General features: G+C 34.3%; 2 protein-coding genes across 3 annotated transcripts; one reads left to right on the top strand and one right to left on the bottom strand.

Annotated features, from left to right (window-relative positions):
* The first annotated feature begins 26,486 nt into the window (after nucleotides 1-26,486).
* On the top strand, nucleotides 26,487-30,118 carry LOC129889418 (BURP domain-containing protein 17-like). The gene is made up of 3 exons (XM_055964707.1): nucleotides 26,487-26,592; nucleotides 26,697-26,808; nucleotides 28,630-30,118. The coding sequence occupies exons 1-3, from the start codon at nucleotides 26,551-26,553 to the stop codon at nucleotides 29,853-29,855; spliced, it is 1,380 nt and encodes a 459-aa protein (XP_055820682.1). The 5' UTR covers nucleotides 26,487-26,550; the 3' UTR covers nucleotides 29,856-30,118.
* Nucleotides 30,108-64,314, bottom strand: LOC129889417 (helicase and polymerase-containing protein TEBICHI). 2 transcript variants are annotated; one of them, XM_055964705.1, is made up of 27 exons: nucleotides 64,152-64,314; nucleotides 63,282-63,706; nucleotides 62,973-63,159; nucleotides 62,016-62,888; nucleotides 57,736-57,800; nucleotides 56,268-56,373; nucleotides 55,936-56,136; nucleotides 55,552-55,752; nucleotides 52,773-52,934; nucleotides 52,434-52,673; nucleotides 52,038-52,250; nucleotides 51,388-51,738; nucleotides 51,073-51,225; nucleotides 49,488-49,703; nucleotides 42,211-42,429; nucleotides 42,018-42,135; nucleotides 40,325-41,460; nucleotides 39,808-40,005; nucleotides 38,560-38,819; nucleotides 37,288-37,477; nucleotides 37,081-37,191; nucleotides 36,640-36,992; nucleotides 34,676-34,784; nucleotides 34,428-34,565; nucleotides 32,301-32,397; nucleotides 31,978-32,052; nucleotides 30,108-31,789 (listed from the first exon to the last, which is right to left on the bottom strand). In XM_055964705.1, exons 1-26 carry the CDS (start codon nucleotides 64,185-64,187, stop codon nucleotides 31,982-31,984), a joined length of 6,429 nt encoding a protein of 2,142 aa, XP_055820680.1. In that variant the 5' UTR covers nucleotides 64,188-64,314; the 3' UTR covers nucleotides 30,108-31,789; nucleotides 31,978-31,981. The 2 variants fall into 2 exon arrangements, with proteins under 2 accessions (XP_055820680.1, XP_055820681.1); XM_055964706.1 differs by lacking the exons at nucleotides 30,108-31,789; nucleotides 31,978-32,052; nucleotides 32,301-32,397; nucleotides 34,428-34,565 and having other exon boundaries at nucleotides 34,701-34,784; nucleotides 36,620-36,992.
* Nucleotides 64,315-72,089: the final 7,775 nt, after the last annotated feature.

Genomic DNA, 72,089 nt, shown 5'->3' with positions numbered 1-72,089 from the left:
AAATGAATCTTTGAAGTGTTGGAAAAATCATGACCATGATGAATCATTTTCTGTATCAACAACACCATACGCCAATGGCAATATTTAACCTAAAAAATTATTATCAGCCATAAAATAGTTATTAGACTACATCAAATTCACAACAAATATTTCAAATGAGATGATAGATTGCTATTCAATACACAATAGTAACAAAAAGTAATACCTTCCCCATCAAGTGTGTTAGATGATACAAATGTCCCTTTATAAGGTCCATCAAGATGAGCACCATCAACAACAACTACGGGTTTACAAAACTGAAAATCCCTCATCAATGACCTTAACGCTATGAATAAATACATGAACTAATCAGTTGGTGACTTGTGCATAGTTATGTACGAATTTGGATATACGATTTTTAGCATATATATGTATACATGCATCTGTCTATATCCATCAGCAGGTTTTCTCCTTAACATCTCCAAAGCATGTTTTTTTGCACGCCATGTTTGTTGATAGGTAATATTAACCCCATAGGCTGCTTTAATATCCTCTCTTATATCATTAGGAGTGTGAATTCTCTTATGATTAACCAATTTAGATGAAGTGAATGCACTAACAAAATTCTTTGTAGCATGAACTTTGTTGAAAATCTTTTCTCTTAAGGGTCATGAATGTTCACTATTGAAATATCTCACTTTAAATATATCAGAGTTTTTTCTACACAATGCTTTCATTCTCTAATAACAGTCGTCTGAATAGCATAATAACACATAACTGCACATTTTTAGGAAAAAATATTAACATGTATCAGATACACAGAGATTCATATGTAACATGACCAAATAAAAGTACATATATGATAGCAAAATATTTTTCAGTTGTACCTGATACATAATAATTAGTATGTATCAGGATTATAAAACAAAAAATAAATTTCCAAAATCAACAGTAAATTAGGGAACCTTATTGAACTTTATTAGATACATAATATTATAATGTATCATGAATAAAAAACTTAAAAAAAACTAAATGAACCTAATACAATCTGAAATGTACATAGTGTTACTTAACCATTGAAATTCAGTGTTTAGTAATATATCAAGGATCAGATTTCCACTTACTTTCTATAAAACAAATTTATAACTATATGTATCAGATAGTTATTAAACAATTATACTCAATGTATCAAACTCAATATATATATCTCTACACACTACGTATCTGTATATGTTAGAACTCATTAACATTTCAGAACTCATTTAATACCATACATATAGCAAAATAATTTCAAATGCCCATATTTTTTACTGTCAGATCTTTGGCCTTTCATATTGAATCCTTTATCAATTTTGTATTTGGCCATTATAGCAACTAATGTTGCTTTGTCCTTATACAATTGTTTCTCCTTCACTTCCACACCAATTGTATCAGTTATGTAGTTCGTCACATCCAATTCCGATATATAACAGGTTGCAGCATTATCAAATTCTTCTAAACCAAGAAATTGTGAATCATTCGTGTTTGCTTCAACATAAACAATTGCACCAGATGTAGCGTCGAATGCTTGTAGCTCACATCTCTTTCTATCTGATGTTGTTATGCACATGGGATACATTACGAATTCAGGCTCGTTATTCTTCAACTCTATGTAAAGATTAACACTCATATCATTAAGAATAATTATTGGCGACGAGTTACATTGAATGATGTATCGAATTTCAATATTTTTCACTATTTATCTATGCTCAATTCAGCAGCAATTGCTGATTTTAGATTCACGAAAGATATATTGTCGCCCACTACTATTCCATCACTTTTGTATCATTCATAACTCACCTCGGATTGCCGAACTCCAGAATGTCTCAGTAAAATTGAGATATTCATCTCGAATAGCTTGATAAATTTCGAATTTTGGATTGGAGTTTGTTAGGATCGAATGCTCTGCTTGTTTAGATTTTAAAATTTTTCAAATTTCTTAAAATTGTTTTGGTTTGTTTGGGTTAATTCCCTTCTTTAACTAAGTAATTGAATGAAAGAAGGAAACTTAACTTGATTTATGTTACCTTTTCATAAAAAACTCAACAACATTAATTATTATGTATCAAATCGCGATATATCAGACGCAGTACTTATGTATCAGAAAACTGCCAAAAACAGAGAATTCAGGTAATTTTAAAAAATATCGGAATAAATTGTAATTGAACTTTTTCACTATGAGATTTAAGTAAAATTACTTTATTTCATTCTTATTTTGGGCTGATGCAAGGCCAAAGTGTTTATGCATTGTTGATCCGAAGTTGTTGGCAGAAGTTTTTCTTTGGCGAACTTATAGAAATTTCACTAGTTTAGAAGTTAATTACTTAGATATATGATAGTTTGCAATGTTATAAATCTTACCAAATTTTAGTGCATCCAGATACATGTATCTCGGGATACATGAAATTAAAATTATGTGTAATTTGTTTTAGATACATTGTAACCAAGTGAATTCGCATATATTTGGGATATATAAACAAATCTCTCTTGTGTATATGGTATTCCAGATACATGCAAATCGCATCAGATACATTTATCTAGTGTGATTCTCATGTATCTAGATAGATAGATAAATATTTCTCGCCTCCCTCCTGTTCTCACTCGCCTCTCTCCCTATTTCAATGTATCTGGTAGGAAAAAAATTGTATCTGGAATAAATTATTTATTAGTGATATAAAATATAATTATTTCAAACTATAGGGAGAATTATAGTAAATATAGTAGGAATGTTTGTGTAATTCGGTAGTTTCTCCTTTTTCTTTTAGACATAACAGACTTCGAACATATCAAAATTTGTTCATTATCTTCACATCTTCTTCTTCATTGAGTGAATGACCACCCTTCTTCTGGCGAGAAATGATGGAATCCATGAAAGATGAAAGATGGTTTATCCTCAATAGTTTAGGGGATGATACTTAAGCCGGTTCGGACTTGCCTACTTTGTATGACATGTTAGAATCGTTTGAAAGAATATATAAGAATATACAATGTTACCTTAAAGACTACAGGGGGAGTGCATTACCGGAGCGTATATATCCGAACCCCTTTGAAATGTGATATGATAATTTTAAAATATTGCACTAGAACCAAGTCTAATGATTGAAAGGAAAATATATTTAATGGATTGGTTTTGTAAATAATTAAAAATCACAGTGAAAATGAACCAAGCTTATTATTAAGTTATGAAAAAAATATAAAATATATATATATATATATAAAATAAAAAAAAATTAAAACATGTCTCATTATACAAATTTTATTTATTTACATGAATTAGAAAAATATAAACATATTATTTAGTACAGACAAATAAAAAGAAAATTATTTAAATATTATCAGGCTTATCAATATTCATATTTTGTTCTGAAAAATTGAAGAAATCAGCTACTGCATAGGCTTAATATTGTCTTCAGAGATAAAGTTTGTCTCTGGATTATTTTCTGCTCTCTTCAAATATGTCTGATATAGCTGAACCAGACGTTTTGATGTCCGGCGGGTCCGTGATCAGTTCTCATACCTCCACATCTATGACATATACTTTCTGAATTTTCCTTTGATATAACTTTTTGCTTTTCACTCCTTTTTTATATTACTGATCATTTCTCGGTGCTAGACGAACATCATGATTATATTTTTTTCTTCGACCACGATCAAGATTGAGGCCATGACCTCTTTCTCGTTGGTTATAGTTTGTCTGATTCACTTCAGGGAGTGGCAAAGAACCAACGGACTGACTATCATAATTTTTTCATTAACAGTTCATTATGTCGTTCAGCAATAAAAAGGTGAGAGAGTAATTCAGAATATTTTTAAAAAAAAATTTTGCGATATTTCTGCTGCACGAGCATATTCGTGGGTGGAAATATGGAATATGTCGCTAAAAGTATATTATCAGCGACTACCTTTATTCCCGGTCCCTAATTCTCAATTTTATTTTATTGAATGATGAAGGGACTAAATCACGTCCCTAAAATTGTCAATTTCTGGTCGTTAATACACTGAATTAAGTGGATTCTACATACAACTAAGCTTTCCTCTAAATTTTGATCCTCATCTTTTTTGACAATTTATTCTAGTGTTTTATTGAAATTACTTCTTGATTTCTTCGTTGAAAGTGGCGATTTATATTGTCAATTCTTCTTCACAAATTTTCAAAGGTTTGCGATTTTTCAATTTTGGTGTTTTTTTGGGTAATTTTTATATCTCTATTTTTTTCACGGCGATGTCGTATCTCTGAGATTATTTTGGAAAGAAGATATCATGTATTCGCTTCAGCTTCATTATAGTTCGAGGCGATTTCAAGAGGATTGACTTGAAATTCGTAAGTTTGCTTTCCCTAATTCAATTTTCTTTATCTACTTCAGGCTTGCTTGTTTGTATTTAATTTAATTAAGACTTTCTTAAGCTATGAAGTGCTCCATTCATTTGGTTACGCTCCTTTTATTCCACACACTACTTTAAGCTTGATTTAACATTCTGAAATTTCTATTTTAAGCTTATTGGGTTTTGATGTTAATGCTTGTGAGTTTCACATCATATCATCTAAGATTGGTGTGATTGAGTTTTGTTGACTGTTATTTTTTTTATTTTTTTTTACTGTTGCACTAGTTTTGAAGCTTTTAAAGGAGCAATTGAAGAAATCTGATTGTCAAAGTAGTGATAGCTTCATCAAAGCTATTTGTTGCAATAAGAAGGTCAGTGGTGTGTATGTTCATGGACATGAGGTAATCAACCTTAACTTTTTTATTCCTTGGTTGTTTGAAACTTATTAAAGGTTGAGGTGCTCAATTTTAAATTTTTTTCAATTGTAGATTTGAAGAACATTTGGGGTAGTATTATAAATATAATTATGCTAAATTAGTGTCTTGGAGACTGAAAGTTAAATTAAAACCTTGTTGTTCAGTAGAAGATAGACACCATTTAGAGTATATAGCGTCACAGGACAATTCAGGATATAAGTTAGTAGTGCAGACACCTCTACAATAACTTCTCCTTGGTAATCATGATGTAGACTTAGTATTAACATTTATTTAATGCATATGATGACTATCGTGCTGCAAATTTGGACTGGGCTAATTGTGTCCATCATGCTTGTAGTGAATTTTGTGCGCTCAAATCTAGCCTTAATGCTTTTATGCTAATTATTGTACTTTTGAGTTGTCTTCGACTATTGAGCGTGAATTCTCTATAATTGTTTTTACATATTAGAGCTGGACAACTTCGTAGTGATTGTTGTTACAAACGGGAATTACTAAAAGGTTATATTAAGATAGGGGCATGAACAAGTGAGTTTTATTGATAATTCATGTTTACCGTGTAGAGTTGTCTTTTCCTTCACCTTAGTTATAGTGTCTTTTGTTCCTGTCCTAGCTATAGTTGTATATATCGTGTACAACACATTTTCTATTTAGTAGTTAATGCAAGAATATAACATAAAAGGCACCGATTCACTGATTTATATAGATGTGAGAATAATTATTTTGGAGGGAAAAAGAATTAGGCTGGAGAGTTTGAGTCAGAAACTGCATCTACAAGCCCATTTGAAACAACTTGGCCCAGATTGAATTATTTAGTGTGCTGAAGGGAATATGTAGTTACTTGGGTTTGATATACTTGAGTCGATGGTCTTTCAGAAACAGCTTATCTACCTCCACGAGGTAGTGGTAAGGTCTGCATATACTCTAACCTCCCCAAACTCCACTTTATGGGATTTCTCTAGGTATGTTGTTATTGTTAAGAGAATATGTAGCAGTTTTGAACTAATCTCCTTCACTTTGTGACATAACCTTGAAAAAATATAGTTTCGTATTTCTTATTGACATGTCAAATTTAGGACTTATAATAAGGTTTGTGTCCGACTTAAAGTATCGATATTAAAACTGAGTGCATGATAGAATACTTTATTTAAATCAAAGCTCCATGTTCATGAAAAGATATAGAGCATTTAAGTATCTTATTGAAATATTTTAACATTTCCGCGATCTAAAGTGTGAATAGACAGTCTCTTGCTCAAGATTGATGAAATGATCAAGAAGTAAAAAAAATTGCTGTTATGAGTCACATACCTTTCTTATGGGCAACACAAGTTCCTTCAATTACCACTATGTAGCAACATGGCACATAGTAAATAAATAATAATAAGGGGAACATTGACTTGTGAGAACCATAATTTGTATGTAATATATGTCAAGATCATTTCATTTCTTGACAGCTTTCAAGCTACGTGGGTATTTGGGCCAACTGTTTTCATTTAGCTAATGAATTATGTTGGTTAGTATGGCTTGTAAAGAGCAATGTTTAGATTTAAAAGCTAGAGCAGTGTTTAGATTTAAAAGCTAAGTTTTAGAAAGTACCGGTTCTCCAATTTGTTGTATACTGCTTCTATTTTAACCCTTGCTTCCTTCTATGATTTTTGTTTTTTATCATCTTTTTTGGTTGCTTCTATAGTGCTAGAAATTTTGTAAGAAAATTGTGTGAAAATTATGAAATGGTTGTAGGGACCAAAAGTTGTTTAATAGTAGGTCTATTGGTGCCACTATAGGCATTCATCATTGAAGTTTGGTTTGTACATATTAGCAGGGCCATTAATATGACGCCTATTTATAATTATTTTGACACTAAATTATCAGGTCCTTTTGATTCCAAGTGATAGAATGACATCAAAATAAATTTATAGTGTTCCCTTTGATACATAAATCCTTATTAGGATACTTGGTTATAAATTCTAGTGCTTATGTATTAATGGCGATCAAGAACAATATCTTGAATGACTTTGAAGCGTTTGAGCTAATTTAGTTGTTTAGTGCACTTGTGCGGTATGAATATATATTATCCACGTAGATGGCAGATATACTAGGAACCAAAAATCTAGAATGTAATATCTTATTAAATATATTGTGTATGATTTAGTTGTGTGCATTATGTTTTTCTATAAGCAAATTTATTTTGTACGTTGATAAAAAGTCGAGATGCAAGTTTGAAGACTTTGAACAAGTTTTGACAGATTGGTCATCCTTTTGCTAGGATAGCTTTTTTTATGACAACCTTTTGGTAGGATAGTTTGATAAAACATTTTATTATATACTTAGAGATGTTAGTTCTTTAGGCTAATGAGTTGTGTAAACAATATTGTGATTATATTTTTGTAAACAATATTACCTGTGGGATGCTAATCTTTTGTTTTAATTAATACGATTGATAATTTTGTTTATAGGCAATTTGATTATCTATATTTGAAATTTTATAATATTATAGAAAATCGTTCAAGAAAGGAAGCATGTATTGTTTAGATGCCACTTTTCTGGCAATTGTAAACCACCTTTAGGGACCAATGGTGTTTCAGTACTTAAAAACCTTTTAATTACCAGATTTTTGATCCTAAAAGGTATTACTGACCAGTTAACCTTGTCTTCAAATATGTGTTCAAGGATCAGAAATATGGTCCCTAAAGAGTATTAGGGACCAGAATGTTACTGGTTGTTATGTCGAAAATAGACGGTTTAAAATTGATTTAAACTTTTTTAGGAAAAAATCAACGTTAAAAAAGAGTCGCCACTTAATTTTTTAAAGAAATTAAAAAACTTAATTTAAAATACTTTAACAGATTTAAGTCTTAAAAATTTAGAGAAAAAGAATTTTCACTTTAAGAAGGTATTAGCACTCAAAGTAGTCACTTTGAGTGCTAATAAAAGGAGAGTAAAAGTTTATCAAAATGACTAAGTAAAGGTAGAAATCATTTAAATAGTAAATTAACATGAAATAATAATATAAGTAAATAAATTATTACAATATAAATAAATAAAATATGAAAATCTGGCTCAACATTTAGTTTTTGTACGTCTGGACTAAGTTGTTTGGCCACTTGCGTTTTGGACTTGTGGCCCATTTCGTTTCTGTATACACCTGTTATATATATATATTGTATATCAGTGTATATAATACTATTTTTTCACCTGTATTTTGTATATATTACTGTATACTAATGTATACCATTGCTATTTTTAGCTCTCAAGACCTGTGATTCAGCTATGGGGACCTGCTCGTCGACTTTTGTTTGCCATGTCTCTTTTGGGCAACGTGACGGGCTGACTTTAAGGGACCAAATATTTGAGCCTTCATGGCCCCACTCAAAATGCAAAGGAAGGATGTAGTAGAGTTCAAAAATGGACTCGATCCAAACCAGTTCACGCATAGAAAGAAGAAACAAAAAATAAAAATTAATACTAGTCCACATTCTTCAACTAACAAAATAAAGTTAAATTAAGCAATGAAACCAAACCCAAAACCCTTTACAGATATGTAACAAGTAAAGAAAGATAGTTTGAAAAATAGGTCACGTATATGATGAAACAAGACAGTGATTATTCTTACCAATAAAATATTGAATAGAGATCTAAGAAGAAGACAAAACATTACAGGAACAATTTTAAAGGGATAAAATTACTCACTGTTTTATAAGCATGATAACTATAACATATGGTATATAAATCTCAATTCCACAAGGAGTAAAAAAGTCACCGAAACTTAAATTCTTGGTCTAAAAATAGTATTGATGAATAAAACTTGTCAAAGCCAAGCAGAAACAAACCTAAATTCACATAGTTAAAATCTAAATTTTGAATAAACTGAGAATATTTAAAGATGCTTACAACAACATTCAAAACCCATCTTAAGACATTTCATAAGAAATGAACATGTTATTTACAACACTACCATCTCTAAATGCATCAACATAGTAGAGGAAATTATTAGTAAAAAGAAAATTATTAGACCAAAAGTAGGTAAAGAATTAATCTTAAGAGCTAAAAGAAATGCATTTATGCTTCAAAGTGAATTTTAGACCAAAAAAAAATTGAATTTTAGACAAAAACTTGATTACACTTGCTAACATTCAGGTCATACTTAAATCATATTATGACTTGTCACAACCTAATGAATAACAAACGAAATCCCATGAATAACTATTCAAATAGGATCAAGCTAAACATGTATTATTCAAAAAAAATAAAAGAAACACAAGAAATAAAAGACGAGCGTGTTACCTTCTTTGGGGCAGCAAATTTAGGACAAGACGAGCTAGCAGCGACGAAGCTTCCACCACCAAAAGCTCAGCTCTGAAAGCGGAGAGTCGATGCCGAGTTCGAAAGAGAGTTAAGCTTTTGGTTCCCGATAATTTTTGAGGGATTTGGAATGCTTTTTTTTATTTTTTATGATAAGAAATATCCACTTTTCTTCCACAAATGTCAAAATTTTCAAGAAATTGGAACGATTCGAAGTGAGGTGGACAGCTAGGATCCAATTTACATGGGGACCTCTCCGCGAATTACGGACGAAATTCAGGAGCCGTTGCCGGAGATTGTTGGAGAAGAAGAAGCATATATTGTACGACATACGCTGGGTTCTTTCGTTTGTTGGAGTAGGCGGGTGTGTGTGCACGCTTTAGAATTGGGTAGTGTCAGTGCTGTTGTGATGTAAAATTGTATGTATTTTAGTGAATTGATTATTGTTGGGTAGTGAAAAATTTGGAAGATAGGGCTTAGTGTGTCGGTTTGGATGTATATGGAATGGAAATATTACAAGGATATAGTGGTTTATGTTGCTGTTGAACGGTCGTAAATGTTAGTGGAAATATTATATTGTATGGTGTAAGGGAATAAGGTGGCCACGTGGTAAAGGGATTGGGGTAAGTTAGTATAGTGTTGTAGAAATTTGTATAGGTGGGGAAGACAGGTTGAAAATGATTATAAAAATGGTTAAAAGGATTCAAAATGTAGTTAGATGTCTAATTGAAAAGATGGTCAAATGATTTTAATTATAATCAATTGAATCACGAATTTAGTTAAAAGAAATTTAATTAGTAAAGATTTGGCTAAAAATTTAAATAAGATGAATTAATATTAATTAATTAACGAGTTTCTTAATTTTAACAAAGTAAAATAATTAAGTTAATTAAAAATTAATTAATTTGAAAAACCCAAGCTACTAATTTAAGAAATAATTAATAAAAAGTAAAATATTTATGTGATCATTTTCGAATGTTCATAAAAGGTAATTATTATATAAGAAATTATATGAAAATGTATATATCGTTCAAAAATTATGAAAATGCTAAAAATTACTTAGAAGTAACTTTAAAATATTTTTAGATTTTTCCAAGATAATTATTTAAAATTGTTTAAAATTGAATAAGCTTGATTATTAATTTACATTGTGGAGGATCAAAATTGGATGTTAACACCGTTCGCAAAAAAAATTAAGAACCAATATCTAAATCTCGTCCTTATTGTTCGTTAGCGACTGAGACAATAGGGACGGGGTACTTCCCGTCGCTATTGATTTTTAGCGGCTAGAATGAGCCTTTTAGGGACCATATTTCTCGTCCCTAATAGCCCATTTTCTTGTAGTGTTAAATAAATAAAATTCTTATCATTTTGTTACTTTTTTAAAAATAGTTCAAAGTAACGGAGGCTCGTACTGATAACGTGTTATAAAATAAACTACTTAGCAAATTAATAAGAAAGAAATATAATAAGAGAAAGAGAAAAAATTGAGAGAATTAAGTATCTGTGTGTTTAATTGCATAACATCAATGACTATTTATAGCCACTATAAAGAAAAAAATATAAAAAATTAAGGCGGAACTCATCGGTGGCCCCCTAAAGTTGGCACCAACTTTTACTTAGACACCTTAACTAAGCTTTGTTCATTTTAGACACATCAAGTAAGGTTCTGATGTATCATTTTAACACTTTTTTTATAATCACCCAAATATTTAATTGGTCATTTTGACACATCATCGACAAGTGTATTACACACACTTTAAATATTTGGGTGATTGTAAAAAAGGTGTTAAAATGACTCATCAAAACTTTACTTGAGATATCTAAAATGAACAAACCTTAGTTAAGATTTCTAAGTGAAAATTGGTGTAAACTTTAGAAGGGACACCGATGAATTCCGCCAAAAATTAAGGGACAAAATTGAGGAACAAAGTTGAATGAAAAGAAAAAGTTACACTTGTATAATAATAATAAAGTTAAAGGTATCACGAGAAATGCATGGAAAGGGTTGTTTTGTTGTCATTTGTTGTGTGCTTTTTCTATTGGCCATTTGATTATTGATGCGATAATAAACGTACTACAGGAAAGACAAAATACATAAAAAAAAAAAAAAACACTCACTTTTGAAAGAGACATTCAAACTTTGAAAAAGGTCCTAATACATCTATTTCTTAAATAATTTTAAAAAATATCTCCTTTTTCAATTAATCTTACTTATAAAAAAGGAAGTGCATACACGAATCAATTGTTATCTGCCACGTGTTAATTCTTTTTAATTTTAAATTTTTAATTTCATATATTCTATTTCTTATTTTATTTTTTTAACAAAATATTCTCTTTTTTTCTTCTTTAGTGGTTCATATATATTGGATTGTTGAGCCCCAATTTTTTTGCTCCTCTTCATCAACCCCGGCGATCCTCTAGCAAAGCCACCAGTATTGTAACACAATCTCAACATTTGTTATCGCCAATCAAAATTAAAATTAAAAAATAAAATAAAAAATCAAATTAATGGCTAAGCAAAATTGTAAGAACAAATTTTTCTCTATTTTCTCCGATGATTCATCTTCTTTTTATGTACTTTTCCTTTAATTTTTGCTCAAAATCAAGATGTGTTGTAAGTGCAAAGACTAAAACTCTAACTCAAATGGATATTTTTTTACTTGATCTGAACATGATCCGGCCGATTCTCTCTCCGCCATCACCGCTGCCGTCAATCTCTCCGACGGTCCTTTTCGATTCTAACTCAATATTTTTCTTTTACAAATTCTACCTTAGATTATTTTTTTTAATAAAATGACGGTATTAAAATTATATTTTATGTTTTTGTAATGACCCTCAAGGTTATTTTTTAAATTTTTTGTAAAATGATCATTTTACCCCTCCCTTTAGATGCTCCGAGTCGTTTCTAATTGTTACCTGGTGTTGATTTTCAGAAAATCCTATGAAAAGTTAAGTCTTTGAAAATTTTGAGTTTTCATAAGTTTTAAATATTAAAAAGTGGTATTTGGGCTCAATCAGAGCTACAGGTTTCGAAACGAAATTTCGTCGATTCCAGCAGCTCCGAAATGTCAAAATTGGCTTAGGAGACTTTACAGAATCAATTTTTGAGTTGTAACGAAGTTTTGAGGCCTTGAGTTGAGAAATTGAGGAATTTTAAGCCAAAAGTTGACTTTTGGAGTTTCGATGCTCGGAATGAAATTCCGATGACTCCGTTAGATTTGGGGAGATGGTTTTTGATCTAGAAGAAGTGTTGGTTGAATTTTTAGAGGTTCCGAGTCCGTTTTAGTACTTTAAAGGCCTAAGTTGGTCTAGTTGTGACTTTTCGAGTTTTGGATCAATGAGATCTCGAATTCAAATTCTGATGGTTCCATCAGCTCCGAAATGACCAAATTAGGCTAGTTTGTGGCCATTTGACGCTTTTGACTTTTAAAGTTAGCTTATGGTTGACTTTGGTCAATATTCTTGGAAAACGCACTCGAATGAAAATTCTGACAGCGCGGTTAGTTCCGGAATGTTGATTTTGGCCTAGAACGATCCTTCGTTCTCTTTTCGAGGCTTCCGAACTAATATCGAAGCCCGTTGTGGAATGTGGCTTAAAATAGCTCTCGGACGTGGGATCCACTTTTTATTAAAATGATCTCGTATGGAAATTCTGAATGTTCCATTGAGTATGGAACGTCAAATTTAGTGGGGTAGCATATTTGGTTTATTTTTCTCGAATTCCGAACGAATTCCGAGCACCCCATCGGAGATTTTGGATTTTTCAAAATCTGATTTGGCAGCAGCTGGTGCAGTCTCTTTTTTGGTATATTTTCTCCAACTTTAAAACCCCATAACTTGAGCATTATGGGTCCAAATTGGGTGATTCAAAAGGCAAACTTGTGAGATTTTTCGTGGAGAACGCATTGGAGAGTTTGAAAACTAATTTGGAGTATTCGATTTAGGTAAAAATCATGATTTTATTTGCAGCAATGTCCATTTTCGAATTGAGTTTTTGAAGAACTTTGAGAAATTATTTCTTGACCTATATAAATTCAATTTTGGTAATTCAAGGGTCTAAATTCAAGAAAATTTTGTAAGGAATCTCGTGGTGATCTCAAAAACATGAGGGGAAGCTTCGTTTGAGGTAAAAATGTGTTTTTAGTTACTTATTTAGTTATTTTCGGAATAAAATTTTATTAAATTTTGGAAGAGTGTATATTGGTCAATATAACTCCGTTTTAAATGATTCTTGAGGCTAGATTGTGGGAGTTTTCGCAAGGATCGTCATAGTATAATTTATTTGGGTTGAAAGAGTTTCGTTTTTTTTTTAGAATTTGCTGATTTTGATGCTGCCATTTTTGGTCATTTAGTCAAAATTTATGAGTTTTGATTGCATGCTCGTCCCGCGTAGTTTTCCACCCCGAATTATGTTATAAATCTGATTTGTGAGCTTGGGGTGATTGGAACTTGTTTTGGTGGGTCAAATCCAGAATTTCATATGCGGGTTCCACAATTCCCATTTTAGACCCCAAAATTGGTCCGTCTTCAAAAATTATGAAATTAGTGTCTAAACGATCGTATCGACGTCGTGGTTCTGTTTTTGATAGTGTGACAGCATTCTGAGGTATTTCAAAAGAGAAAAGCTCCGACACAGTGATTTGAAGCTCGTGTGTTTAGCGTACAAGTAGGCTACCATTTTACCTTTCTTTAGATAGAGTTGGAATGTGTGAAAGCATGTTGAAATAGTTGGAATTTGGGTTGGGTAATTTGATTGTATATTTTAGGTGTTAGAAATCATGATTTAGGCTTGTTATCGGATTTTTCGGATATTTAAAAGCATATGTATCTTGTCGTTATTTATTAGTATTATAAGGAGAGTTGAATGAGCATGTTGTTGATACTGTGGAGTATGTTGGCCTTAGTATAGGATATAAACTTGCTTTAGATGCCCCCGACGTCGCTCCGGTGGACTTAAATCCCTATAGAATGGTGTATCAGGCTAGTGCCTAGTAATTTGGCCTTAGTTAGGCGTTACCCTTGCTCTTAAAAATATCCTCATACTTAAATCAGTATAATCGTGAATTTCGTGATGCGTTGGGAACACTAAATTTCGTGATCGTTGACTTTGACTCCGATTCCAGTTTTGACGGCATATCGATTAACTCATTTGAGAAAAGAATTTTGATACTGTTGTATTCTAGTTGGGAAGTAGAATATTTGGCATCATGTGATAAATTATCTGTGAGCATTCGGGTACCAAGTCCCAGCCTCCGTTTTGAATTATCGGGGAGCATCCAGGTACTCAGCCCCGGCCTCTACCGGCTTACTAGTATGACGAGCATTCGGGTGCCTAGTCTCGACCTCGATTATACCGATGTATTACGGCGAGCATTCAGGTACCCAATCCCGACCTCGACCGCACTTATGTATTATGGCAAGCATCCGGGTACCTAGTCCCGGCCTTGGCCACTTTGAACATTTAGGTGAGTATCTGGGTCCTAGTCCCGGCCTCGATCCCTAAGTCACCACTAGATCGATTGACTCTTGGAGGTCCTGGGTTTGAAAATGATATAGTACTTCGGCTCCTAACATCATAGATTCTTGGTTCCTAGCCTTGGTAGTTGTAGCTATTCTGTGTACTCGACGGGCTTATGGAGGTTCGTCCGGGTTTTTATTTAACTTGCGCACGAGTGTTCCAGCTGGGCATATGGGGGCCCAGTTGGGTATAGTTAACTTTAGTTCTCATAGGTAGTACTCTTTCCTCCTTTTGATGCTTATGTTGACTCCTATTTAGGCTATTCCTCTTTTTTCATATTGTTTTTACTTTTTCTACTCAGTCGACCTATGATGCCTACTAGGTACCTGTTGTCTTGGTACTCATACTACACTCTGTATCTATTTTCGTAATGCAGGACCGAGCACCAACTACCGCCGTGGATAGATCGAGCCAGTTGTAGTCAGCTTCAGAGATTAGGGTGAGCACTTGGCGTTTTTGGATCAATCTTGTCTCCTTCAGTATGGATGATCCGTCTTTTGCCTTTTGAGACTAGTCAGTTGTTATATATATTTTCGGTCCACTTTCGAGACTTGTACTTCTCTTTTATTTTGTAGCAGCTCTATACTTGTGACTTCCAAATTTTGGGAGGGATCTTTAGTTGTTTATATCATATTTTGGTTTACTTTCGCTTATTCTTTCTGTTTATCTTTATTATTCGTCACTCTTGTTTAGTTTCTGCCCTCAAACCCATTACTTGAAGTTCTGAATTGACGGATTGACTTACCTACTGGTGGGTTATAGTAGGTGACATCATGACCTAAGAAATTAGATCGTGACAGTTTTTTAAGATGAAGTGTGTATATTCAAACAATCAAGTATTATTTACAACTATAACCAAATAAAAATTCAATTTTAAAAATTTCAAATAAAGTGAAAAAATATTTATAATATTATGTAGTAGCTTGTATATGAGATCTAATCTATGATATTATGTGACTATCTAATTTGAGATATTACTATTCTAGAGGAGATTTAATTGTATATTTTAGATAAATTAATCAAGTTAAGTGATTTTGCTACTTTTAGAAATTAGGGGGTATACATAATATTTAGAAAAAGTACATTCAAATTTTAGATATTCTTTGCAAAAATATTGTCAAACACAACTTCAATTCTAGCTTTAAAAATTCAAAATAAAATGAAAAATATTTAATTTTCATGGTCAAAATGTCCATTATATTTTCATCCTATACTTTATTTTTGCGTTTTTTATAGATCCTATTTTAAAAAGTCAAAAGTTTATCAAAAATAATATCTACTTTAAAAAAATAAAATTAAAATCTATATATACCTTCTTTTTTTTTTATTTCTCAAAAAAAACTTTACTGATAATATTATTATGGTATCAGGAATGGTAACAACTTACCAGCAAGACTGACCAAGATGGGCCTGTTGATATGGACATTCTTATCTATTTCACCAACCATTACAGCTTCACCTAACTTTGATTTCTAAAAATATTATGCCGTACTAGATATTATTAGGCAGCTAAAAAAGTAAAAAGTAAAATCTAGTTAATTTAAAAGATGGGAGTAGCTTCTTTAATGGATAAGATCAGAAAAGTAAAATCGAGATGATTTAAGTTATGCAGAAGAGGTGTAAAAGGTTGGATGTAGGGGGTATGTGGAGGGGTAGTGTCAGGTAAAAAAGTATTGAAAAAAAGATGATTAGACAAAACGTGACGCTGTTTCATATTATCGAGGATATGTTATCTTGCTTTGTGAAAGTTTAGCGATTGTGGTAGGATTAGTCGTGCCCATGTACTTCTTGCCATATGCTATTTATTGTATTTCGATTATCACATTATTTTGTTGTTGTTATTGTTTATCTTTTGTAGATTTTACACTGCTTTCCTTTTAATCGCTATGTTTTCTCCATTATTTTCTTCTTCTTTTACTTGAGTTTGATATACTTGAGTCGAATGTCTTGCGAAAAAAAAATTATTTACCTCCACGAGCTAGTGATAAGGTCTGCGTACCCCTCCGCCTCTCCCTCCAGAGTCCACTTTATAGAATTTTACTGGATATATAATTATTGTATAATAATAATAATAATAATAATAATAATAAAAAAAAAAAACTATCTAATTACACAAACATTCAGCTGCCTCCACCAGTGTTGTAACACCATCTAAATATTTGTTATCGCCAATCAAAATTAAAATTGAAAAAACAAATATCAATTAATGGCTAAGCAAAATTGTAAGAGCAAAATTTCCTCTATTTTCTCCGATGATTCATCTTCTTTTTATGTACTTTGCCTTTAATTTTTGCTCAAAATCAAGATGTGTTGTAAGTGCAAAGACTAAAACTCTCTCTCTAACTCAAATGGATATTTTTTTACTTGATCTGAACATGTTCCCGCCGATTCTCTCTCCGCCATCGCCGCTGCCGTCAATCTCTCCGACAACCCTTTTCGATTCTTTCTCCATCTTTTCTATTTTTTGAATCAAAAATATTTTTTTAAAAAGAAAAAAATATAAGAACCAGCTGATTTTTTGGAAAAAAAAAAGAACAGAAAGAAAGCATTTATTTGATCAATTCAAAGAGAAGATCCTACGAAAAGGAAAATAATGAAAAGAATAAAAAATGAAAAACGAAAAGAGAAAGAGAACGAAAAAAACTTGAAGCCATTGTCATTGTCCTTCAATGGTGAAGCTAAGGAAGGAGAAGAAGAAAAAAGAGAGAAAGAAAGAGAAAAAGATTTAAATAGTAAAATAAAAAAAGTTATAAATTTATTTAACAAAAAATATTATAAAAAATAAATATTAATCTTATTTTTTTGGTTTTCACGCTTTTCAGAAAAGTGAAATATATTCTCTGTGTCAAATACTAAAAAGAGATTCAATAATTTAACTTTAAATTAATTTAGGATTGTGTTATAACCTTTTCAAAATTTGAATGTCTTTTTCAAAAATGAATCATATTTTATGGAGGTTTCTATGTATTTTCTCTATCTTTTACTTGTACAGAACAAGAAAATTCACTATTCAAGACACAATAACCACTTTATGTCCATAACTACTTTTTTCCTACTCTGTCCTGCCCTAACCCGCTCTATTTAAATCTTCCTCTTTTCCTCCTATTAAGGATGTGCCCTTGCTTACCCCTTTTTACCATTATTAGGGTTGATCATATAACTGGGTTAGAGGTGCACTGTTGGCAACGGCACTTTTGAGTGCCCCTAATTTTAAGGGGGCCGTAGATCGAGTTCTGAGCTAAGATTATCAGCCCTCCTTTAAGAAGAATTGTGATATGCCCTCCCCCACCCCCCACCCCCACCCCTCCTTATAAAGCGAAAGAGTTGTCTGATGATCCTTGCAGCACGTTCGATCGTTAACTCCTCGGGCCATTCCGCCCCGCTCTAATTGGCATTTCTAAATTCATATAATATCTATTCTAATTCTCAACCATCAATAACTTGAATATTTATATTGCTGTGTATATTTTTTTTAGTTTTTCATGATCTGAATTTTGATATTTATTTTGAGATTCGTTGAATTCACATCGAATAATCTTATTTTATGATTTAAGCATGACTTTATTTTTAAAATTTAAACTCGAAATATATGATTAAAAGTGGAGAGATATTCTACAGTAGAATATATGACATTGCTTGATGATCTTGGAGGGCTGCCTGTGCAACACATTTTTCGAGAAGCAAACACTGGCAATATATTTTGACTAAATATGATTATGCTAATAAATGATATTTATTTACTATGAGAGCGTTTAAATTGATTTTTTTAAAATAACTTATAAATTAAAATTTATAAGTTATAAAATAAAAATTTTAAAATTAAAAACACATACACGCTCTATGAGCCCGTTTGGATGGGCTTAAAAAAATAATTTTTATGTATGAAATGTTTTTAGAAATTTGAAGTGCTGAAAGTTATTTTTATAAATAAGCAGTTGAGTGTTTGGATAAAAGTGCTTAAATGAGGAAAATGGTGTGAATTTTAGGATTAAAAAAATAAAAAGGGTAATTTGGGAATTTATTTAAAATATAAGGGATATAAACGTAATTTCTATGGTCAAAGAAAATGACTTTAAGCACTTTTAAAAAAAAAGTTAAAAATTCTAACTTTTCATTTTTGACTGACTTTAAAAATTTTATGACTTAAAATTAACATTAAGCAAATACGTTCAAAAGTTAAAAAGAAGCTTTTCATCCAGCGGGCTCTATATTATTTTTGTAAAGTAAAAAAGCAAAAGCATGTGACAATGAATGACATATGGGTTCATGTAGTCCCCTGACAATAAATATCAAACAGTATTACAGATTCTCTGTCTTATTTGTTTTTTCTGATTTTCTTCACTTTATTTAAATATCTTAAACAGTATTACACTCAAAATATGTTGTTTTTTTTCAACTTCACAATATTTTTCTTTTACAAATTCTACCTTAGATTATTATTTTTTTAATAAAATGACGGTATTAAAATTATATTTTATGTTTTTTAAAATGAAGTGTGTATATATATTCAAACAATCAAGTATTATTTATAACTATAACCAAATAAAAATTCAATTTTAAAAATTTCAAATAAAGTGAAAAAATATTTATAATATTATGTAGTAGCTTGTATATGGGATCTAATCTATCATATTATATGACTATCTATTTTGAGATATTACTATTCTAAAGAAGATTTAATTGTATATTTTAGATAAATTAGTCAAGTTAAGTGATTTTGCTATTTTTAGAAATTAGGGGGTATACATCATATTTAGAAAAAGTACATTTAAATTTTAGATATTCATTGCAAAAAATATTGTCAAACACACCCTCAACTCCAGCTTTAAAAATTTAAAATAAAATGAAAAATATTTAATTTTCATGGTCAAAATGTCCATTATATTTTCATCCTATACTTTATTTTTGCGTTTTTTAGAAATCCTATTTTAAAAAGTCAAAAGTTTATCAAAAATAATATCTATCTTTAAAAATTAAAATTAAAATCTATATATTTTTTTTTTTTTTTTCAAAAAAGTTATATTGAATATATTATTGCTGTATTAGGAATGGTAACAACTTACCAGCAAGACTGATCAAGATGGGCCTGTTGATATGGACATTCTTATCTATTTCACCATCACACCTTCACCTAACTTTGATTTCTAAAATTATTATGCCGTACTAGATATTATTAGGCATAAGTTTAATGCTAAAAAAGTAAACATTGTTAGGAAAATAATAGAGGCAATTGGGCTAGTAGATGTTCCATTTTTAATTATGAACCCACTAAAATGATAATTTGCCTTATTTTTTGTTTTTCTTCTTATTTTCTTGGTTATAAATAGTTTTAGAAATCAGAAAATTAAGAACGCAGATAAAATAAGACACTGAATTTTTTCTAAACTCTCTCTTTCTACTACTCTTTATTTTACTATTTCTCCTTCTTATTAATTTGTTAAGTTAATTTATTTTATAATACGTTATCAACACGAAGCTCTAATTTTCTCCAAGCAAATTAACTTCTATATCAAGTATATCTACTGAAGAAATTTTATTTTAGTTGTCTTTGTTATTTCTAAATTAATTTTTATCTCAGTTGTCATCATGTCAAATTTATCAAAACTTGAGTTTGTGGCACTTGCCATTTTCGGAAAACATTATTCATCATGGATCCTTGATGTTGAAATTCACCTTAACGCTAAAGGTCTTGGTAATACTATTAAACAAGAAAATAAAGCATCAAGCCAAGATAAAGCAAAGGTCATGATTTTTTTCCGTCATCATATTCATGAAGGATTAAAAACTGAATATTTAACTTTGAAAGACCCCTTTGAATTATGGACTAATTTGAGAAAAATAAAGTCGTAAGATATAAAACACGACTTGTGACATAAGAATTTTTGCAAAGACCCATCATTGATTATATGAAAACATATTCTTATATATGTGGTAGATGTAATCACTTTCAGGTATCTTATAAATCTGACAGTTCATGAAAAATTTGGCATGCATCTGATGGATGTCGTTACAACCTATTTATATGATGCTCTGAATAAGGATATTTTTATGAAAATTCCTGAAGGATTTAAAATGCCTGAAATATATAAAGATTTCCGAAAAACTTGTTCAATAAAACTTCAAAAATCTTTATATTGGCTGAAACAATTAGGGCGAATGTGGTATAATAGTCTTAACAAATATTTGTTAAAAGAATGATATAAAAATGATCCAATTTGTCCTTGTGTCTTTATGAAAAAGTCTAGATCTGAATTTGTCTTAATAGCCGTATATGTTGATGATTTAAATATCATCAAAACTCCTAAAGAACTTTCAAAGGCAATAAAATGTCTAAAAATAAATTTGAAATGAAAGACCTCGGAAAGACAAAATTTTGTCTTGGTCTACAAATTAAACATTTTGCAAATGGGATATTTGTCCATCAATCAACATATACAGAAAATATTTTAAGGAGATTTTACATTGATAAAGCATACCCACTGAGTACCCGATGGTTATGAGATCTCTTGATATTAATAAAGATCCATTTCGACCTCATGAAAATGATGAAAAGTTTGTTAGTGCTGAAAAACCACATCTTAATTGAATTGGTACATTAATGTATCTTGCCAACAGATATAGGTTTCTCAGTAAACTTGTTAGCGAGATTTAATTTTTTCCCAACGCGAAGACACTGGAATGGAATTAAGCATATATTTAGATACCTCCGAGGGACCACAGATATGAGATTGTTTTACACAAATAAATCCACGTCAGAATTGATTGGTTATGCAGATGCAGGATATTCGTCTGATCCCCATAAAAGTTGATCGCAGACGGGCTACTTATTTATATGTGAGGGTACATCTATATCATGGCGTTCAACAAAGCAAACTATGTTGCCACTTCTTCAAATCATGCAGAAATAATAGTCATTCATAAGGCAAGTCGAGAATACGTTTGGTTAAGATTAATAATTCAAAACATTCAAGAAACATGTGGCCTTTCTTTGATAAGAGATGCTCCAACAATATTGTATAAAGACAATGTTACATGTATAGCTCAATTAAAGGAAGGATACATCAAAAGAGACAGAACAAAATATATTTCACCAAAATTCTTTTTTACTCATGATCTTCAACAGAAAGGTGAAATAGATGTTCAATAAGTTCGTTCAAGTAATAATTTAGCAGACATGTTCACTAAGGCATTGCCAAATTCAACCTTTGAGAAATTGAGATACAAGATTGAAATGCGTAATCTTTGGGATATTAGATGATGTCTTCATCAGGGGAGTATAATACGCGCTGCACTCTTTTTTCCTTAGTCTAAGTTTTGTCCCACTGAATTTTTCAGGCAAGATTTTTAATGAGGCAGCACTTAAAACGTATTACTAGATGTGTGTAATCTTTTTCTTTCATTAGGCTTTTTTCCACTAGATTTTCTCTAATAAAGTTTTAACGAGTCACAACATCTATGGGTGTTTAGAATATATATGTATATTATCTCTTATAAAAATTTTATCGAAGCACATTACACGTAGACATCCAAGGGGGAGTGTTAGGGAAACAACAGAGGCAAGTGGGCTAGTGGATGCTCCACTTTTAATTATGGGACCCACTAAAATGGCAACTTGCCTTATCGTCTGATTTCCTTGGGTATAACTAGCCTTGAAAATCAGAGAATTAAGAACGCAGATGAAATAAGACATTGAATTTCCTCTAAACTCGTTGTCTTTCCATTACTTTTTATTTTACTATTTCTCCTTCTTATTAATTTGTTAAGTCAGTTTATTTTATAATAAAAATTAAAATCTAGTTAATTTAAAAGATGAGAGTGACTTCTGTAGTGGATAAGATGAGGAAAGCAAAATTGAAATGATTTAAGTTGTGCAGTGAAGGTGTGAAAGGTTGGATGTAGGGAGTACATGAAGGGGTAGTGTTAGGCAAAAAAGTATTGAGAAGAGATTATTAGACAGGACGTGGCGCTGTTTCATATTATCGAGGACATGACTTTAAATAGAAAGGAGTAGAGGTTGCGTATCAGGGTAGAAGACTATTAGGGGTAGTGTGTTGTCTTGCCTTGCGAAAGTTTAGCGATTGTGGTAGGATTAGTCGTGCCTATGTACTTCTTGCCTATATTATTTATTGTATTTTGATTATCACATTATTTTGTTGTTGTTGTTATTGTTTATCTTTTGCAGATTTTACACTGCTTTCTTTTTAACCGCTATGTTTTTTCCATTGTTTCTTCTAATTTTACTTGAGTTTGATAGACTTGAGTCGAGAGTCTTGCGAAAAAACATCTTTACCTCCACGAAGTAGTGGTAAGGTATGCGTACACTCTATACCCTCATCCTCTCCCTCCAGAGCCCACTTTATGGGATTTCACTAGATATATGATTGTTGTATCTGTATAATAATAATAATAATAATAAAAAAAAACTATCTAATTACACAAACATTCTTACCATAAATTCTAATTCACTATATAGTTTGAAATAATTAGATCTTGTCTCACTAATTAATAATTTTGTACTAGATTTCAAGTCAAATACACCACTTTTTGATACCAAATACATTCAAAAATACAAATACGTAGGGAGAGAGGTGAGCGGGAAAATCAGTGTATCCCAGATGCATGTGAATTACACTCAATACATGCATCTAGGATATCAGATATATTTTGTAATACAAATATCTAGGGAGAGAGGCGAGCAAGAGAGGAGAGAGCCAGTGAGAGAGTCAATGCATATATCCCAAATACATGAGAATTATACAAAATACATGCATCTAGGATACCAGATACATTCTGAATTACAGATACACTGGAAGAGAGGAGAGCAAGGAGGGAGATAGGCGAACGAGACAGGAGATAGTGGAGCGAGAGAGTTAGTGTATTAAGATACATGTGAATCACACTTGGATACAAATATATCTCAAAATTAATTACACCTAATTTGACATGTATGTATCAAAAATACATGTATCTGAATGCACTTAGTAAATACAATACAAAAGATGATTTCAAACACTAAAATAAAAGCACGTAATTAGACCCTAAAACTACTGAGATTCGTGTTTTTTGCTCTAAAATAAATAGGAAAAATTACACGAAATGACAAACATTACTAGTTTATTACTCTATATGGGTATAGTTTTATTTTATTACCATTCGTGGGTATATTTTGCTGAGATTTGCTATAATTCATTTGTATATTTCGCTATACAATTCGTGTACTAAACTTGTATAATTCCCTATACAATTTGCAGGTTTTGTATAGCGTTTATATAATTCGCTATATAATTTGCATTTTTTGTATAGCGTTTGTATATTTCGCTATACAATTCATGTACATCATTTGTATAATTCGCTATACAATTCGCAGTGTTTGTATATTTTGATATACAAATAATTAGTGGTACAACATTTGTATATATAATTCGCTACAACGTTTGAGTAATGACAAATTTATATTTATCATTATAATTAATTAGAAAAACTATACTCATATGGAGTAATTATACTTAAAAGGTTTGTCATATACCCAAAAATATATATAACTAGTTGATCACAAGCAGCATGGGCCCAACATTGAAAATGAATCAATTTAATAACAAAATTATGGAAGTTTTATTACCTAAATACAACTACAATTCAATCAATTTAAATAACATTAGTTACAGTCCTATATTTTTAGGTGCAGACTAATGGATTGAGTGCTAGCTATGACGAGCTTACTATCTTCTACAATTGAAGTAAAAGGGTTAAATGATTTGAATTTCGGATACACCTATTATATTTTAAAATCAAACATTTATATTTCTTATTCATATTATAAAAAAAATTATAATTTCTTTTGTCATCTAATTTATCGTTTAAGTTTATAATTATTAGTTTCGACATAACATGTTGTCGATTGTCGATCTCGATCCCAACAAGAGTATGAAATGATTACTATATTAGCTTTTGTTTGTATGGTTATCAGTAATAGCTTTTAGCTAACTAGAATATAGTTATCTATTCACATAATTTTTCCCAAAATATATGGGTAATCCAAGTTGAGTATCGTCAATTATGTTCCTCTGTAATTTGAAGCGTATAATAATCTTAAAATATTGCACTAAATTTGAATAATACAAATATTTTAGGAGGTAACAAATGATTGTAAGAAAAATATACTTATTGAATTGGTTTGTAAATAATTAAAAATTAGAGTGAAAACGAAGAAAGATTGCAAAGATTATAAGTTAGTAAAATAAAGGAATCACGAGAAAAGCACGGGAACGATTGTATTATTGCCATTTGTGGGGTATTTATTCTATTTTTTTCCAATAAAATAATCGTTATATTATTAATACACATGGCATTATAAAAATCCATGGGGACACAATTTTTGGAAAGTGTGCTTTTAATTTGACTCGAGAGAATTTTTAAAGAAAGGCAAATATGAGCAATGGCGGGGCTACCTTATGCGATTTTTTTTTATCAAAAAAATTATATTTTTAATTAAGTAAAAATTTTAATTTTACATCAACAACAATAAGTCAGTGAAAATTTTAATTTTACATATATAGAAGATCAGGCCTCTTAATTAAGCTGACATAATAGCCTCGTTCAACCAACGACCCGACTTAGTGATGCTTGCGGCTTTTGTTTATAGTAGAATCTGGAGAATATGAACTTCTCGTATTCGCTCCAGAAGAAATGAAGTACCGAGCATTTTGGGGGTCTAGCTCGCTGATCTTATAAGAGACTCACCTCATCTTTACAGTCTGGCATGTACTCTCGGGACCTCCGAGTACGCTTTTCGCCGTGCTCCTTTTTTTCAGTTATAGGACGGAGAGAGGGAGGCAACTGAAACTTTTAGAGTCGAGTTTCGTCTGATTTTTTTTAGTAAAAAAGAAAGAAGACATTGATGATGAGAGGGCAAAAGCCGTCAGATCTCTAAAACTTCATAACAGCTACGCTTGCCGCGACATAAGGCTTCTCCTACGAACCTATGAACCTTCGAACCTAAGGAATCGACTATCTACAACCACTTCTTTCATTTGTCCTAAAAACAAACTATTTGTTTTGTGTTCTAACAGCGACATTATCCCATTTATCTATTTGATTTCTTGTTGGAGTTCCGTCCTTTAAGTCACGAAAGCTGAAACTGAAATAGATTTAAAAATTACTTCCATAGAGAAGAGGAGAAAGCTACAAAAAGTTTTGTATGAGTTCCTTCTTTAATAGGGAAAGATCTGAGGTTTTCTTTCTCTTAGCGACTATGAGCTTATATAGAGCTGGAATGAACTTGGTTAGCTGAGACTCAGAAGGGATAGGATTTGATTTTCATATTATGTCATTCACCTTTTAGCTAGAATTGATAGATTATTTTTTGTCAATCATCTAAATAATCTCACGACGCTCATATATTTATTAATATATGTTCAAGAAATTTAATTTGTATCTTAAATATTTAATTTAATATTATTTATAAAGATGCATATTTTTCAAATATTAACTTCTAATTTTTTTCATAATTAACTTTTATTTTAAGATTTAATTGAATTATATAATTATATTTGTGCAATTTAATTATAATAAGACTGTAATAATATAGATCATTGTAATTACTATATTATGTAATTATTAGATGTATAATTACTAAGGTTATAATTATACCAATCCAATTATCAGATGGATTTTCAAACAAAACCTTAGTCTTTTTTTTTTCATACAGAGTTAGAAGCTTATAATTTGGCTCTCAACAACTAAAAAAAATGGGCAGACTTGAGGGAGTGGGTGTGTACTGTGTACATATCTCAGATCTAGAATGAACATGTCTCAAAGATTCAATAATTATGACATTTAATATTTATTAGATTGTTCCAGAAATGCCCTTGCTTAACCCCTATAAATTGGCCAGCAATTTGCTCTCAATCATATCCCTTAGCAAAGATTATATTGTGAGCAAATATATCTACAATGGAGTTGTATCACCAATATTACTTCTTCACACTTTTTTCTGTGAGTGCATTAATAATTTCTTCTTTATCTTCAATTGAAAATAAATTAAATAGTTGATGTATGAACAATTAATTAATTAATTAATTGTATGTTGTTGTGTTTAGATTGTTTTTGTAGTAAGTCATGCAGCAAATTTATCTCCTGAGGTGTATTGGAAAGTCAAATTGCCCAATACTCCCATGCCTACGCCTATCAAGGATTGCCTATACATTTCTGGTAAGATTAATCAGAGAGAAACGCTTTTACTATTTATATTATATTAAACGTACAAAAATCTTAGAAATGATGATTTACTTTTTGTTCTTCAGCAAAAAAAAAAAACTCTACAAAAAACGAAATTATTGTTTATTATTTTTTAAATTGTTTATTAATTATCTTTGCAATTAAATTTTAGTAAAACTATACAAAATAGACCAAAGGTTTAAACTATTTATTTAAACTGAACTTACCGCAATTTATTTATCTTGATTGGACCAAAGGCCCAAAGTAATTACAGCACTGCCCCGCTCCTTCTTCGTGTGACCAGGCCCATATCTATTTTTGCGTGACTTTCATGATACTGTCAGAGTGTGTGTATATATATATTATTATGATGGTATCAATAAATAATTGAGCAGTGTTTTCTTTTCATGATACTATCAGAGTATATATACACTCATATATATACTCTGATGGTATTAAGAAGTAATTTGACAGTTTATTCAGTGATTAGTTGGTTTTTGCTCTTTGATAACAACACAGTATATATATACTCTGAAGGTATCAAGGACAGTCGCGCATCTTCACTGCAGTGTTATTCAGATCTTGATACCTTCATTATACTATCATAGTATATATATATATATATATATATATATATATATTATAATAGTATCAAGAAATAATTGAGAAATATTTTTTCATTTATGATACTATCAGAGTATATATATACTCCGATGGTATCAAGAAAATAAGCGAACTCCTTTTTGGGCATGAAAGTAATGAAATATCCAATGGTAAATAGTTTTCATTTTTGGGTATAACAATAATTATCCCTTAATTTTTTACCCTTATAGTAGATAGTTCACACTGGACAAAACAGTCATTTGATTGTTTTTCGATAATTTAGGACATTGAAATCAACTAAAAATTGGGTTATTAAATTATTCCTTATTTGAGCAATGTAGAAATTACTATTAATTTTTAATGACCCCGTATTAGACGAAGCTGTAATTATTATTAAATTCTAATGATTTCATTATTTTTATATGACTTTTGGATGGACTTCTAATACTAACCAAGTTCTTCTCTAGAAAATTAGAGTTAAGGGAGACGTTCTTTATTTTATGTATGTTAAAATCAATAAGGGTTGTGATGAAATTGTAAGTAGTCTTTCATTCTAAGTTAAAGATCTTGGGTTTGAGGCATTTACCCTTTAGTGCGGAACTTTTCGATGCGAATTCGAATCAGGTTCCAATTTGAATACCAGACACCAAATAAAAAAAAAAATTAAAAAGGAAATCCTACATATTCGATGTAAAAGAATCTAAGATATTTTTTTTAATGTAAAGAAAAACATTTATTTCACAAGGAAGAAAAGCATAATCAACAGACATGCAAAGTTGAGGGAAGCAATAGGCCTAAGTTAGCACTTCTCATCCTTTCATTTAAAAAAATCAAGAATAGATAAAATTGTTGTTTATTATTTTTTAAAGAGAATACATTAAATCACTTTTAAACTTGACATAAAAACTTATTTTAACATTTTAACTATACACGTTTATTTATCCTCTTACTAACTTTGAAGTAAGTAACTTTTGAGTTTTTCAATCGTTTGTTAAAAACAAATCACATCTTTCATCTTCTATGATTTATATATGTTTGTTGAGGGGAAAAAAAACTGTAATGATTAATTTGCTACCATGTAGATAGGCAGACCACTGAAATTGAACAAAACGCATCATTGCAGGCATATTGCTTCCCTATTAGGTTCGTTTCTTAGAAATAAAGATCTAATTAACTCTAAGGCCATTTGTTATCGATTACTTCCGTTGGCAGAGAAAACTACATCTAATGGAGATGGAAGCACCAAAGTGCGCCAACCCTATGGAGTGTCTATATGGTATAAGGCTGCCTCCGAGAACGAGCTTCACAAAGTACGACAACCATGGGGAGTGGGTTCATGGTATAAGGCTGCATCAGAGAACGAGCTTCACAAAGTACGCCAACCATATGGAGTGTTTTCATGGTATAAGGCTGCCTCCGAGAACGAGCTTGACAAAGTACGCCAACCATATGGAGTGTTTTCATGGTATAAGCCTGCCTCCGAGAACGAGCTTCACAAAGTACGCCAACCATATGGAGTGGGTATATGGTATAAGCCTGCCTCCGAGAACGAGCTTCACAAAGTACGCCAACCATATGGAGTGGGTATATGGTATAAGGCTGCCTCCGAGAACGAGCTTCACAAAGTACGACAACCCTTTGGAGTGGGTATATGGTATAAGGCTGCCTCCGAGAACGAGCTTCACAAAGTACGACAGCCATATGGAGTGTTTTCATGGTACAATGGCGCTAATAAGAAAGATCTTAATGAAAATCACCAAGTCACCCCATACTTCTTTGAAACAGATTTACATCAAGGGAAAAAAATGAATCTTCAATCTCTCAAAAACTATAATCCAGCTCCCATTTTGCCTCGCAAAGTTGTAGATTCCATCCCTTTCTCATCGGACAAAATTGAGGAAATTCTTAATAACTTTTCCGTTGATAAGGACTCAGAACGTGCAAAAGTGATCAAGAAAACAATCAAAATGTGTGAAGACCCCGCGGGTAACGGAGAGGTAAAACATTGTGCCACTTCTTTGGAATCTATGGTTGAATTCACCTTATCTCACCTGGGAACAAACAATATTATAGCAATTTCCACTGAGGTAGAGAAGGAAACTCCAGAGGTGCAAACATATACCATCGAAAAAGTGGAAGAGAAAGCAAACGGAAAAGGTGTTGTATGCCATAAAGTGGCTTATCCATATGCAGTACACTTTTGCCATGATGTAGGAAGCACTAGGACTTTTATGGTCTCTATGGTGGGTGCTGATGGAACAAAAGTTAATGCAGTATCAGTCTGCCATGAGGATACTGCATCCATGAACCCTAAGGCATTGCCTTTTCAGTTGCTCAACGTTAAGCCTGGAGATAAGCCTATTTGCCATTTCATTTTGGACGATCAAATTGCCTTGTTTCCTTCTCAAAACGCAGTTCTTCAAGTGGCTGAAAACTAACAAGGAGAAAGTTCAGTCATTACCTGCTCCTTTGTTGTAATAGTCCCAACTCTTCGTCTAATAATGTATCTCCCTGATGTAAATACCGTTTATGGCAATGTTTTGTGTAATAATGCTTGCCCAGATGCAAGTACTGTTTTAACTGTGTTAATCACGGTTCATCATGCATGATGTTTGCATGTGGTGATGAAAATGTATGGTTTGTATTTCAAATATGGTTGCAATATTCCTCAACACAGAATCAAGGGACTATTTAGAGTGAATTGGTGTGGTTTGAAACAAGAAAAGAATAAGTGATCAGTTGTCTCAGATCAGGGTTACAATACAAGCAATCGAACACTGCATGAAATATCACTGCTATAAATTAGCATCCACTGGATCTGAAGTCAACATTGTTTTCTATTTTGTATTAGTTCAATGGTTTCAAAAATGTCTTGCAACTCTTTATTTTCTTTTAGTTCAATCTCTGCTAGGTTCAATCTGGATTAAAGAAAAAATAGACTTAAAATTAATTTGGATTCGCCTTACCATCAAAACTCCACTGATTGTCTCCCTCGAACTCCAAGCCGATTCAAAGTGCCAGAACTCTTACCCATGCACCTTTCTGATACAAACACCAACCTAGAGAAATGCAAGTCATAATTAAAATTTTGAAGTCTCCTCTGCAGGATCATTAACCAAATGACAGCCGTTTCTCTAATTCTCGTGTGTCACAGTAACAGTAACTTCCAATGAGGTCTTCCAAGAAATGATAACAGCCTTTTTGGGTGAGCTCTATATTTTCAAATTTGACTGCCAGGAAAGCTTCTAACACTGCGGCATACCTTCAGACCCCAACCCTTTGAGATTGATTTATCTCTCCTCTCTGCTAATGATGTGACAGGATGTGGATCTTGCAGGTCCCCCAGATTGTTCCTCCGTCAGAGAGACAAAAAAATAGCAATTAACATTCTCGAACATTATTAACCAATTCCACATGCATTAGCTGAACATACAGCAGAAAATGCACTAGAAGACATATTCAATATCCTCGCAATTCATAGAATCCCGAAATGTTCCTGGAGATCTTCATCGACTAAATTGTGAGAGCTTAGCCAATGAAAATGTAATTATCCTATGCTTAATGCTTCCCTGTAAATTTCTTTTTCCCTTGTCTTTTCGGTTTTTGGTGACAAATAAACCCATGGAAATCCTTCATGGCACGACTAAAGAGAATGAATCACCCCACAAGGTTGGTATCCCATGGCCAACACAAGCTTGAATAACGAATATGGCTCCAGTAGGATTTGAAATTTAAGCATCAAGCATTAACCAAGAAATTTCCACCATTTGGACCAACTCCGTGGTTCTCTTGATAGGTATTGCCCTGCCATTAATTGACACTTCAATTTTAAGCATCCGCTTTCTCTGAGATCAACGAGAATGAGGAAAAACCCTTATCATCATTAATCAAGCACATTCGACTTCTAAGATGCCTGTCGGCTTCCAACACCATGAAGCAGCATGCTAAGGAGACAATCAGGAAAATCTCATCAGCAGAGTCTTGACATCTCATGCTCTCAAAAATATTGAAAGCGGCCTTGGTTCTGTGCACCCTCATCACAATATTACTTACTTCAATGTCACAGTTGTACAAAATTATCAGAGCACCAACAAGTGCAGATTTGTTCAATATAGTGAAAAGTCCCTTCTGTCCTTCCCACTTCCTTCAAGTAACCTGATCCATCAATTAGATCCTTTGCTTGTACAGAAATTGTGAGATTATGAGACACGCCAACAAAGAGCACATTATAACCTTGATGACCAGCTAATTCACATGAAGTTATACAGGTGCATCCCCTGTGAACATCATTGCTTGGTCTGTTAGATAGGTCTTGTTTGAGAGGAAACTGCTTCACCACCAACAACAAACCCAGTATAGTCCCACCAGGAAACTGCTTCACCAAAATAAAGATAATAGTCAGAATTAAAATGCCACAAATATAGCATAGAGTGCATTAACAATAAGGCACCTGAGAACTTTCAGCTTATCTGAAAATAACCGCTGTTGATACTGTTCGAACAGCATGAAGCAACTAATAGTTTTAAACTTTACCAACAAATGTCCACACTTATAACAAACCTATTCATTCTCTGGCCTGGAAAGGCTCCAACGATCCCCATGTGCTCCCAATCTTCAGTTTCACATGCAGCGGGACTAGAACACAAAACCATAGGAACTACTATAAGCACAAACTTCCCAAGAAGAATCAATTCTAAGTGAGGGAAAAAGTACAATAAAAAACAACATAAGATCATTTGGTCCACCGAAAGGTTTAACTAAGGTTAAGTCAATCAGAGGATCTTCCACACCATCCCCCAAGAAAATCCTCCAATTGACAAACCTGAGATAAACTAAGATTAAGATCCAGACAGGCAGTTATTTAGTTTGCTATGATCCCTTACCAAGAAGAGAAACAGCATTTTCCATGCTCATCTGCAACAACAATCCAGCTTCCTTTGCAACAGAAGGATCAGCCTCAAGTACTAATTCATCATGAACCTTAGCAATGTCCCAAGCAAGTGATCAATAGTTAAACAAAACAAACTCAAATGCACATGTAAGCAAATAGCTTCAGGAACTAAAAGGGAGATAAAAAATAGACATTTCTTGTCCTCCTACCAGATATTCTAAGCACTTAGCCAAAAATACATGAAATTTCTCATAGAATCATCCAAACAGTACAAAATCAACTAACTATATGCCTCCTTACAAAAGTAAATGATATTTCAGTTCACATAAATAAATAAATAAATAAAAAGTTCATAACAATATTGAAAATTGTTCCTTCTGTCACATTATTGTGATACATTTGGCAAGCACACAAGTTTACCAATTAACTAGAACTGTATCAGTGTAATAGAAGAAATCATTTAGTTGAAATGATCAAATAATTATATCAAGTTTAATTCCAATTTGAACTCATGAAGTTTTGAGATTCTTTTAGTAATACAACTCATAAAAGTGTGTTAAACGTGCTGGGACATCCCAAAATGAAGCAACCTAAATAGGAATAGAGAGTGATGACTATGAGCAATTGAACCACAACATAAACCGTTACTGTATAAAGAATGTGGACTGCTTTATCCCTTTTTTTTTTCTTCAGAGACAAACAAGTCCTTTCTGAGAGTATGAGAAATGGACTAATTGAGGGTGTGAATTGTCAGTGTCATCATATCATAATATACAAAAAGTGGGAAGCTCCAACCTTCAAAGTTGGATTACAATTTTGCCCCTGGTTTAAATCTAAATATTATAAATCTAATTAATTAAATATTATATAACAATAATATTTTGATTATCTTTTGAATTGTAAGTTATTTATTAGTAAGACAATCAAAAGATCATTAATTAAATTATATAAGGAATTTGCCAAAAGAAAGTAAAGTAACGTGTGTACCTCCCTTGGCATTAGAATTACGTGATTCAACTTATTAGGGCATCTTCAACCCAAACACCAAATTTGGTGTCAACACTATTTTTGTGTAAATCAACTCAACCCCACTGCACCAAATTTTACACCAAAAATGAATATTTCTCTCTCTTCATTATTATATTATTATTTCTTATTTCATTTATTTTTTCTTATTTCATAAAACAAATTCTTTCTAAAACACTCACCATATATAATTCATATTATTTTCTTTTATAGTCGTTCAATATAAAATTATTTTATACCATAATTTTTTAAATAATATAAATTGCTAGCAAATATTATACATTATACATAATAATGGATAATACAAATAAAAGTGAAATCATTAATGGAATACAATCATAAATATTCAACTTTCATAAATAGAAAAATTAATTTATAAAAGGAGCTAACTTTTATATCTAAAATTAATATTATAAGAATATTACATAAAAAAATAATTAAATATACAAGAGGTTTAATTAAAACATACAATTTATATAATGTTTAATTAAAAGTTTTGTATAATAAAATAATATTAAAATATTCAATAAAGTGAATTGGTGTGATGAATAGTGTTACATCAAATTTGGTGCAACACTATTCACACACCAAAATGGTGCAAAATTTGGTGTTGGGTTGGAGCTCCAAAACAACAAATTTTAGGAATTAAGTGGTTTTAATGTATACTTGTCCTCTTTGTAACGGTGAAGAACCCAAACATATTTTTTACGGCAAGTACTGACATTTAATAGCAACAATCATAAAGTGAGAAATAAATATATGCTTGAAAACGAATATGAGAAAAGAGCAAGAGATACATGTATAGTTGGGATTATGAGAGGAGAGCAAGAGTCATGTACAGTTGAAAATTTGTTGCTTCTTCTAATTCCTTATAATGCAATGAATATATTTGTGTAAATTTTCACTTAAATTTTTCTCAAGTGATAGAGCTATCACTTGAAGTATCTTTTCGACTCACTATTTCATGATACAAACTTAAAGTAAAAAATTAGAGATCAACGTGTGACGCACGTTTCCAGAAACTAGTAAATGAAAACAGAAGAAGAACCAAGTGAAAGATTTTCTTTTCAGGAAGAGAATACTCGAAAACTACCTGTAAAATGATCCGACAACGTCCTTTAAGCTCATGAAACTTTTCATCAACCGCAGAATGGGACAGAGATTTCTCAAAATGATCAAGCACAGAGTGGATGTTTATCATTGCAATCTTGATAATGTCTGCAGCTGACCCCTAAGATGACACAAAGACAAGAAAGACAATGATTAAATGGGGAAATAAAGAAGGCAAATGATCGAGGAAGGTAAGGGTGGGGGCAGGAGTGAAAATAAAAGCAAAACTACCTGGCAGATGGAATTCACAGCTTGCCTCTGAGCTTTAGACTTTTCCTTATTGTTTCCAAATTTTATTTTTGACAAGAAACGCTTTCGTCCCTTGAGGGTTTCTATATAACTGCATCACAAAAGCAAGGAGGGCAACTATTCAAGAAACACCAATACAAAAGGTTGTACAGTAACGAAAATTAATAACGTGTTACTGCACCAACTATAAAATATGACTAGCTTAGAAAGAACGAGGATAAAGCTATTAAAAAAAGACACAGTTGCAAAGTCATTCATTTTCAGTTTTAAGCAGATAAACATGGCCAACAACAATCTGTGTGCAACATATGACCTAGCAACTGCCTGCAATGTCTTATAAAACAACACAACATGTATAATATGGTAGACATGATCTTCTGATTTCCAGACTGAACTGAAAAAAGTCAAGTCAACATCTTTCAACGAATGAATAGTAACATTACTCCTAGGTGTAATGGCTCGAGTGCATGATGTAAGTCCACAAGGATATAAATTTAGGAGATCGAAGAGAGATATATACAAAGGAGAGAAGATAGAGAAAGAGGAGAGAGAGATAGAAAGAAAGAAAGAGAATAAAGTAGAGAGAATAAGAGTAAGACGCATAGAATAAAATCTAAAAAATGAATGCAATAATCCATAAAAAGATTCCTAGAATAAGAAGATCCTCCCGTTGACATATAGGAATCAGATACTGCAGCAGGCATTTTCTCATTAAATAGGATGAGAAGTTTTCAGCAAGTGCACAGGAGAACGAAACAAAAGATGGAACTTACGAAGCAGGTACATGCAACACTGCCAATAAAGTGACCCTCAATGTGAGACCTTGCAAAAAATTTATAAGAAACAAATATGTACATGAACAAGGATGGAACAAGGTTTCTGTGATTGCTGGGGCAGGCACAAGGCAAAAAATGGAGTAATATTACAACCACTAACTAGATATATACAAGCTTAACATGAAAAAAAGAGAAGGAAATATCAAGTAGTAAACATAAACAAGAATGCCTTCTCGTATGAAAATTAAAACATCAAACAACATACTACAGTTCCTTGCAGTGGCGTAGCCAGAAATTTTATCAAGTGTGTTCCAAATTTGAATAAGTAAATTTTCAATTCAATGATATTCACTGCCATCTAACCTAGCAACTTTATGCAGTTCTGTTGCTTTTATTAAGGAAAACATACGAACAACTGTATAAAGTGAAAAATTAAAGGAACAACCGAGTGGACTGGATTTGTAAGCATAGATCACACAATCAAAGAAAAAATCACGGATGGATTGTTTATTTAAAGCCCAAAATTTCAACGCAAATGTTAACCGTTTTTTTCACCCTTCAAGGTACATTCTGTGTTGGTAAAATTATAAATACAATTAATGTTTATATAACAATAAGTTTTAAAAAATAATATATTTATATAGATAACTTTATATTAGTTTAAATTGTAATATTAAGAAGCTTGACAAATATTTTTTTTAAAAGCTAGATAAATTAAATTAACTAACAATTCAAGTTTGTTTTAGCAAGGCCTGCAGATTATGAGTTTCAAAAACCTGTCAAAATGAAACCAAATTATGACGCGGGGGATGCACCGAGTTAGAATCAGAACCTCTGGACGGAATTTGAGCAGCCTTACCATCGCGCCAAAGGATTTCTTGTTTAAAGGGTGTTCAACATTGAATATATATGCATACACAACAGAAGTTAACCTATATTTACAATGTAATTTTCCGGCAGGGGTGTTCAATTGACCACCCTCGGATGGCTGTAGCTTTGCCACTGGTGCCTTGATTTTAGGAGGATCAAATTAGTTTCAAGTACTTCAACCAAAAATTCTTTTATCTGCATCTAATACATCATCACGAAATAGAAGAAATAAAGAAACTATAAACAGAAAAAGGATTATCAAAAAATTGGTGAAACTAACATTTACTAAATTGATCTCACCCTTTCTCACGGCAAGATGTAACTGCTTCCTGTAGCCAGGAAGCAACACCTGGAAAAGATCTTTTAAAGCTTTCGATTCTTTCAGCAGCTTCATCTGCAGTACAATCGATTTGTTCTGCAAGGCTCTTAGCCCCCATTCCATAAAGAATGCCGTAAACCAACCTTTTAGTTTGATCTCGCTCCTCTTGACTCACAATAGACTCTATTTTACCTGTCCATTTTGCAGCAATCATGGTGAAGACATCACCTTGGGGTTCCCTAAGCAGTTCGATCAAAGAGGAATCTTTAGAGAAATGGGCCATTAATCTCAGTTCTATCTGGGAATAATCTGCTGTTAACAGTAACCAATTATCCTGCAAAAGAGTAAATAAAATATTTAACTGAGATCATCCGAAAAGATAATTTCAAATAAAAAGTAACTTAAGAATACCCAAGAGATACCTGAGTGGATACAAAAAAATCACGAGCGTTGATCTTATAATTATTGACATCTAGCGGAGAAACGTCTTTATCCTTATTATTCATTTTGAAGTCAACCATATGTTCAACACACTAGATAAATAAAACAAAACAAATTAACCAACATAGACTATATTATCTTTGAGGATGATACACTAATAACAATGAAATAATGGAATAAAAGGGAACCTGAAGATTAGGTTCCTCCATTGATAGTCGCCCTGTTGCTGTTGACGTCTGGAGCCAATGACCATGCAGTGTGTACCTCTGTGTCCTCATAGATAGTCTGGCAAGTGAACAGATTGACCCCAATGTACAATTCAAGAGTTTTGCTAGGGTACGGTGCTCTTTAATTATCGGTACTATTGGATGTTCATTCCTGAAAAACGAAGGGAAAAACTTCAATCCAGAGATGTAAAAGGTCAAAACAGAAACGGTAAATGAAAATTACATAGATGTGCAGTAATTACTGCAAATCCTACAATATAGCTAAAAATATGATCACCAGAAAGTAGGAATTACCAGAGAATGGAACTTGACCCACCATAGTGTTCCAAGCTTTTTGTTTATACCATATAAACAATCAAAACATCAGAAGTACAACGTCACATATTGCTCAAGCAAACAACAACTATTGTGCCAATGAGCATGAACCCGAACTGTTTGGGGTCTGCCATATGAATGTCAATATCTATTCCAACACTCAAAACTTTCTTTTAAAACAAAATTAGGGGTTCTCTAACACTATAGGCTTTCCAATTGCAACAGAAATACCAACCTCTAACAAACTAAAGAAACTCCTATTGAACACCAGATCTAATGTAAAGTATACCAACATAACTAAGTCTACATCCCAACTGGTTTGGTCTCGTATATATGGAAATTTATTGTAGTCATAATAGGCAGCCTAGACAAAGAGGGACATACAACTGGGCCAGGGAAAGGACATAGAAACTTGTGTCTAAACAGTGAACCTGTCAAAGGTAGTGGTTCTATTTACCTCTTTTGCTGGGGTGTGGACCAGGGGAATGATGATAATCATAATAGTCATCATAGACAAAGAGGAAAAAACAACTAACCAAGAAAAGAACTAAACCAAAAAGACGCAAAAACTAGTGGTCTGACAGTTAATCTGGCCTGGCCAAAGGCTCTCGTCACTTCTTCTGTTTGGGTGGGTGGGATCTACCGGATTGTTTAGTCACTATAGACAAAGAGGATAACACAATCAACTATGGAAGAAGCTAAACTAATGAAGTAAAACCTTGTGATTTAACAATGCAACTAGGCCTAGCTAAAGGTTCTTTCTTTTTACTTCTTTTATTGGGATGGGGAACCAGAGGATAAATGACCCTAGATAACTGCATAAAACATAATCATGCAGTTGGAGAAGATAAGAGTTAAAGCGGCAAGAAAGTATCTTCCTTCAACAGGGATCATATTAACAGAAAAATCTTTTAGTACCTTAGCAAATCCAAGCAATGCTTATCGGTACTAGGGTGCTGTTTTCCTTGTTTACGTCCTTCTGGAATAGGAAGCTGTAGATGCCCATAGAGTACATTCGCAATTTCTGCTGCTGTGTACAATGAAAAAGTCATGCCAGCCAACTTGTAAGCTTCCTTTTCCAGAATCTTCAGCTTTCTTCCTAGAATTTGTCGTGCCTGTAGGCATCCTTCCATGTCAACACCTATTCCGCAGAGCTCCATGTCTGCAAGAACATTGACCTACGAGATAAACACAGATATCAATTACTTCCAACATTGAGAATGACATGGCCTTTAACGAGTAATAAAAACTTCCCTGACGAGCATATTTGAATCATTGTTCTCCAAACAGGAATAAAGGGGAAAAAGCAGCAGTTTATTTTGCTTGAGAACCAAACAGGTAGAGTAGCATCTAAATTATACAAAGGAAGAGATGAAAGTGAAAGCATTCTTAATAGTGATATAGGCCTTCTTCAAGACAAAGATACTTCAGCACATTGTATATACTCTATTTAAAATTACAAAACTGAAAAAAAATATTTTTCTACAGATTGTTGAATCGATTAGACATTGAATAATATATGTTACACATCTGCAAATGCCTCAATGGATGCCTTTTCAGTTCTTCAAGCAACACCCTATTAGATACAAAGATAAATGTATTTCTTTCCTTTTTCCAACTGACATGTACTTAGGCTTTAAGGCTCACGCCAGCTTATTCTGCCTCCCATAAAGAAAGAGAACAAAAATGATAGAATAACACATTACCTATGTCAGCTTCTTTAAAAGTTGATTTATTGGATAAAAAATTTAGAATTCATCAAACATAATCCAGTTCTTTGTCTTCTGATGGCCAAGCATTAAAATACTTGCAAAAGACCAACTATTCTATGGACAATAATTTATTTATAACAAAGAATTAAATTCTTCCATAGCAACAGGAAGAAAGTTGCAAAAGATTTGGGGTCAGCTCCCCTTTCCTAAGATCCTGGATGTGGCAGTAACATACTAACTTGTTACAGGTTTAACCAGTTACTAGGTTGGATAGTTTTGATGTCCCCATAGCAAGGGCGACAGAAAAAGCTTGCACTTTCCTTATTTTACAGCATTTAATCCCAACTCATCACGAGTTAGATTGAAAGATGATCCACTTTCGCAATGATTTCTGGAAGGAATAAAACATTGTATGGTTGCACTAGAAATGGATCACATGCATATATCTTTTTACCAATGGCATTTCAGTTGCTCCAAATGCCTCAACAAGTCCTTCAGAAATGACTAGTTTCCATAGAACAGAACGCAAGGCTCGTGTTTGTGCTACTCGACGACAACAACCATTATGAGCAACTTGTCGCATCTGATTCTTCCATCTACCATTTCGATTAGCGGCAGCAGCAGCCTCGATGGATAATCTTTTCTTCACTTCCTGCAGGAACATGGCAACCTTAGAGGAAAAGTTTTTAGACACTAATGCACTTATAGTCCGCAATTGTTCAATGGGCCACTTCCAATCACAATAGTATCATCAAATATTGAAACCTATAAGATGATGATCCAGCACTGGATGTTACAGGACAACAAAAAGGCTAGGTTATCTAGTTCACTGATAACTTAGTGAAAGTATTTAATAGACCTTACAAAAAGGGAAACAAAAGCAGCACTCTGTATAACTATAACAGCAATAGCCTCTATGAAAACAAATGTATGATATGTTCAAACTGATTAAAACGAGACATTAGAGTTACCTTTTCTATACTAGGGTTAGAACCTTTCTCCTCATCAGGCCAGAGGACCCAAGCTACTATACACAAGTCAATTGCATCTTGAACGGGAACAGGAGACAACAGATAGCAATTGTTGTCAATAAGATGCACTCCGAGAGATTTGACCAAAACACTCAAACCACCGAATCTCTGAATTGAAACAGTAGGATGCTTGAGTACCTGAATCTGAACTTTTAAGTTCCATGTAAACTTTTTTATATCTTTTTTTCTCATTATGGTAATAATTCTATTCCATCGACGTGTTGCTATCTCCCACTGAAGATTTGGTGGTAGAACATTCCCAGTATCATCACTGGTAATGGACAACGATTGGATATTCCTTCTGCTGTTGGACCAAAATAAGTCCCTCGGAAGATTTACATAATAGACAGGAGAATCTTCCCAACAAATGGCTATGCCATATATTTCAAATGGGGAAATGCTGTTCAGTGCAGACTTTTTGCTGAAATGGACATCAAAGTAAAACTCCCCAGCAGCTTCCCAGAGACCCAGGAAAGAATCAAATCCACCAGCAACAGCAGTCGCATTCATAGGGCCCTTCTCTGATGTTTCTTTGACTCTTACATTACATATCTCAGCTCCTTCAGAGTGTTGTTTCCCAGCACGATTATGATCAGTACATGTACCACCTCCTTCGATGCTCTTAATTTTTAAAGTTGGATTAGGGGAAGTCTTTACATTTTCAATTTGATGAGTAGATTCATTAACTTCAGCATTAAGACCATTAGATCCTTCCATATCAAATGCCTCTTTGTCAGCAACTTTTTTCCTTTTTGCATTTTCTGCTCCATCAGGAATAGTGATATCGACCTCCTTACTTCTTTCTAGGGATTTGGAAAAGATTTGATTCGCATTCTCCAGGCTAATAAAGCTACTAGTTGACCCTTCTGCAGATGAGGTACTAGCTTCTTTGTGAGCACCATGTCCAGCAGCAGTAGATATGACAGGCTGCGCAAGCGTTGGAACATCTAGTCCAAGCAACCTAAAAGCTGAGAATGCAGCAAGCCTTGCTTCCTCAGCTTTATCGAGAACAATCTTGCGTGCACCATTTTTTATCTTTTTCGCAACTCCTAATTGGATCCTCCGTTGTGCAGAACCTTCCATAGTTGATAAAACAAGTTACCCAATTAACAGACAAAAATATGGCTATCCATGACCACTGGAGAATTGACGAGCATAGATGAAGATGTGACGGAATGTCAGCAGAAGGAATAAGGGATAACAGATATATGCATTTCACCAGAAGTACAATATATTGAACTGTGGTTTCTTGCTCAAACGGAAAGTGAAGACTATAGTGTTGCATCAAATGAATAAGAGCAAATTAGTCCCGCATACTATGAGGAAACAGGAATGGTGGAAGGAAGAACCAAAGAAGCTTACTGAAGCAACAAGAATGATGGTGACATTACATTTCTCAATTTCTGTTGCTTGTTATAATATGTAGTAAACCTTGCAGAACAATATGAAAAGTGAGTCATAAGCATCATAGTTTACTATTTCCCCATTACTTCTCAAATGTAGGGATGTCAAAAGCAGATAGACCACTCCATGGATAAACAAAGAAAGTAATGATCTCCATCTAGTACATGAAGCATTCTCACAAATGCAAGTAACAGGCCATCAATGTGGTCCCAAATCATCGTATGCTCACCTTGGTCAGCCCATGATGAAGACTCAAAGAGTACTTTGACAATCTCAGGAACTGATGCTTCAGCAATTGCTTCAGGTGTTCGAAAACCCACTTTATATAGTGCTCGAGCTCGGGAACCCTGGTGACTTCTCATTAGTTTTAAAGAACTTGACCAAAATAAATAGAAATATAAAGGGAAGAGAAGCTTAGTTACCTTAACAAATGGAATGGTGGTGAGCTCTACAATCTCTGCCCTCACACCAAATGAGACACGATTTTGGAACTTTGATACTAAGCCTTCAAGGTCATGCCAACCAAGCCTCTCACAAAAAACAGAAACCATGGAAGCAAACCTTCCAGCATTTTCTTGTAAGGCCTGAACCATGCCCCTTGAGACCTTAAATGCACCACAAACCTCGATAACCGGCACTTCCTTCATCCCATAATGAGACACTTGGAATTAGGAAGACTATGACAAGACTACTTCTCAAGCATGATTAGCAAGAGACGACTCAGTGGGGGACAAGAAACGCATAGCACTCAAAGTGTACATACGACAGTTGATAAAATTCATTTGAACCCGAACACATAAAAGGAGGAGATATATACATAAAAAGAAAAAATATATCAACGATTAGCTAGAGAAAAAAGTGTTAAAGGAATAAAACAAAGCAAATCATCAATTTCAGTACTTGCAGGTGCGATAAGTAAGAGAATAGAAAGATATATTAAAGACAAGATATTTGAGGAATACAATGGACACCTATTTATAGGTGTTAAACACAAGACACATTGTAATACCCTATCCCGAGCATAATTTAATTATCATCAAAGTAATGAACGGAAACCCGAGAATGATACTTTAAGAAACGTCAGAACGATATTTTGTCTTTTTGGTTTCTCACAAGGAAAATTGTATTATGTCTATAGGACAAAACGGCATAACATATGTGGCCTTTAGATACTAAGACGACAATAAGAATTTGATATAATATGTCGTAGGATATTTTACCTTCTCACACAAGTGCCAAGAAAGGCTGAGGTATAAAAAGAAATCTAGTAATTCACAACGTATCTATTATTCGAATGTAAAATAATAAATACAATCTGGTAGTCTTGTATTCAACCCTTTCTCCATTTTTCTCCAATAAATTCAATTTTCATCGACGGGAATTATGTCGCCGATTCCGGCTCGTTTTTTTCGGAGGGTTTTGGGAATAGGAGGGTACCATGGAAGGAGTTGGATCAGTCGAGAATCGATGTGTGTTTAATGGGTGGTGCCCGTAGGTTTGAGCTAAGACCTAGCTGACCATCTAACTGAACAACTTCCAAGTGAACCTTCTTTGCTCAAGTGCTTCTCCTCTCTAAGAGCATGTTCTCCCATTGGGAATTTTATATCCTTGTAGCACTGAAGGGCTCTGGCGCTCTCAACAAAAGGATGGTCTCTATCACTCTCCTGGCCAATGTCAGTGATCAACTCCGGGGGGTTTCTAAGTTCATCTAAGTTTCGCGCCTATGGACTCCCCTTCTGAAGGAAAGGAGCTAAATGAGAGTATAACATTAGTCATGTTGATTTGTATTATCTGATTCTGATCAGATGGGATCTAATCATATCAGATAAGTTACGAAGTTTCAGATTTTTAGGGATTGGATTTAGAATAGAATTATCCCTTAATTCTGGACTATCAAGAATAATCAAAGGACTATTTTGCTTTTCTATTAATTTGTTCTCTCCTGTAATTGTGTACCTTTTGGAAGAATAGAACATACTATTCACATACCTAAACTGTCATGGTATAAGAGTCAAGGTTATTCCAATTTTTTGTTTAACGATATTGGACTCACGTATTATTTTATCCACGCTCAAGTTGTCATGTCTGGACATGCGGGGGTAACTAGTATCCTGCATCAGATCCCAATTTTTTGTTTACCCAATATTGGGCCTATATTATGTTGTCCACACTCTAATTGTCAAGCCTGAGCACAATTTGTCTTCTTAAAGGTCTAGGGAAATCCTCACCCATGAGCGAACTTTTGGGGGTAAATTAGGCCCAATTCCCAAAATCCTTTCTTATCAAATTTGATCCAAAAAGAATGGTCACATTCTATATCTCCTTAATGCAAAGCTTTTCTAGGCACAAAAATGCTACGGCATGTTTAAGAACAGAAGTTTCAAATGTTCTATAGCCACACAAGTGCTATGGAATACTTAGAGCCTATTTGGATTGGCTTATTTTAGATGCTTTTAAGTTAAACCAACTTTTAAGCACTTCTGAAGTGTTTGGATAAAATTAAGTACTTTTAAGCACTTGTTTTGAAGTCAAAATAACAAAAATAAGTCAAAAGCCATAAATTTGAACTTATGGCTTTTGACTTATAAGCCAATCCAAATAGGCTCTCAATAGCACAAGTTTCAAAAGTCTTCCTTTCTTTGTTAAACTTTGTGTCAAGTCAAATTGTGCAAACAAAGTCAAACTATAACAAACAAAGTGAAAAAATCAGAGTAACATTTAATAATTTGGTGCCTTAAACTTAGTTGGTAAGAATTTTCCAAAAAAAAAAAACACTGCTATCAGTAGCCAAAACCATATAAATCTAATTCCTAAAAGATAAAGAGTAAATCTAGCCTAACAAAGAGCCAAGGAAAAAGTTAATCATGACCCATCCTAACCGACTATAGACCTCTATATAAGGAAGGACACTAACATGCACCTTCCAAAGTTGAAGAGAAATTGGCTTCAATCTTTGAAGACCGATAGATCCAATAGAGTACCTTCCAAAGTCATTCAACAACAACAACATACCCAGTGAAATCCCACGAGTGGGGTCTGGGGAGGGTAAGATGTACGCAGACCTTACCACTACCTTCCAAAGTCATTCATTCCCTTTAATTCAATTTTTTTATATTTCATCAGCTAATAATACGGTAACCTTTTTCTCATACTCATAATTATATCCTCTTGTTACAGTTAAGGATGGACTTGTGTGGAAAATAAAAGGCGTTTTTCAAATTGGAAGTGATGACTTAAGCCTTACGTAATTGGAAATGTTAGAGTCTCACATCGGTTGAAGAACAGAGTGGTAGTCTGCTTATATGGACTTGGGTAATCCTCACCTCATGAGCTAACTTTTAGGGTTGAGTTAGACCCATATGTCAAATCTTTACATGGTACCAGAGTTAGGTTCATCCCTGTTTGGACTCTTGGTCCACGCTCCAATTGGGTCTGGGTGTGAAGAGGGGTATTATAGTGGGTAAGAGTCCCACATCGGTTGAAAAATGGAATGGTGTCTACTTATATGAACTTGGGCAATCCTATCCTTATGAGCTAGCTTTTAGGGTTGAGTTAAGCCCAGATATCATATCTTTACTAAAATAATCAATTAGGTTTATAAAGAAACCTAGAAATCGATCAATGATCCTATTTGAGTACATACATGTGCAGGATCAAGCCTTGGAAACAGCCTCCGGCAGAAATGCAAGGTAAGGCTGCGTACAATAGACCCTTGTGGTCGGGCCCTTCCCCGGACCCTGCGCATAGTGGGAGCTTTAGTGTACTGGGCTGCTCTTTTACATGTGCAGGATAGACCTCGAACAAAAAACTAAAGAGTAACAGTAGCAAGTGATTGAATACAGTAGTCCCTTTGTAGTTCATTCAATATATGTATTAGGAGAATATGGAGTGAAATTACAAAGCCACTAAAGATGTTGTAGAATACAGGTGCCAGCTTGAGTATGTTGGCTTGTACGAGTCCACCACACGAGTTAGGGGACCAGGTCCCTTGACACAATCAGTTAACAGAATGCTCAAATTAAGTGCAGAAGGTAAAATGGCACACAATGTTTACGTGGAAAACCTCCTTGCTCAAGGGAGGAAAAACTACGACCTGTCCAACAGGATTTCACCAACCATTCTTCATTGAGATGCAAGAGCAAAGTAATCTATTACAACCTATTGTAACTAGACACTAACCCTCTCCACCCCTTGGCTTGCAATATATCTATTACAAGACTTTGAGCCTAAGCAATACCTCTATTGCCCACTATCCCAACTAACTCTAGTTGACATAGACTTTGAATACTCCGATCAAGCTAACTCTAGCCATGACTCGAAAACTAAGCAATAACTCTATTTTTCACTATACCAACTACCTCTAGTTGACATAGACTTCAAACACACCTTTCAAAGCTAACTCTAGCTATGAACTCGATGCAAAACTGATACAAGGAAAGATGATCAATATTCCTTTATAGCATAGGAACTGATCTTACAATGTTAGAACATAAGACTCAACATTACACCAAAGTAACAGCCTAAAAACTATTCTTCAATAGTAGCTCGATCAGGTCCCCTGCTGCTTTGAGGAAGTATTCTTTCTTTTGAGCACACACTCCTTTTTCCTTTTGTCTTGTAAATGTGATGTGTGGAACTTATTTGCTTCATGTCCTAAAGACAGTATTTAGCATATGGACGAAACAACCTAGTACCTTCTGATTGGTTGGACGTCTCTGTCCTTCAGCTACTACCCACTAACCACAGCAGGTGGTGGCAGCTTTTACAGCTGGACCAGGTCAACCAAATCCCCCGATCAAGTCCCATGGTTTGTAGTCTCTTCTGATTTGCCCACCAACCACAGCAGGTGGTGGCAGCTTTTACAGTTGGCTCCCATTTGGTATGTGACACACACCGATCATGAGACCAGGTCCGCCAATCAGGTCCCATGGTTTGTTGATGCATCAAAACTTGAATTATAACAAGTATAATGGATCCTATGGGGTGAAAGAAACTCCCAAGTGTTTTGTAGGAAAATCTGCCCCTGCATAGCAACTAAAGTACAAAAGCCTATGGTTTTTGGTGTAACATGCAAAATGTAAAAGATGAAGGCAGCATGCTTGAGTTCATTAGTTTTTTGTAGGTTTACTGAACTTCTCAGATGGGAACATTTTTTTTTTTTTTATACAGGAGGTTCCCGGACTATGCACCTGCAAGCACCATCTTAGTGTTGTGTTGTTAATATCTATAACATACTTACCAGTTTAAAAAGATATGTATGGGAAAATTACTACTCCCTCCATTCACTTTAACTTTTCTACTATACTAAAAATACAATCACTTTTACTTGTCACTTTTAGTATATCAAGAGATAAACACTCTTTTCATTTTTTACGCTCAACATTAATTATTTATTCACCAAATCATTTCCCAAGACCTAAGACTAAACATCAATTAATATGGAGGTATTGTGGTAAAATACTCATGTCGATCATTGTTTCTTAAGAGGCGTGCAAAGTCCAAAGTGGATAGGTAAAAGTGAACGGAGGGAGAATTTAATTAGTGTAGTATTGATTCACAAATATTCTTGTCCTTAAGAGTGGTGCACCCCATAGATGTAATATGTTGTATAGACTGATATTGACCATGGTAGTTGACCATTCAAATTTCCACATCAACTCTTTAAGCTCAAACTTGAGGTATGTCGAGATCTACCCGTTAAATGTGATTTCCTTCAAACTAATGCATGTTTGAAGTGTTTTCGAGTGCATAAATAAATATCATAAATGTTGTTTAGTGAAATCGTGCATGTGGGATGAGCATGTGCAAGTGCACCATGTTTATGAATTTCATGACTACTATCTGATTCAAATGATACCTGGGATTATGTTTATAAGTTCTATGAATTATGGTTCACGATATATGAGTTACAGATAAAATGATATTCACATGCACATGATGACTATGTTCATGATTAAGCCCAAGGGATTACAAATGATATTAATATCTTTCGAGATAAAATGATATAAACATATTCTGGGAGGAACCTTTAGATAATTATTATTTGAATGGGAGTTTATTCTTAGGGAAACTTCAGGTTTGTGGTACCTTTAAATAAGTGAGAGGGTATTTGGATGTATGCAGTAGCGGAACTAAGTAATGTCCCCTTTGTTGGAAAATTACACTGTACAATTAGAGTAAAAATGATCTATTTTTGGTTATATGTGAGCTGTTGAATCCCCTTGACATGAAGAAAAATTCAAGAATAGTGGTAAAGGGGGTACAAAATTGCTTCAGATCATATGCTCAAATTACAACTGTGACATTCTAGAATTTTTTTGAATGCCCTTGTATAAATTTCTGGTTCTGCCACTGAACGTATGGGTTCAACTCCCCATAAACCACGTGTCGGTATAGGATCATAGTTAGAACCCCTATGAATGGTGTGTATGTCTATCCACCATAAATGATAGTGTATTTGGCTGGGGTTGCTAGTATATCTTGTTCCATTCGTACGGCATAATGAAAGGATTTATCACTAGCCGATCAAGTGGGTGATCAGACGAGATGTGATGAATGTCACTGTCTAGTAGGAAGTAGGAAACTCCCCAGAAATGAGAAAAGAAAGTGTTTATGGCCTACAGAGAGCATTGTATTTCAAGAAATGATTCTTTACTGATTTACCATGTTTATTATTTTGAGATGCTACTGGTGTGCATGAAAAATTTGATTTTAATATTAAAGTGCATGTTTTTTTAACAAAGAAAAAAACTTGTCCAGCCTTTTATAGGGAGGTCATTGAGACTTACTGCGTATTTGTATACTCACCTCATTTACCTTTTTGGTACAAGTTCAAGTATCACACCAGATTCCTCGAGCTGAATACCACCTGCATACTTTCAGTGGCAAGGCCCCGCACTAGACTTGTGGAGGCTTCTCTTGTCATTTACTCCCGTTAATATTACATGTAGGTCTATGTCCCATTTCTACTTATATGTAATGTATTCCATAGAAGCTCCATTGACTCATTCTGACATATGTCTGTATATTTGGGTTATGCCTCTCATCAAAGCTTATTCAGATATGTGATGTTTTCATGCAATTCTATGATATGCTAATGTTTCATATTTAGTTGATACAACAGGGAAAAGGGTTCGCGGGGGAGCGCCAAGCTTGTTTGGTGCCGGTCACACGCCCCTAATTTGGGTTGTGACACACATGTTAATTGTCCAATACGGGACAATATCTCATATTAGAACATAACTCTTCCTATATTTAACTGTAAAATTAGGTCTTAAGCCTAACTCACACCCCAAAAGCTAACTCAAAGGGAGGAGGATTGCCCAAGCCTTATAAGGAGTTCACATATCTCATTAACCACCAATGTTGGACTTTTGTCATTCTTCAACACCCCACCTCACGCCCAGTGCTTAGCATCTGGTGAGTGGGCAATTTTAATTCCGGGGGCCCAATGCTCTCATACCATGTTAAATTAAGTTTTAGGCCTAACTCACACCTCAAATGCTAGCTCTAAGGAAAGATGATTGCCCAAGCCTTATAAGGAGTCTAACATTCTACCACTAAAACTTATGATTCTAATAGCAGGTATTCGTGATAAAACATAATAAGTGTTCTACACTGAAACTATGAATTCAATGAAGAAGAAGAGGTGAGAGAGAGGGCAACGGTAGTGTTTGCCATTCATTTCAAGGAAATTTACCTGCACGAGCCTTGATAGTATAAGAGCCACATAGAATCTCCGACAGATGCGAAGCATGTGCTCGTCTGGGAGCATATGGTCATTCAGAGATCTGTTATCCAACTTTCCCTGCAACCCTTTAGTACCAGCCTTTGACCTATAAGATGCACGAACTGGTGCACCATGAGCCATTCGCATCAAAAAGGGTTCTTGAACTCCAACACGATTGCCAACTGACTGCACATCAAAACGCGAGCACACAATTATCTCCATCACAGTCATCATGATTGTAGGAACAAATTTATCTCGTGAAATAATGTCAGGCAATTATCATATTAGCAACCAAGCACAAACTGATGACCTCAAATCTTGGCATGCCACCTTATAGCAAAATCAGGCAGTCTTGAAGCATCAAAATCACTTTGAACATTAACTGTGTATTCGCATCAACTATGGAGAACTTAAAACCAAGTGACCAATCATTCAAATATCTGTTCCTGCTAAAGAACTTTTTTGTCCTGTAGTCCTTGAGGTAATAAGATATTTTAGGGCATAGAAAGAAAATAGTAACTCCATAGTTTACCAATAAACCTAGCATCCTAGCTGAAGATGCAAGATACTTCACCTACAAATCCTTGAAGACAAACAACTTATGTTATGCAGTTAACATTAAGGAGTCTTACACTTCCTGTGTCAGAGAATGAGAAATTAGCTCCAAACTAAAGTACCTTGCATGTACACAACAACTCTTTTTCAACTAGACAGTACATAGCTCATGAATCATTAGCACGCTTTCCCTTGAAAGCAGAGAAACATTAGAAAGCTCAACGAATCCATACTTATTTTTCAAGGCAAGACATGAATATTTTTAGATACTGACAGGAGCTGGATAATTTAAGAGCGGTTGAAGTCATACGGTCCTACCTCAGGTAATGCGTGAAGTCTAGTGGTCATATTATTCATCTATCCAAAAATGCATCAAATGAGAGAATTAGAGAAAGGTGTGGCAAAAACAAAGGTCAACTCCCAAACAATCAGCAAGTGAAGAACAAATTGGCAGCATGTAAGGAGGTTTGTGATAATTTTTCCATCTTTTCTACTAGGGGGTTGGTTGGATTGGTTTTTTTTAAAGTAGCTTATAAGCTAAAAGCTAAAAGCCATAAGTTAGGAATACCCAACTTTTGGCTTTTAGCTTATGTTTGTACTTTTTCAACCTAAAAGAAAGTGCTTAAAACCACTTTTTGTCTTTCCCAAACACCTCCAAAAATAAAAAGGAGCTTAAAAACCAAAAGCTACTTTAAATAAGCCAATCCAAACACCCTCTAGGTCTAGTACTTTACGCATGAAAATAATCCATTTGGACATTGTGCTTGGACTTCTATTATGGATTTGTGACCACGCAACCAAGTAAACACAACAAGATGGACATGGGGCAATCTCAGGGAAAAGACAAGAGGACAGCATAGAGCATCTTGGGAAATACAGACACATGCACATCATACCAGCCCCCACCCCCACATACACACATACCAAAAAAAGGGGGTATTATGACAATCTTTTAGAAATGAAATAATGATTATACAGAAAAACTATACAGTTCAGTTACCTGATCCAGGATAGACAACTCCATGAACCTCTGGTAATACAGTTCCCAATCAGGCTCAAGATCAACATTAATTGGTGTCACTAAGTAAACGACATGCAGGTCAGATGCAAGCACAAACCCTTCCCTCGCTCTAATCAAATCATCCAAGACAACCTACAAAACAAGAGAATGACTATTGTTGGATTGCCATCCCAATACTTGCACTCTACTCAATTGCACAAAATGTAAACAAGGACCATTTAGGTAAAAGAACAAATTGACAAGAAATGATATGATGATAAAGTGGTAGCAAGTGGAAACAACTTCAGATGTTACCAGTGATTCTTCAGGAGAGAGAGAACTGCCAAAAGCTGCACGACCAAGAGGTGTGACTGTGTATAATTTGGTATCTTCACTCCATCCAAGAAATTTTTTATGGCATAACCAGCGAAGAGAATCTTGTGCTGATTTAACCACGTCATCAAATGGTTTTGTTGAATTGAGAAGGGTACACCTAACGTACCGGTTAATGTCACTAGCTGTTTGAACAATACCACCAGCAACAACTTCCAATATTGCGTGGATCATCCCATTCTTATCTTCGGATAAGCAAGAGTGCAACGGTGGACAGCTCTCGTTAACAAGTGTCATTATTCGTTTGACCTCTTCTGGTTTGCAGATCAACACCTGATGCAATTAAACAACAAAACAATATTAAGTTTATGGTACAGTTTCAGCCGCAATGAAGACTTAAATAGAAAGAAAAAAATGCAAATACAGAGAGAAAAATAGTAATATATGAGAATAGAGTCAAACAGGTGTAAGCAGCTTCAAAATTGTAACGTTTTAAGGAACATGTTACAGAGAATAGCTTGTAAATCAGACCTACAAATTACACATTGTTACTGAAAAACCTTTTCCTTTCCAAGTATGCAAGTTCTGAATGAACAAGAAAAAGAAATGAATAGGAAATGGTCAAAACATACACTCTCTCCTTTTGTATCTATACCCGTCCGACCAGCACGACCAGCCATCTGTCGGTACCTTGTACCATCAATAAAGTCACGACCAATACGTGGTTGTCGAAAAATAACTCTCCGAGCAGGAAGGTTAACCCCTGCAGCTAAGGTTGATGTAGCTGTTAAGACACGTACAAGTCCTTTGCGGTAACAGGTTTCAACTGTTTCTCTTTCCTCAACCTTCAAGGTAGAAAAATATCTCAGATGAATGCAAATTTACTCCAAAATAGGGAAAGAGAACCCACCCACCCAAACAAAAGAAAAACAGGAAAACCTACAGAACTAAAGAAAACATTGACTGTAACATGTAAGAATCATCATACGTACTATAACAGCAAAATATTAACTTTATAATGACATTACCGTGAGTCCAGCATGGTGATAGGCAACACCGGCGGGAAGAGTCTCTTCCAGAATAGGATCCAACCCAGCTGGAGATCTTCGCAAGGCATCAATGGCAGAAGTAATATCAATTGACTCATTTTGGCTGCTCAGTTGATTCAAGGAAAATCTTTTAAGATGTTTCGCCACATGCCTAGCAGTAGATTCACATCCTTTGCGACTTGAGCAGAAAATTAGCACTGAGTGACCTTCTTGGACAACCTGATAAATCTCAGATTGATATAGTTTTCCTTCTAATCTTCTATTACTTCTCTCGACAAAATAAAGTTCTACTAACAAAAGTAAAAGAGAAAATTATACCTCATTGCAGAGCTCTACGATGTGATCTGGATCTTTACCAGCAAGATCAGCTGTTTTCGAGATTGTTCTGACAATTTCCATTTTTTGGTTATAAATTGTGTTACCTACTTTTACATATTCTTCCAATGGAACAGGTCGAAAGTCGGTCTGATACAAAGCTGCCTGCAAGAAACAACTTTGAGAGCTTCATGAGACATTCAGGCTATAAGAAACAAAGAGGCTTATCCCCATATTCACATGCATAAAGCACAAACAAATACAGTACAAGACTGGAATAAAATTAAGTTACAACTACACCAATGTTGGTGATCCAAATTGCTTAAAAGTAAGATGATCTGTAGCTTCAATTGTTCCCTTTGCTCATATGACAATTAACAGGGAAGACCTCAGATGATTGTTTTAGTTAAGCTGGACGACATAAAAATAAAAATTCTAACACATCAAAAGAAACTCAAGATTGAACTGACACAATTAGGACCCCAAACATGTGAATGGACTAATGAGAAAGGAGAGTGTTGCTGATTGTCAAGTCTATGAGAGAAGGAAGAACGGGCATGTTTACCAAGTTGGCATGACTAACATTTGAACATAGACAGGTGAGACAAATCAGGTATTATTTTTTAAAAAAATTAAATAGATTAGGATATTTCAACCTTATACAGAGTAACTCAGCAGAAACAGGACAAGCTATGGGTGACTTCAAAAAATTGGGATGATAAAGTCCATGTGACACATAAGCTACCAATTATGTGTCCCATATTGTGGACATGCCTGCAACAGAGTGATTGAGAAAGGTGCCTAAACAGTTATACATTTGGTAAAACAACTCATTGGTATGAGATTAAAGGGACAGCCTGAAAAATACACAACTAACTTTAAAGACAAAGAAGGATGGGAAGAACTTGACCTACTACAGTTGTCATTGTTTAGCACCCATTTGTCAATGTGAATGTTGGAAGAACTGAGAAAAAGAAATAGTCATGAAGAAGTATTTATTACCGGAGATATGAGGGGAAGCTCTTGAGCCAAGAACTCGAGGCACAACACAAGAAGATTAAGAGACACAGTTAAGGAACTTCAAAAGAAGACCATTCTATGTTGTTGCCTTCTTCACAATTCATGCACAAAATGCTCTTTAATACGCAACTATTGTCATCCAAACTTATGTCAATCTACCACCTTCATGCATTTGCTATAATGTTAAATGCTGTACAATATGTCCATTCTGTTTTTTGTATGCCCTCGAGTACTGAAACTAGGTTAGAGAAAATGATGAGCAACTTCGTTGGAAGGAAAGGAGGAGATAGAGAAATATCATTTGGAAGATTCAAAAAGAACCAAAGCCCTCAATTTTGGGGAGAGGGGGCACAGGGGATCTAGAGATTCAACGATTTCCAAACCTTTAACATGACACAATTGGATAAATGGATATTGGAGTAGAATATGTCATGGAGAAGGATAATAGTCGCAGGGTATGAAGCTTCTTTTCATCTTTTTTTCATACGTGATAAATATGAAGTGTTAAGCAATGAATAGCTGTTGGATGAGATGATGTACTCTGATGAGGTGAACCTAAGGAAGGGGAACGTGAAGGGGAGGAAAGGTTCAGTAGGTACGTTAGTTTTACTGTCATGTACAGGGAAAAGGATTAGTTTTTGGAAGGATCTGTTGTGTGATCGAACGACTTTAAAGGATGGCAACACAGGATTCGGAGTAGGTGGGGTTGAGGAGTTCCTAAGGGAACTGTATGACTACTTAGCAGAAGGAGATGGATCACAAAAGGTAGAATGGTGGGTTCAAAGCAAAATCATTCAAGGAAAGTCATGTTACATGGAGTTGTTTGGAAGGGAGAAAACGGGGGCGTGGATGAATTTTTTGGAATACCAATTGACCAAATAAAGTACTCAATTTCTCACTCAATCATGATGACGATCTGAAGAAGAGGGAAATAGAGAGGACACAGATCACTCCATGTAATAAACGGTGGTTTGTTGCTCATGACACTCCTTACATAAGCAACACTAGCTCACTACATGGAGTGATCTGTGTCCTCTCTATTTCCCTCTTCTTCAGATCGTCATCATGATTGAGTGAGAAATTGAGTAATTTATTTGGTCAATTGGTATTCCAAAAAATTCATCCACGCCCCCGTTTTCTCCCTTCCAAACAACTCCATGTAACATGACTTTCCTTGAATGATTTTGCTTTGAACCCACCATTCTACCTTTTGTGATCCATCTCCTTCTGCTAAGTAGTCATACAGTTCCCTTAGGAACTCCTCAACCCCACCTACTCCGAATCCTGTGTTGCCATCCTTTAAAGTCGTTCTCTAGTGTTGCTTATGTAAGGAGTGTCATGAGCAACAAACCACCGTTTATTAGTATTGCAGCTTCACAACACAGATTGGACCAACTCTGTTTGTTTTGCATTTGTTAGAGGTTAAAGAAAAACTGGAAGCTTGGAGAACAACAACATTACATCTCTTTTGATTTATTTGGAATGCAAAAAGTAGCAACTTGTTCAAGAATGGTGAAAATGGCACAAGTATAAATAGATTATTGATGTAAGGATATATAGAAGTATAAAATGATCTTTTTTGTTTTATGTAATGCTTTTGGTGTAAAAAGAGAATCCCCTTCTGTATAGATAGTTGGACAAACTTTATGGATGACTGGTCAAGCCATATATCCAGCTTTTACACACTTCTGAAATTGCCATGAGGTGTTACCCATAATGATTTTAATTGAAAAGAATTAAAAAGGTATGAATTTCATCTTACTTGAAGCCAATCGGCGACTGCTGTCACATTGGGCAGAGTTGCACTCATGCCAACAACTTGGAGACTGCCAGCAGGGTCAACTTTTCCACTGCTTGTGCCTGAAGTTTCTCCACTGAATGACTCTGTATTTCCTTCACCAGACGCATAGCGAAGCTTGGTCAACAGCAACTCCAATAGATAACCCCTATTCTGGTCTCCAACCTAACATGAAAACAACTCGAGAGACCAAGATGAATAAATGCATATAATTTTGAGTTCCAGCGAAGACGCCAAAAACAGCAGATTAGAGCAAACAGAAAGTGAACTTAAAATTATGGAGGGGTTTAGCTGGATATCATTAAAATAAAATAAAACACTAGTAGAAAAGAATTCCAAAGTCAATACCATGTGGAGTTCATCAATCACTATGATACCAAGCTCTGACAAACGGCCCTCTTCTAGCAGTCGGTTAACTAAGGAATTTGCCTTCTCTATAGTGCAGACAGCTATAGCGGTATCCTTTGGGAGACTACCACCTCCCTGATTACCATAATAACTGCGAACGTGCTTCCCAACTGGTTCCAGAAGGACCTCAAGATGTTCTGCCTGAACAAGTTTAAACATGACACTAGACAAAATAAATATACTATATATGCTACATATATGCATAGTAAAGACCACTCTGAAAGCTACTTATCAAAAAAAAGATCATTTTGAAAGCTAAAAGATAACTCCACCTTCTCTGCACAAATGGACACATATGGAAGTACAAGAAGACCAATTTTTCCGGATGATAAGATTCTCCGTAACATTAATATCTCAGCAACAAAACTTTTACCAGCACTACAGAAAATAAAAACAAAAAACTGGTTAAACAACAAAGAGACCCTATGACATCTGTTGCCATTACTGAAAGTACAAGACGCAGGATTGGACAACTAGGAGATAAGAATGTTGTCCTCCAATAAAAGACGACAAAAGATTATCATAAAGTGACAAATGACAATCATAGTAATAATACTAGCAGAACAAAAATACAGATTTAGCAACATAAACAGCAACGAAGATAACAAGGAAGAGGATAGTAATAGTTTGTTTGTGGATTGGCGTTCATTTTGGTTAAGTAAGAAATTTTCAACTTCCTAGCAGTTCCTAGCAGAAAAAAAAACATGAATTCTGAGCAGCAAGCAATATGTAATGACTTGTAAATTGCTTCTCATCAGTTTCTTGATGAGTTCTTTTGTGAGATTACAAAGTTACCTATTTCAAAAAATTAAATAACCCAAGAGCACAAAAATTCAGAGCAGCAAGCAAAATGTAATGACTTGGACCAACTTAAATGGTCTGAGAGCAAGTATGAACCTCATTCTTTAGTTTTTACAGAGAATAAGATGAAACAGACATTTTTGACATTATTCTACCAGCACTTACTGTATACATGAATGGCAATGTTACTAGGTAAAATGGATAAGAGCAAAAGTTCATTCACAATGAGTAGGAAAAGGAAGAGGAGCAAAAAATCACCCCATCCACCGTGGTAGGTAAAATCAAACTAATGTACTACTACTTTAAGACCAGTAACAGAAATAGTGTGGATTAGCACTTCGTTCGATGAATATATTAAACAATCTTCAAGACACTAATACAACTCAACCAGGCTTTACATTAGTAACAGATGCTCCAAATTCCACAACTTCACAAACTTAAAAAGCTTCCAACTTTAAGCAGTTTTAGAATACGATTGTTTTGCTACTTACAATGCCTAACTGCGCAAGGATGACACGCACAAATCAACAAATGGTCCAAATTTTTCAATTTCATAAAAAAACAATGCCTAATGTATAGATCCTAGGTCTTTGGTCTAATGGTAAGAGCGCAGCACATGATATGTGAATCAGGCACACGCCAGGGATTCAAACCCTGCTGTAGACAAAGGTCTGGTATTTAAGTGGAAAGGGTAGAGGGTGGGCTCATTATCCATCGAGTTTCAACCATATGCCACTAACCCTTAGGAGTTTCTCGGTATCAAAAAAATGACTAATATATAGAGTGTGGATATATTTCTTCACAATGTATTTGTTTATTCTAGCACTGATAAAACTATCTTCTTCAGGTAACTTGCAAATTTACAATTAACAAAAAACATCATCATCATTAAGAATTAAATATGCTTAATAGGAGTCCAAATTACACTCAGCTACAGACCTGGTAGAAGCACAATATACAAGATTCCGGTTGTGCAAGACTCCATCCACTAGAAGACAATCAACCTGCAGGGCGTAAAATGAATTTCCATTAGACTGTCATTGTAAAGAATAACTTTTTCATACTTAAATTAACAACAAATTTGATCTCTTGAAGAAGCCTCAACCTCTAAAGTCCTGAATACCTCCAAACAGAATTTATTACAGAAACTAGTAAACAATGGGGAACAGAAGCCACAATGAAGCTTCTATGAATCAAAGCAAAATGGAACTATACAAAACCAGTAACCAGATGCTAGTCTAAGCAAAATGGAACTATGCAAAAGGGCATAGGTGGAAATACATTTTGCTGAGGATGAGTAATTACTCCAACCCTACCCTAAGTTAGTGTTGCCCAAATGTAATGCAAGAAAAAATAATTAAAACACACACAACTATATGGGCAAACAACAACAACATATCCAGTGAAATCCCACAAGTGGGGTCTGGGGAAGGTAGAATGTAGGCAGACCTTACAACAGTGTTCTCAAAGGCAATCGCCTTTGCACCTTTGGCAAATGGCGAGGCGAGGCGAGACGCAGCCTTTGCGCCTATTACTGGCAAGGCGAGGCGACCTCGAAATGGCGAGTTGCGAGTGGCGAGGCGAGGTACTAAAGGCGTCTCCATTTAAAAAAAGGCCTGATTTAAGAACTAAAAGGAAATATTAGGGTTTATTTGGAGTTCTAAACAAACTCGACTCTGTTCTCTCTTTTTTCCTCTCCAGTTCGGAGTCGCGACTCTCTTCCCCAGCTTCACAACCTTCAGCAGGTACTTCTTCTTCTCTCTTCTTCTTCTTTCTTCTTCAGTCTTCTTTCTCCTCTGCTTTGCGGCCTTCAGCAGGTAAGTTTTCAGCACTTTTTCTTCTTCTTCTTCTTCTCCTCTTCATGTGCAGTCAGCAGTGTGCACAGTCTCTGTTTTTTTTAATTTCTGCAGACTACTGATTACTGCAATCTTCCTATCTTTGAAAAAAAAAACTAGTCCTTATATATTTATTTCTTCCCAACTCAATTTAGCTTTATACTAATTCTACTGTTAGTTTTTAAATTTTTTGAATCAAAATATTTGTTAATATGTTATTGCTATTGAGATTTTGGATATAAATATTTATATATACAATTAAATATTTTTGGTATTAATTGGCACCTCAATTTAAAACGGCGAGCGCCTCGCCGCGAGGCGAGGCAGACCCTTGTCGCCTTTCGCCGTCCAAAACACTGCCTTACAACTATATGGACAAAGAAACTAAAAAAACTATAATTAAGTATATACTAAGTAAAAGTCAAGGCATCTAAGTTCAAAAACCATTTAAGTTCTTAATTTAGATGCAAAGATGCAGTTTTATGTTTATCTGTACGAACTAGTTTTCTAATGCTGAATTTCTAGGCATAATACCTAGGGTGCACATCTGAACAATTTAAAGTAGGAATTACCCTATGAACTTGGCAATTTGATAGCCTTAACCCTCTAGAGGCTTACGTGGCAAAGAGCATGGCTACACACTCTTTGTGGATAGTTGGACCTTAAAACCCCAACATCCTTTGCAATATAACAATGTTGGTCTTAGAATTGTTCTATAGAACATGTCTTGCACTTTGAACGGTACCCTTCTATGGCATAACACTCTCATAACAGTCCATTCCATCATTCATATTTTAAGTTAAGTAGTCAAAGGCGCGCTTATGCCCTGAGGCGCAAAACTTGTTGAGCATTTTGCCTCACTTTATGGGCGTTTCAATGTCGTCTTCATGCTCTAAGACTTACTTTTCCTCCAATGAGCGTAATCCCAAAGATGTGACACTAAACAATTAATATTCACATAATTTTAGTTATCTAATTCAATTCCGTATATGTATCATTCATGCTTGTGATTACGAACCTTGGACTACACATACATATTTGTATTTTTCTCTCCCTCGCTCCTTTTTTCAATAAAGCCCACGCTTTATTTGCGCTTAAAGCCCCAAGGGATCTTAGTGCTTTTTTGCGCTTTTCGCTTTTGATAACATTGATTATTTTTAACTACATGTGTTAACTTTCATCTAATTTACATTTTCATCTATGTTTTTACTCCTTTTTGTACACTTTCAAGTTACGGTGGAAGTGCTCTTGTCCACGAGCGTGACCATGTAAATCATTTGTCCCTTTATTGCTCGTTATTGTCATTACAAGTTGCTTGATTTAGTTTGGCACCATCCCGTTCCAATCCTAACAAGTAATATGACCATATCTTTTTTCGAGAAAGAAGTATCATAACCATATCTTTTTCAGAGAAAGAAGTACCATGACCATATCTCCAATGTACTCAATCGAAATGGCCACTAATCTACATGTCCATTCAGATCTCTCCCTATAAAGACCTATTGGTCATTTGGAATCCCTTGAACCAAGGCATCCATACTTTCTTAAACTTTTAGTTTTAGGTTCCTTCTCAATCCTATTTTCGGAACACATGCACTAAAGTTGTTGGTTGTCTTTTCTTCCCTTTGATAAGGAATAATCATGATAGTCTCCTTATCGCATACTACTCTTAACCAGATAATCCTATAATTGACTCTTTTAACATCTCAAATTTATCTTTATATCCTAGTTAATAGTTATACAATGATTTGTAATTCATTCCTATTTACTATTAAGTCTGTTCCATAATACCATAATTTGTAGCATGTATTGCAATCTCTCGCCTTATTGCTTGTCCGTTTAGTCTCTTGTAAACAACAGATATCAACTCTCCTCCTTAACATAATCACTAATTCCATTGGTTTCCTGTCAATGAGCCTATGTTTCAACTACCTATCCAAATCTGAATATGTTGGACCAAGATGTTGGGACTTTTTGTCTTGCACAACATCTGGGAGTCAATGAGATTGAACTAATTTATTTACCCACACATGTTCATAAAGTGGGAACCCTTGTTCTGCTAATACTCTATAAATGTTTGAGGATTTTCCACTAATTAAAAGAAATTCAAATGTGACCAACTTATTTGAGAAGGTGGCATAGTTATTATTGTTGTTACAAAAGAAATCCAAATTTGAAAACGATTGTTAAGGTAGCAATTGCTAGGACCATGCCCCTATAAGGGATAGGATGAAAATGAGATACTATCATTTACAATTGATAGAAACATGAACTCCGAATTGAATTAAATGTAGGGAGAGATAATCTGCAAATTCGTATATTATTTTGTCCAGGACTTGGTGAGATGGTATTGAATTCAATGGTTATCAAAACTTGACACTAAATCAAGAAAAAGACAAACGATTTTGACCTTCATACAGATGGTTGAAGACCAAACCCAAAGTAATTTTTCTTCCTCCGCTCTACCTCCCCTCACTAGAAGCAATAAAGTCGACACTCCATCAGATGACACTTCTTAAACTCTTGCAACTTCCCATATTTCTGTTCAGATTGTTCACCTACCGAGGACATGTTGCTACTTCCCTCTCCCTGGCTTATCCCCTTAATCGCTTCTTCAAACCTAGATCACTGATCACCAGTCCTCTCCCTGTTACAAAATTTGAAATGTCACTTACTCTCTTTCTTGACACAATGTTGTCTCTCTCTCTCAATCTTCCCTAACACACTCTCAATTTACATCTCCCCCTAATTCATTCAAGGTCAATTGTTGTTTTCATTTTCTACTACAATTTTTCTTCACTCCCCCCACCCCCCAACCAAAAAAACAAGATTTATATGATCTTCTTAAGCTATTTTTATCCTGTCAATTTTTCTCACTGATACAAAATCCCAACCAAGTCTTTTGCTTTTGGTGTGCGAGTTTTTTTCCCTTTTCTTCAGGAAATTATTTGTTATTTGCTAAACAGTTTATCTTTTTTCTCGATTTTGTATCTTATATCATTAATAAAAATCACATTTTTTGTATTATGAAAAATGCATAAGAAATTACAAGAAAACCAAGACAGTGTCTCAAAGTTAAACACAAAATTTGTTTTGGGGGCATGTTTTGTTGTTGTTGTTGTTGTCTGGTACAATATGCCAATTCAGTCTGAATCAAACCTAGAAGCCAACTAATGAAAAATCCTATTGTGTGTCAAAGGTTCCATTAATTAGACAAATAAAGATTCAGGTATCTACTATGTGTTCACTCCAGATTGTACAAATGAAGATTCAATGCATAATTGATTGCAAAGGGGGCAATCAATCACTCCAGATCTATAAAATATGAAGCTTCTTATGCCTCACAATCCCAAGACAAGATTAAACTAAAGGTAAACAGCATACCTGCCATGAGTACAATTTTGAAATACCCTTTTTCCTGTAAATGTTGCATATTTCAGAAGGTAGCCAATGGTTGAGATCTGAATGATTCTTTAGTGGTGCAATACTTGAAGGAGTGTCTTTACTTGATAAGGAATTAGCTGTAAAAATATTAAGCTTCTCTGGAGGTGTTGTTGATGCCATTATATCAGTATCCTGGATAAGCACATCCTTACTCTTGGAAACAGGACATTTCGGAGTCTTGTTTTGAACTTCAAGGATATTCCCTTTTGCTTGAGCTGCCTTGCGAGGGCTGAGAACAGGATATCCCCTCAAACTTACATGATCTTGGGACCCAGTTCTTTTGCCACTAATAGTCTGGATATCCATGTTACTTCTGTGAGATTGTACAGAATCGAGATTTTTCTCGTCAGAGGCAAAATCAAAATGCTTAACAGGCATTGGGGATTTCTCTCCATCCAGATCTTTTCCCAACTTCCTCAATGAACCAACAGCAGAAACAACACCGGCATCAGAAACTGTCTCTATACATTCATTAAATATTTGGTGGGACTTATTGCCACACTCTCCATTTCCAAGACTATTGGAATTGATTACCTCATTATGATTTTTCAAAGCGTCGGACTCTAGTGCTGCTTGAAAAGAAAATTTATCACTTCCCGCAAACAAACCATCAGCAACTTGGATTGCTTCATTCCAAAATGCTTCTCCGGGTGAAAAAATGGAGCTACCACGAGTTGACTTGGGAGTAACACCAACACGAAGCTTCATAGATGTTGAACCAGGTGTCTCAGATTCAGTTGACTCAATGACAGGTACATTGTTACATTTTCTCAAGCTCATCCGAGCTTCACCTGATGTATTCCCCTCAGTTATCTAGCATAAGATGCAAACTCTCACTGAAGTTAACAAAAAATCGGTGAATCGACATTGTGGTATGTGGAAAAATATAATACCTACCTCAATAGAATTTAAAGCTGTGCACTCAAAATTAGATCTTCTGTTGATGTTAGAATTATTTTCACTCGAGATGCAGCGGATTCTCTTTGCATTCTTATTATCCACATCAAGAATGGGAGGGCTACCACTCCTTTTACTAGCACCCTCACGCTGTGCTGAAGGTAAACTTAAACTAGATGGCAGTTCACTGAATTGAGGAAAACATAGAAAAGTTACCAAGTTAAACAACATGCAGACAAATCCAGCTTAGCAACCACATTAGCCACAAAACCAATCACCACCAGGAAATCAAGAATAAAAAGGCATTACCTGCAATATAATGACAAGAAGTTCGTAGCAAACTGCTTAAGTTCTGAGTTTCCATTAACCTGTGTAGTAACCAAGACATCTTTTCCATGGCCTTTATTTTCAACAACATGTGAGTCGGAGGGAATATCAGACTTCTCCTTTGAAGTTTTTGTTTCAGAAGTTGTAGATTGTGCTTTGTCCAACAAAGTACTCTCTTTATTTTCATCTTTTAGATATGGACCGATCTCTAACGTCAGGTTTCTCTTAACCGGTGTGCCTCTAGCTATGTGTGAAGATTTACTATCATCCTGAGAAGTCACTAAATACCCATCCAATGAACCTTTAGTGGAAGGAGACCCTTCCTGTGTAGTCTTAACATCTTTCTTGGCTCTTGCAGGTTTCAGACTCGGTGATAAGGACTTCCTCTTCTTTTTTGAAGCAAAGAACTAATATAACAGTAGTCAACACAACAACAAATACAACATGAACCACATATTAGAAAGGACAATCCATAATCATCAAAGCATGATAACAAAGGAAAAGAGAACTAAAGAATTGAAATAAAATTGCCCCCGTCATAAGAAAGTCATGCAAGATAGATTTTTGAAGATTCTACTACAACTGTTACTCTTAATTGAATTTGAAACTTAGAGGCTTCCCATACTGCGATTGGGAGAACATAAAAGCAAAAATATCCACCAAATCAAACGAAGCAGAAGAAAACAAGTTTCGACTTACTCTTCTCTTTACAATTTGGAAGAAAAAAAACAGTACAATTATATATTTTCTAAATCCGAGTCAATAGCATCCTGGGGTTCCTACATCATTAAAAAACTGGAACAATAGGGGGGAAACTAGGGTTTTAAAGGAGGAGAAAAGAAAGGTACAGACTTGATCAATGCGTGCTCGAGGAGTATCAGAAGCCATGAGAAGAAGAAACCCAGCAGTAAATTTGATGATTTGGTTCAGAAAATTGTCTTCGCATTCATGGATTTGAAATTGGAATTTGTTGTTCCGGCTACGGTTCAAAGTTTCAAGAAGCCATTTGAATCTATTAAGACCGCGCAGTAGAGAGCTTTGGGAAGGGGACGAAAGTATTTGATGTTCAAATGTTGGAATTGTTTTGCAAATATGCCCTTGTAGTTTTGTAATATTACAAAATTGATAATATTAGGAGTCGTTTGGTAGAGTGTATTAAAATAATGTTAAATAGAGTGTATTAGTTATTTTTGTATTAATTATACATAGAATATTTATTATGCATTATTGGTTTAGTGCATTAAAACATAACATGTATTGCATAAAAATATTTCTTTATAAAAATATCATCAACAATTATGATGAAAAAGATGTAAAATGGGTTTTGAAGGGTAATTGAGGTTTTAATTATAATAATGCAAGCATTAAATTCTCTTGCATTACTAATATCTAGAAATTCATGGTATTAGTAATGCAAACTTTAATACACAATAGTGTATAACTAATGCATGCCATGAAAAAGTGTACCAAATAAAATACTACTAATATACCTAATTAATATATACATTATTTTTACTAACACACTCTACCAAACGATCTCGTAGAGTAATAGTGACAAGAGGCATTTGCTTTGTTAGGATGGTAATGGGGCAAACAGGGTAGGACCGAAGCTTAAAAGAGCGAAGTAGGAGAAGATATAAACGGGGCGTGGTGGACAGGGCGGGTAATAACACATTTTCAGAAAATAAGAAATGGGCAGTGCAGGTATAGGGTTGGTATCTTAATTGCAAAATCCAAAACAATCCAGATCAAGCTTGGCAGCACGCTCAATGGATTCAAGAGCTTCTTTTGCGTGATTCATATTGCAATGTTGATTACATTACACTTTTCATCTTGTTTAATTATTGAAGTTGCAGTAACTTCGGCATAATTATTGCAGTAACTTCAATAGTTATTTAATTTTCTAACAAAAAAGTGAGATGAAGAAGGAGTCGGCAAAGAAAATGATGATTATGGCGAAGGAGACGGCGGTAATGGTGATGACGGCAAAGGAAGAGGTGGAGGAAGAAGAGAAGGCAGCGGCGACGGCGACAGAATGGATGGGGAGGAAGAGGGGAAAGCAGGACTTTGTGTAAATAATAAAATTTAAGTAGCAATTGGTGTTTAGACAAAGCTTTTTCAAAGTGTTTCTAGCCTGTTTGGATTGACTTATTTTGAGTGTTTTTAAGTTAAAATACCTTTTAAACACTTTTTTAGTGTTTGGATAAATTTAAAAAATAATTATAAGGATTTTAAGCTAAAATGATAATAATTACCTAAAAGTCATAAGTTATGATTTTTGACTTTTAAGCCAAAAGTAAATCCAAACAATAAGAGCATTTTTCTTAGAAGTGTTTTAAAAACTTTTTTTTTTAGTTTCTAAAAAATGTGACTCCCAAAATGTACTTATTTTCTCCCAAAAAATTTGGTCAATCACCTTATTTTTTAAAAAAGAAGCACTTTTTTATTTGTTTAAAAAAAACACTTTTGACCTCCCAAAAACTTGATCAAACAGTTATTAGTTGGTGTTGTCGTGATGTGTTGTTAATGTATATTTGTATATGTAGATTGAGAACATATGTCGTCGTTGGATCTTATGGGGTAAAATTTGGAAAGTGATTTGAGGTCGATTGAAGCTTACTACTTCTTGAAGTTTTGTTTTTTTGAAATACATATTATTGAAATGGTCTTGTATACGGTTTAACGTAGATCCTAGCTTGTGTGGATGAGGGGGTAAGGATGCACCATTCCTTACATTGTAATTAGTTTAATTGTTGTTTGTCATGAGTTTTATAATTTCTAAAGTGTAGCATGTTTGAAAATATTTTTATATTGAAATAACATTTGTTGAATTTTTAAAGGTGGCTTTCATTTGTTAATTTCTTTATTAAGAACTACGAAAGGTTTGTTATTTGATCTTTCTCAAATGGTTGGAGTGTCAACTAAGGCCAAGGTTGGTAAATGTAAGTGTTTTGAGGAGTTGCTTAAATTCACTGAGATTGACTTTGGACATATTTCATGTGATATCATGAAATTCTATGTGTCGATGTAGGTGTAGGACCTATCTTATAGCTTTGAACTACAATAAAGTGCCCCCATGAGAGAATAGTATCGTGCTACATTATTAGTATAGCTGGATTGATACGTAGGACACTATATTGAAGACGATCTGAGCAAGTAGGGTATGTGATATTTGCCTCTACATACATTAGTTGACTTTAAATGTTGTGTCACTGATGGTATAGTAACAACAACAACAAATCCAGTATAATCCCATAATGTGGGGTCTGGGGAGGGTAGAGTGTGCGCAGATCTAACCCCACCTTGAAAGGTAGAGCGGGTCACTGATGGTATAGTATTTCCAATATATGATAGAATTTCACATGATTTTGACTAAGATTTAATGCTAAAAGCAATGACTTTGAAATGCATTTAACCTTTATATTCCATTTTACTGTATAACTTGAGAATTGATATAAATACTTTCTTCTTATGTCAATGCCTATGCATATCGCTTGATTGTTTAAAAATCTTGCCCCACTTCATGGGAAAATGGTTGCATGACACATATTAAGCATGTGGAGATTAAGCATTTTGGCCATTTTACTTTTGATTTCAGAATTATGTGTTGATTATCCTAAATCATGCGGTTAGAAAAGAGCTTAACCTCTTTCAATTATATATTTTTGGTGAGACTCCACTTACTTTTTGTGGAACTTAAATTGTTATATTCTTTGAGTCACCCAGGTCTATCTCGATTGACTATCTGAATCTTTGTCATAGAAGTTTTATAGATGGTAAAAGTTTTTCCGAATTGTAATTATGGTTATTTATATAAAATGCATGCTTAAGACTATTAAATTTTATGAATATTTTATTTAGAATGAAATGTAGTTGATTAAATATTTGTATTCATGAATGATTTCAATACTTTAAGGATTGATACTTTCCAAAAGCTTTCAAATGTATTCATGCATTTAAAATAAAAATTATTACATGGAATGGTTCGTGCCAATCATATAGAATTCCAAGCGTCGACGTGGATTTGGTGTGTGACAGTTTCATCACCAGACAGTCATCAAGAATCACTACAACCATCAGGAGGAAATCACCACCCCTTATTCACCACAAACAATAGAAAAACTCTTCTCATACCAAAAAAATGAAGAAGAAGATTATTTCAGAACTACTACTCCAAAAATTAATCTATTTTTAAAAAAAATTAATTGATAATTAAATAAAATACTCTCTTCCAACAATATGATGCAACGATCAACGATAATAAATATTGCTTGTAGGTATTTTGTGTGTCGTGAATATGTCATTGTATATTCGAGATATAAGACATGCAATTTCATACATTTGATACACAAAAAAAAATACATCAAAACACACATTATATATACATTCCAAAACACTAGACACACATTGAATATAAACTGCTTTCACACTCATTAACATATGTAGGGTTCACTCCCCACTTTTGTTTTTGTCAAAAATGATTGTCAACTTTGCCTGCAATTTGCAAAGATTCGTCAAAAAGGGTGGGCAAAGTTGGTGGAAGAGTTTCTATAAAGGAGCTCTTCAGCTTCTCATTTAACAACAACAACAATAATAACCCAGTGAAATCCCACAACATGGGGTCTGGGGAGGGTAGAATGTACGCAGACCTTACTTCTACCAAGGTAGGACGGTTGTTTCCTGGAGACTCTCGGCTCAGTAAAAGCATAAACGCATAAAAAAAATGTTAGATAAGAATAGAAAATTAAAAGCTTTATGAGAAAAACAACTTACATATCGAAAATTCACAGACAAAGAGAAAAATATTTAGAGAGTTGTGACGTTTCCATAGACTATATATATATAAGAAAATAGTCTATGAAGAAAAAAATAGAATCTGAGTGATATTTTTTAGTAAGGTGGAGATCAAAAGAGTATTATTCTTTTTGAGTGCGTGGTAGTCATTTTTTGAGTATTGTACTTGATACTACCCAGTGTAAAATTTCTAACTATAGTGATATCAGTTGCTCTTCTTGAACCGTGATTTTTTTCCTTATTTAAAAGAGTTTTCACGTAAAATTCTTGGTGTCATTATTTTTTTATTTTATTTCTACTATTTTGACCATATATATTTTTGTGTTAGTCCGAATTTTTTCCAACAACATATACATTTAATATGAAAATAATATACATTCGACGTACATTCAAGATACTATTATTCCATCATCATAGCATCACTAGAAAACTCACCATGCTCATAATTAAAAAAACACTTTCCATCATAACAATGCAAGATATATTTCTCGATCAAAAATAAAAAATGAAAAAAAGCTAGTTGAAATATTTTACTCATATAATTGTCTTTGATATAAAGTTTATGAGAGCAAAAAGAGATTATCAATGCTAGATTTAATTAGAAGAAGATGGAAAAATTAAATACGGTGATGGTTGTCACGACCCAACTTCGTAGGCCATGACTGGGGTCCGACCTGGACCCCCATATACATATTTATCAATTGTGGTCACTGGTCAAGTTGAATTATAGACACGTAATGTATATAAATCAAGTGTAGTCAAACCGGACTACAAACAACATGACACGTACATGAGAACCCCCATGGGCTATAGCATTTCATATATCTGTAGCCTCTTTTATTTGTATCATAACATGAAAGGGCATGCAAGCCGACAAGGCTGCCACAATATAATAACACGTACAATACATCGTGTAGACCCAGCTGAACCAAACCGACATACACCACCCACATATACATGTCTACAGACCTCTAAGAATGTTAGCGACAACATATGGCGGGACATGCCCCCCGCCGTACCCCTGGATAAACAAAAACAATTATATACATCAGCGGCCAGTGCCAAAAACTAGGCTCCGATACAATGGAGCCTCTTCCAGCTGAGTTGAACGGAATCCTAAGCTGATAGACTCTCAAAATCTGTATATGTACCTGCTAGCATAAAATGCAGCCCCTCCCCCCCCCCCCCCCCCGAGAAAAGGGGGTCAGTACGATATATGTACTGAGTATGTAAAATATAACATAATACAACTGGAAGTATCTCTGAAATAGAGAAGCAGAGGATGAAATATCAAATCAGAAATCTGTACCTGTACTCAGTGAATCATAAAAGTATGCATGCTCAAATTATACAATATAGCCGGCCCCATCAGGAATCCGGTGAATCATATCTATAGGACCATCATAGGCCCGGCGCCATCAACACCTTATTACCACATATCATCATATATATACATACGTACCCGGCCCTCTAGTGAGGGACTCAGTGAGTTTTTCATGTCATTGTATTATTATGTCCTCGTATAGCGTACCCAGCCTTTAGTGAGGGACTCAGTGGATAATGCAGTGAACTGTGCACTAGAACATACCCTAGCCCAGGAATCAGTGATAGAAGGGTTACAGTATTCACAAGTAGAGTAGTGAGTAACTATATGCAATTTAAATCATTATCAGAGACTCGACAGAATAAGGACGTTAAGCTTTTGCCTAAGGACTCGAGTAGTGTAGTCATCTCAAGTACCCTCTAAATGCCATTATAGACTATACCAATTGTAACCTCGGGGACCCTAAACATGTACCAACGTAAGGCCAAGTCGCTTATGGAATCAGAAACACTTGTTATCATATAGTCTTTAAGACTTGGAGCCTGTACATTTAGTACCTCTTTAACGTATAGAAGTTTCCAGGAAAATAGTTCAACTATTATAGGAGTTTAATATTAAGAAGTAAATAGGAGATGCTTAAGAATGGAATTACCCTGGAGCTCATATCATATTTAACTTACAACTAAGCCATGCTAAAAAAAAAGGAGAATAAGCTCTTTATAGTCTGCACTTTCCTTTAGGTGGTCATCATGTACATATTTCGTACCCGGGCCACCCTGGGGCTCGGTGAAAAAATATGGCATCATAATCTTATTTTCATATCAAGTACATATCAAGAGAGAGGAGAGATAGCTTTCCACACACTATTTTTTAACACGTAGAAGCCTTAACAGGCAATACTCAATTCTCGCAGGGGTTCCAATACCAAGAAGTGGATAAGGATTATGAGGCATACTTGGAGTTCTGGGAATGGAATTACCCCCATATTTCACATACAATTCACTTACGGCTAAGACATGCCAAAAGGAAAGAAAGATAGCTTTACATACCTCTTACGAGTTACTCTTTATCACGTTCGCCTCGTCGTCCTTTGAACCTATTCAACACGGAAGCAATACGAATATCAACCATCCTTGACTTTTCAGCATCTTAAGTTGCACATGAGTATTCATAGAACTCATTTCCTCGTTTGTCTTCTCGACTAGTTCTTTAGCTAGTTAAGGAGTTAACGAAAATTGGGCAGCACCTCCCCTATACCATGCCCTATACGAATTTTCAATTACACCCCTATTCACTACATACAACCAACAACAACACCCTGCAGCATATATACAAGCAATTCATACCAACATTACATAATACAAACTTCCAATGACTCGCTCAAAATTACGATATCCAAAATAGGGTTTCTAGTCTCCATGTTGTAACACCTTTAATCATATGTAAAGAAGGGTTATGTGGCTGTAACCAGAAGCACCCCCACCTTCATTAGAATGTATTCCATCACTTCAACACACCATAACACCACCTATAGCCTCAGCACCATAAGTACAATATTCTACTCGACTTCAATTTAAGCACAACGACTTCACTTTAGGTTATTTCTAACGTCAAGCATCTCTATGATATTTTCACATTTTCAGCCACTTACACAACATATAATACACTTCATAACAACACCATAAACCTCAAATTGAAAGTAAAGGTCTTACCTTACCCGAAATTGGCCAAAACTCGTCAAACTAGCCTCAGAAGTTCCTTATCGTGCTGAAACTTTAGCGGACTATTTGTATTGCTTATTCGTTGTCCCGAATTCAAATTTATTGTTATTAAACACCTTCATATCACTGTGGGATACCCTAAATAATTAATTCGCAGAACGAAATTGGGTCTTACCCCTCTTCTTACTCAAACCCGTAGGTCCCTTCGTTGTGCTCCTAGCATTTTTCTCTTCTTCTTTCTTACTCTTCTAGGCGTAAAGCTGAAGAGATGATTCCATAGATATCATAAGATACATATATACATCTCCATGTGCTTGAGAAACACCGTAGATAATTAATTCAAGGAGGAAAATTGGAGACTTACCTTATTTTTCCTTGTTGCCGTAGCTAGTCTCCCTTAGGCTCTAAGATTCTTTCCTTTGGTTTTGGCTAAGTTGTGGATGAAGAACTAAAATAAGAGTCATAAATATGCATATATGGGCTGCCTTAGGAGGTGACATGTGTCATCCTCATAGGGTGACACGTGTCCAACCCTTATTGGACCAACGTAACCATGCAACCAATTAGGGACTGCCACGTATCCTTAGTGGGGCCCACTCCCAAGTAGGTGGGTCACCTACTTGACCCCAAGCAGGTGGGTCACCTTCTGCCACGTGGCACTTCCCTATGCTGCCATGTGGTGCCTCCTCTTATTGCCACTTGTCATTCTCTCCTCTTCCGCGTGGGTTCATAATCTCGTCTTATTTTAAGAACCTATGTAATTCTTTTTACGTAATCTTGGTATGTACTCAAGTAGCTTAGGTATGTAAGACTTTCAAGTTAGTAGCTTGCATAGGTAAGTCGAGTTCTATTACTCATTACTTGGCCTCTGACTCCTTCCGACTTCTCATGACCCTAGTTCCAACCTTCCCTACCATGGGGTATCACATTCTTCCTTCTTTAGAGTCATTT

Source organism: Solanum dulcamara, chromosome 5 (assembly GCF_947179165.1).
Source record: "Solanum dulcamara chromosome 5, daSolDulc1.2, whole genome shotgun sequence".
Lineage (NCBI taxonomy): Eukaryota > Viridiplantae > Streptophyta > Magnoliopsida > Solanales > Solanaceae > Solanum > Solanum dulcamara.
The sequence above is the reverse complement of the archived record's forward strand: the minus strand, read 5'-3'. Positions and strand labels throughout refer to the sequence as shown.

Bases quoted from the DNA above. Each gene is read 5' to 3' on its own strand.
- LOC129889418 (XM_055964707.1), top strand. From the start codon at position 26,551: ATGGAGTTGTATCACCAATATTACTTCTTCACACTTTTTTCT. The intron at 26,593-26,696 runs GTGAGTGCATTA...TGTTGTGTTTAG, and splicing joins ACTTCTTCACACTTTTTTCT to ATTGTTTTTGTAGTAAGTCA. The intron at 26,809-28,629 runs GTAAGATTAATC...TTCCGTTGGCAG, and splicing joins GGATTGCCTATACATTTCTG to AGAAAACTACATCTAATGGA.
- LOC129889417 (XM_055964705.1), bottom strand. From the start codon at position 64,187: ATGGCTTCTGATACTCCTCGAGCACGCATTGATCAA. The intron at 34,566-34,675 runs GTAGTTTTGCTT...GTGTCATCTTAG, and splicing joins CTGTGAATTCCATCTGCCAG to GGGTCAGCTGCAGACATTAT. The intron at 32,398-34,427 runs GTAGTTTTCGAG...GACATTGCTAAG, and splicing joins GTTGTCGGATCATTTTACAG to GTTCATGATGAATTAGTACT.